The sequence below is a fragment of the Eriocheir sinensis genome, unplaced genomic scaffold, assembly GCF_024679095.1.
Source record: "Eriocheir sinensis breed Jianghai 21 unplaced genomic scaffold, ASM2467909v1 Scaffold95, whole genome shotgun sequence".
Classification (NCBI taxonomy): domain Eukaryota; kingdom Metazoa; phylum Arthropoda; class Malacostraca; order Decapoda; family Varunidae; genus Eriocheir; species Eriocheir sinensis.
In genome coordinates this window covers 419,271-482,500 of record NW_026112330.1, presented here as the reverse complement: position 1 = coordinate 482,500, position 63,230 = coordinate 419,271, and the positions used below count along the sequence as shown (strand labels likewise).

Here is a 63,230-nt window from a genome sequence, read left to right as displayed (position 1 = left end):
CTTTGTTCATATGACAAATTTCTCAACCTAGGAATCATCTTTGTTACTCTTCGTTGGACCCGTTCCAACTTTTCTATGTCTTTTCTGTAGTAGGGAGACCAAAACTGTACACAGTACTCTAGACGGGGTCGAACCAACGAATTATACAGTTTTAATATTACTTTTCCGATTTATTATTAAAGACTCGTCCGATGAAGCCAACCAATTTGTTTGCAGTTTTAACTACCTCTGAACAATGCTGACCGGGCTTTAAATCGCTTGATATAGTGATTCCAAGATCCTTTTCTTTGCTTACTGCAGAAAGTTGTTGGCCATTCATTACGTACCGAACGCGATTGTTATTTTTCCGATGTGTAACACTTTACATTTCTCAACGTTAAATTTCATTTGCCATTGATTGGCCCAACGTGCAAGTCGATCTATATCTGATTGTAAAGCTTCTTCGTCGAGTATCGCAGTTATTTTACTAGCAATTTTTGTGTCATCAGCAAATTTTGATACTTTGCAAGTAAGCCCATCATTGATATCATTAACATAAATTAAGAAGAGCATGGGGCCAAGCACTGATCCTTGAGGTACGCCGCTTTTGACATCGAGCCAGTTAGATGTAACACCGTTTAGAACTACTCTCTGTTTCCGCTCAGAGAGCCAGTCCGCAAGCCAATTGTGAATGTTACCCGAGATACCGTGCGCCAGTAGTTTGCTGAGCAATCGTTGGTGGGGGACCTTATCAAATGCCTTTTGAAAATCCAGATATACGATATCTACTGATCTGCTTTCATCGAACACCTCAAAAATATAGTGAAAAAAATCAAGTAAGGTGGGAAGATGATAATACTAATGATTGGGGGGTTGGGGAGGTTAAAGGCGGGCAGAGAGTGGCAGAAGGGATGACAGGGGGTAAGACAAGCTAGTTAAAGGGCATGGGATATCGCTAATCATATAAATACCTTGTTAAAACTTAAGGCAGTCCTTCCATTTATTCTTTTCTAATCCCCATACTCTAGACTGGGTTAGCGTTAATGGTTTGTCATGGGTGTGTGTATTCTTCTAGAGTTCCGTTCCCGATCGTCATGTCCTCAGTAATCGGTCAAGCTGCGAGTGTAGCAACCTCTAATAGTCCCTTGTGTGATGGCGTGATTCAGAGTACCTACAATAACTGGTGACTGGTTAGCCTTAGTCATATTTTGGTGAAATCCTGAAATACCCCCAGGAATAAGACGGGAATTCAGGTGTCAGAAAATAAAAGAAAGACCACTAAAAATAAAGCAGAGAGAGAGAGAGAGAGAGAGATGTACTGTACATGTTGAATAAAACACCGAAACAAATAAAAGCTGTATCTCAAAGGTTGCGTTAGGTGAAGTATACGAGTTTCAGAGCTTTGGTTAGGCTTAATGTGTCGTGATGAAACTACGCGCCGGGCAGCTTCATTTGGACCCGCACGGAACGACACCCGGCTCGAAACACCAATACGGGACCTTGACGAGCTCAGGATACTTCGCTCGTTCCATCATTACCGGAAGCCTTATGGACGAGTTAAGCATGAAGAACACCAGGTATAAGCTACATACACAACCTTAGTGTAATAAAAGATGCATTACGTAAAATTAACACACTATCGAGACTTGCTGCGGCTTGTCTTGCTGACCCTAAGGCCCTCCTCTCCTCCCTTCCCCCTCCCTCCTTCCCTCCCAGCAGCCTGAGGTGCGACGATTCTCTTCTCATCACTCCCTCACACTCACGCTCCCCGGTTCCTTCACACTCATTCCTCAGCACTGTGTCAGACTGCTCATGACTGTTCATGCTACACAGACGCCCGCCGCCCCGTCCCTCTCGTCGGGGCGTGGCAGAGCGCGACTCACACTCCGATCACCGCCGCGGCGTCAACATCACCGGCCAGGCACTGATGACGTCACGACCGGCAGCCAATCGCAGCACGAAACGACCTCCTTCAACTATTACTAATTATGTCTTTAGATACTTTCGGTTCACTCCCCAGGCGATTCTCAACACGGGCACCCCTCATAATCACTGTAATAATCAACGAACTGGCAGGACAAGGCTTCAGGCGGCATGGCACTTACTCCATCCTCCCCACCGGCCTCCCCTGCCTCAACCATTGTCTGTACGCCGCGTCCCTTCCTGCAAGAACCACCACACTGTTCCTCACCTGATCCACGAGTAGTGGCCGCCTCAAGCAGCCGCCGCCCGCCACACGACACACGAAACGCGCGACACACCCGCCGGGGACCCCAACACGCACGGCACACGGACACACCCTCACTCCGGCATTTTCCGCAGCACTCTGGCTCGGCGTGACGTCACCGATGCGCCTTTGTTTTACCCACAATGCCCGATGGTTTTATCGACATTGTTACATTGACACCTGAGGCATTTTGCTCACTTTCCATCGAATTATAAGCATTTCTATTGAAGTTTGCGACTAAATGTATAGTTTATTTCATTGCATAGTTAAATAATAACACTAAAATATCATGGCATTCCTTACGTTACCTCTCTGAGAGTTGGCAACACAAGGCGCCTCACCTCTACGTCAGTGCCTCGCCACTCGCTTGTTACTGCCTAAATATTTCACTATAAACGAGGGATTCCTCTCCAGACTACACGTTGTAAACCATTCCTCTGCGTGAGGCGCCGCGGGGATCACTGTACACCCCTCTTTCCCAACCTTGGGGTCGCGGTCCCAAGTGGGGTTCCCAGGCGTTTTCTTGGGTCACCAAGACCTAAAAATAAATAATAATAATAATAAATTATAACACATATATAACTAAACTAGTGGGGTCGCAGTCATATCTAGAGGTGCATGATTGGGGTCGCCTGAAAAAAAAGTTGGGAACCTCTGCCAGTGTACACCATCATGATGACTTGTACGCCCCACGCCTGCATGATCACTGCCACCAAGGAGACACATCATTCACAGGCTTGCCAACACTGCCGACACACATAATAATGCGGCCCTTATAACCTTACAAACACTTCAAACAAAATTACTCCCCTCGTACACACAACCAAATATTCTTCCTTCCCAGGTGTTACGAATCAGACAGAAGCACCTGATATTCCTCTAATAATTTCATCCCTTAATTAAAACCCGGCACCTCATCAACCATTACAAGAACAAAATAAAACACACATTTCTCCCACTACAACAGGTGTTCTCCCCAGGTGTCGTGGATCAGGCGCCAGGACCTGCACGTGCTGACCACAGGTAACTTCACGTACACGACGGACACGAGGTTCCGCGCTGCACCTGCCCGGTTCGCCCTTCTGGAGCCTGGAGGTGGACCGGCCCGCCATCACTGACTCCGGCCTCTACAGTGCCAGGTGTCCACGCAGCCAAGATATTCCGCCGCTTCAGGCTCAGCGTTGTGGGTGAGTGGAGGGGGAGGGGTATAGGGTGTGTGGGTGTGTTTCAGTGGAAGAAGGGTGGGTATAAGGTGATGAAGGTGGGTTTAGGTGTGTGGGTGTGTTTCCGGTGGAGGAAGGGTGGGTATAAGGTGATGAAGGTGGGTTTAGGGTGTGTGGGTGTGCTTCCAGTGGAGGAAGGTGGGTATAAGGTGATGAAGGTGGGTTTAGGGTGTGTGGGTGTGTTTCCGGTGGAGGAAGGGTGGGTATAAGGTGATAAAGGTGGGTATAGGGTGTGTGGGTGTGCTTCGGGTGGAGGAAGGGTGGGTATAAGGTGGTGAAGGTGGGTATAGGGTGTGTGGGTGTGCTTCGGGTGGAGGATGGGTGGGTATAAGGTGATGAAGGTGGGTATAGGGTGTGTGTCTGTGTTTCGGGAGGGAGGGATGGGCACAGCGTGTGTTGGAATGGACAAAGGATGGGTACAGGGTGTGAGGGTGTGTTGGAGGTGGAGGAAGGGTGAGTGAGGTGTGTGTGTGTGGGGGGGGGGGGGTATTACGCGGATGAATGATCATGAATTATTACTCGTCTGCAGTAGGCTATGTATTGTGCATTTTTGTTGTCAGTCTGTAAAATTGCTTTCCTTTTCCTTTATTACAATTTTTTTTCTATTTCATTTATAAGAAAGCAAGCCTAACTAACGGCACACAACTAATCCACTGGCCAAGACAACATTCACGCCTTCATCCTTAAATCCTTTGCCCCCATCCTTGCCCCCATCCTTCAGGCCATATTCACCCAATCACTATCATCCACCTCATTACCCTCTGACTGGCTTTTGGCAAACATTAATCCTTTATTCAAGACAGGTGACCGAACTGACCCAGCCAATTATCGCCCCATCTCACTAATATCGATTCCATGTAAAATTTTCGAACACATAATACACAAACACATAATGAGTCACCTTGACGCAAACAACATCCTTACTGACTCACAACACGGCTTTCGACCTAAACGCTCATGTGAATCGCAACTCATTACTACATATCACGACATTACAAGGCTACTTGACCGACGTGATATTAAACAAGTTGACACTATTGTTTTAGATTTTGCCAAAGCCTTCGACATAGTCCTGCACAAAAGACTGACATTAAAATTGAAATACTACGGTATTTCAGGACCTATTCTTCACTGGATCACTGCATTTCTTACTAACCGGACTCAACGTGTTCTTCTTGACGGATCTTCATCCGACACTGTCCCTGTTTCTTCAGGTGTCCCACAAGGCACCGTTCTAGGCCCCCTTCTTTTCCTCCTGTACATTAACGATCTTCCACTCTCATCGCCTAACTCTTCTACTAGACTGTTTGCCGACGATAGTTTACTGTTTAGAGCAGTAAAGACTACTGACGACTGCAGACTGCCACAAAACGACTTGGACGCCCTCGAGCGGTGGGAGCGCACCTGGCAGATGCACTTCCGACCAGACAAATGCAAAATATTAAGATTCCCCAGAGCGCACAACCCCATCCATCACACTTACACTCTCCACAATTCAAATTTAGAATCAGTTCATACACACAAGTACCTTGGTATCCACCTCTCAACTAACTTGAAATTCATCACCCACATAGACTATATCAGTGCCACAGAACACTGGAATTTACATAACTGCACACCTGCCATTAAACACATAGCTTATGACACACTTGTGAGACCAACACTGGAATACTGCTCCACGGTGTGGGATCCTCACACACACAGAAACATTGATAGGTTAGAACAAATCAACACCAAGGCGGCAAGGTTCATTACAAACAATTACACTCGAACGCCTGGCATCACAACACAGATCAAACAACAGATAAACATGGAACCTCTTCACATATGCAAACAAGCACACAGACTTACACTGATATACAAGATCACAGACACTCACATTGACATTGACCCACACACATACTTACACAACGCAAACAGTCAACGTACTCGTAACACACACACCCATAAATACCAAACATATCACATAACACTGACGCATACAAGCACTCATACTTTCCACGCACCATATGTGACTGGAACAGCCTCCCTCAACAGATTTTAGACTGCGGTACAATAGACTCATTCAGAAAACAAATACACACTCACTTGTCACCACAACACACCAACACTAACAATTACACTTGATTCACTTCCCTCCCCCACACACCCAGCTCCCCCGTCCCCCAACAGCCAACACAAATATGCATGTTATGCACCTGAATGGGTGCCCTGCGCATTATAAATCAAGATCAAGATCAAGGTAATTTTGCTGTGCAGGTGTAACTACTAATTTTGCACTTGTGCACCGGCATGAGTGCAATATTACACAAGACTGAGCACTGCACTGCTGATATTTACTGAAGAACAACACTGTGCAAGTCATTGCACAGCGCCCTACCACTAAACTTAACAGATCTATTCAAATTTAACATTACCTGCTGGGTGGGGCTTTGTCCCCGTCAACCCTTCCTTGGTTTAAAATATCCAAATCTGACACAGCACCTCCTTAGGGGGGCATTACCTTTGTTCCCCCTTGACCCCTGGCGTGTGTCATGCTCCACCCACTCAACAGGAACAGCAGGCACCCATTTAACTGTTTCTGCAGGGAATGGTTATGTAAAAAGCTGAGCAGCAGTACAAGGCACCTCAGTAAGGTGCCCAGCAGCCCCGCGGGGCGGCGGGTGTGATACTGGAGGAACACCAAGGGCCGGGGGCGTCTTGGCCATGCCGGTCACACACTCCATCATTACCTTCCCCTCGTGGGATCAGCTTCACCTAGGCTTAGGCATGCCCCGCTAGGCCTTGTTCAGGCTGTCATGGTGGTCAGGGAACTTGGCTGTCATACTATAGAAGTCTGGCAGGAGGCTGTGGGTGTGTGGTGGTGAGTCTGCCGCCCGTCCTTGCACGGAGATGACACACACACACACACACACTGCCTGTCGTTTGTCCCCGCCTGGCCACACGCGGCACACAGTGGACAGTAGTGTTCCCCGGGTACTCGCGCGACGGTCCCCAACACCCGTCGTTCCAAGGAGACTATAGAACAGGAGAGGGGGCCTCTATGGGAGACCGTGGGCGGGTGTTGGTGTATGTCGGTTGCAACAGATGGCGCAGGAGCAGCTTTGTTTACATTCAGGCGCCTCCCCCCCTTAAGACCCACCCCAAACCCCCAGAACCAATCAGCAGTGTTGCTACATGGGATCAAGCAGCAAATGTTGCTACTTTTTTTCTTCAGTCTGGTTATTTCCCATTTTAAATAAAAAAATAAAGGTAGATAAATATTAAAATGAACAGTAGGAACTATATATACTGTATATATTTACTAGGTAGATATAGCCTGACTGCATGTCATGAGTAATGCTATTATTATTATATTATTATACCACAATTATATTACTTTCTCTGCATGTGTGGTTAGATGTGTTTTATGTGTTTAACCTTTCTGTATATATACTGGAATGAACCAAGGAATTGTAGCCCTACTGCCGTTCTTTTAAACTATGTGATCATGTTTTTTCTTCCAAACTCATTGTTTTAGCACGCACGCTGACTTCCATCAGTAATGATGATATATATACATTGAGTCATTGGTTTGTAGGGGGAAAGAGTGGGTGAATATAATTATCTTGGTCTAACTTATACTGTTTATTATAACGCTATTCGCAGCAATATCTTTCTCTGCTCTGATTGCAACGCTGCCTCGTTCAAAAATCATAACACCGCCGCGGCCGCCACGTTTACCAGCCGGAGCCTCAAATCATGTCCCTTTGTGGTGATAAAGAGGACACAGCCTGGTGTGAAGCTACATTTATTACGGAAGGATGCCAGCCGGGGTAAGTGACATATATAAATAATGATAATGTGGAAATTCTAATCATTTTCACGCTGACAGCTGTTCTGAACTTGCTAACTGCATGCCTCCCCTCCTCCCGCGGCAAGAGGCCGAATGGCCTACACACGGCAGCTCCAGATTCCTCCCCATTACCACCTGTCAGCCTCGTCCATGTAGCTATCCAGTCTACTCTTAAAACAAGCTATCGTCCCTGCACTCACTATGTGATTGCTGAGTCTATTCCATTCCCCCACCACCCTATTATTAAACCAATGCCTGCCCATTTCCCTCCTAAATCTATACTTTTTTAATTTAAGTCAATTACTGCATGTTATATCTTGCCAAACATCTTATGCAGAGCGTCCGGCACCCAGACCAGGCTATAGTAAGTTTGGAACTGGAGTCACAGGCCTGAAGGGGCCTCTTCCAGAAGTCATCTGTGAGTATCTGTGAGTTAATCAGCATATCTCCATTCTTTCATCCCTTACACTGATAAACTGGAACAGCCTTCCATTGTCCGCATTACCTCCTGCCTATAATTTGACATTCAAGAAGAGTGTATCAAGACTCTACTTTTGTCTGTTTGGGAGTGGTGAGTAGTGGGGCTTTTTTTTCTAGTACGCTTTGTTGCTCTTGAGCTGTCTACTTTGTTTAAAGAAAATAATAGTTAAATAAATGGAAGTTGGCCGCCAATGCTTCCAACACATTTTGGTGCCATATCTACAAGTGGCTGGTGACTGTAAGCATCTCAGCAACCTGCATGCATCTATGCCATTCCTATCATGGTGCATGGAGCAAGCTTCACATAACACTCAGACAGAGACAGTTTAATTATGGTTACATATCAGACTCAGTTTATTGCTCAGTCTATTAGGTGCAGTGCTGTTAATATTGTTAGTGGTAGTATTAGTACAATTAATGTATTTATTTTAATTAATTTATCAATATTTATTATATTCTTAGTGTTTGAAAATTCCAATACTAGCATTAAAATAAACAAAAATATCAGAAATATATTTATACTCATTAATTATTATTGCTTTTCTTATTATTGCTTCCTTCAATGTCCTGGCACTTTGACATCTAGTGTTTTTCTGTCTAGCAGCCAAAATTGTGGTCTTTCTGAATGTGTATGTCCTAAGTCTTCATTGGTGTATCTAGCTATATAACAAAAATCTGCATCTCTCTCCCTTCTCACCCAGTTGTCCCCGTACATCCTTTCAGTATCCAAAGAATTTCAATTTACATCTTGTAATCACTCAACTAATGCAGTGCAATCCTCATCTCTGTATTTTACCGTGTGGACATACTCTTTCCTTCCATGTTCCACTGTCGTATGTTATTCCACATCTAACACAACCACATCCCAACAGATCCGAACACGTCCGATATCATCCAAGAGAATGTGGCAGCTGAAGGGGGAGAGGCCAAGAAAGAGGCCAAGGGTGAAGACATTTAGCCACCCCCCCTGAAGTACATGGCAGCATTCAACCCTCTTGGTGAGCTACAGGAATGTGCTTCCCATTGCAGTGCACCAGCTCCATGTACTGATTTTGGTATGAATACTTCATCTGGTGTTTGTTGATTGTTGTGTTATTAATCTAATTATGACTTCACAAAATAGACTGTGCAAGTCACTTAACACATGCCCTGCTCAACATCACTTTTAAGTTGTAGAATTCCTTCATATGGATGCTGATTTATGTATCCTGAAATGATTGGATATTGATTGTCTTAACATTTTTTTTTGTCCATGATCACTGAACCATGTTACGGTATGTCTTTGGGTGAAGATCCAGGAAATGAGTTTTTGGGAGGACGTCAGACTTTTTGCGGGTGGAAGGAGCATTAGCATTACCGATTAGCCATTCTCGGCAGTCCTGGTCTTGAAAAACTGGTGAAGTGACCTAAATCAATGGGTATTGGCCTGGACTTTGTGCCAAAGCATTGTTTTAGCCGCAGCGCGCTTTTGAGCTAGTTTTCCTGTATCACTCAGGAACATTGGGGGGGCCTGGGACCCCTTTGGATCCACCAATGTAGCTATGTCTTATAATATATCTATCCTTTACAGTCTGATGGTGCATCCTTCTAGGTTGTCAAGTTTTAGTAGCTACTCATGAGAAGTATTCCTTATAATGATCATTGATTTCCAAATGGTTTGCACTAAAAAAAGTGTTGTGTAACCTGCCGCAAATAATAATCAGCTGTAGTCAACCCTTGCTTTAAAGAACCAATATGGAGGAAGGGGGTGATGTTATATCCAAAAATCTTTTACATCTGAAGTATCCAACCTTTTTGTGTATAATAAACTTTGTTTGTTACATGAACTTAAAAGCTCACAATTTCCATACATGATTCTTTTTTCCTTGTATTTGATGATTAATCCTGACATGTATTTCCATTATCAGTAGGTAATATATAGTAACAAGACAATAATACACATTATAACAATGTATATATTATAGCCCAATGAGTGCACGAGATCATTTACCTCATCAGTGACGCCAAGTCCAGGAGTCCTTCCCTAAATTCTTTGCCCAAATTTGTGACACCAAGTATAATAACTAGTTTTAGTGACCATTTGCATCCATTTTTCACTTTGATTAAAAAATTGCCTCTCAACAGGTGTGAACTTGATGGGGTTGGAGGAAACTTGACTCGGCCATCAAGCTCACCACAATATAGTAAGGAACCTCTTGTTCTCAGTGATAATTTATCCTCTTTAGTTACTATTCCGTGTTGCTTTAATCACAACTAATGTGTTGGAAACATTACAGCTTAATAACATACTTCACATCTCTGCATACAAATTGAGTTCAATATTCAACTGTTACACCAGTAGGCTTCATATCTAAAAAAAAAAAGTATGTAAAAAGGTTGAAATTTTGAATGATATATTTAAACTCTTTATTATGTTTCTATGGGTGTAGTACCGTTATGATTAGTCGAGTGATCAGCATATGGGTCTTATGTTTTTGATAGCATAGGTTCAAATTTTGCCATAGGCTGGCAATTGATAGTAACAGTAGTGTCCACAGATATCTACCTGTTTCTTGTTTATCCTGTTCCACTTTAAACCATGACTGGCCAATCTTTGAAGAGGTAGCATAACCTTGAAGTGCCACTAACAAACCTTTGTCCATTCTTCTGATGTGATCCTTTTTTTTTTTTTTTTTCCCCACCTGCCTATAGTGCCAGTAGGTTTTCTTCAGGCGCCTGGCGGTCGGCCCAGGCCCGTCATGATGCAGGCAGTTTTTTTTATAGTGGTGCCATTTAGTATTGGCTCATGCTGCCGCCCAGAACTCATTCTTGATTCACTTGGATGGTTTAGCAGGGCTTAGGTATGACTAACATTGCAGAAACAGGGAATTTTTATATTTTTAGTGTGGCAACACATTGACAAATGTTTTAGTATGGACTGAACATCAAAGATATATATGGTAAATGGGTGCTTGTAGATCTTGACATTATATCTGTCAAGAGTCTCCAGTTGTATCCTCTCCCCCATCTCTCCTGAAAATATTACTCTTGTCAGGCAATCTAAGTGAAGCCTTACATCGATGCTGGCGTGCAGACATAATGACAAAGCTTAATTTCACTGTCCTTATAGCACTGAAAATAATGCAATTACATGCACATATTTTATTATTTAGAATTGTGATTAATTGTGATTAAATATTTTTTCATGTATTTTCAGACATGAAAAGTGAAAATTGCTGCACACAACAGTCTGTCGTCTGCACCGGGAGGCAAGGCAGCTCAAAGCCCAGGCTGTTACAAATCCTGGGCAGTTTTTGCCCAGAGCCAGCAATTTTTTAGATCCAATAGGGATGGATTTTTTATGAGGTCAGGTTCAACATGCTGCAAGATGCCAAGATCTAAGCCTAGTAGGAGATATGGGTTACAAGAGAGGAGGTTTGCTCTGGCCTTATACTATCAAAGTCCAAATGCTAATAGATTTCTGAGCACAGTATTTCACTTGTCTTCAGTTTCAACACTTCAATCATGACTCAGGGGTATTTCAGTACATGTTGGCTGGAGCAAACAGACTCTGACAGCCCTGCAGCAAAGAGCACAGGCTTTGTCAAAAGAAGAGAAACTTCGTGGGATTTGCCATTATTTAGTATTACTCTTGTTACGCCAAGAATTTTTTTCCATATACTTTGCCAAATATTGCAAGTAATGCACCATTGTTGGGCTTGCTTGTTATAAATCATATCTTGTTCAATTAACAAGCTTTGGGTGTCTGCCACTTTCCAGTTGTAATGCAAGGAATCATTTATCTTCCCTGCTAGATATCACACGTAATGCACCATTGTTGGTTTTGCCTGTTATAAATCAGATCTTGTTCAGTTAACAAGCTTTAGGTGTCTGCCACTTTCCAATTGTAATGCAAGGAATCCCCTGCCAGATATCGCATGTAATGCACCATTGTTGGTTTTGCCTATTATAAATCAGATCTTGTTCAGTTCACAAGCTTTGAATATCTGCCATTGTTTATTTCAGGTGTAATGCTTAGAAGCATTTGTTCTCTTCCCTACCCAACAGTACGCAATACTTTATTGTGGATTTTGCCTGTTATATTTAATCTTGTTCAGGTAGCAAGCTTTTGGTGTCTGCCTTACCTAATATGTCCTGCAGTGACACTTGGCTTGGTTTCATAATGTGAAATACAGCATGTAATTTCATCACACTAAGTGTCTATCATCACGTGTCTGGCATCAATGTGGCTTCCAGGACTAATCTTGTTTGTATTACAGCTTGCAAATTTTTTTCTGCTTTATATGATATACATAATCACATAGGTATGATTTACAAAATGTAATGGCAGTTGATATTCTTGACTAATGCCTCATAAACCTTGTGAAAAATAATGCTTTTTGGAAAGGGGGGGGGGGGCAGAGAGTGGTTTGTTTGGTTGGCCAGTTCAAGGAGTTTCATATCAAATGATTTTATTACATCCAACTTTAATGTGCTAAACACATATATTTTATTACATCCAACTTTAATGTGTGCATAAAACATATATTTTATTACATCCAACTTTAATGTGTGCTTCCTGCAATAAATGCTACATGTTTACTGATGTAGCCTATGAAATACATATCACTCTCTGCCCTGTAATTTGGTGTGTCACATACTGCAGCATAACTTTCCTGCTATTTTCTTACACTATGAGTTGCCTTATTTTGTCTCATTTGCTTTTATCATATGTGCCTCCGCTGCATAGTTGTGTCTACTGAGCTTAATATCTTCATGACCCTGACACCAAGGTCAGAGCTTGTGAGATCATACCGTGTCCTACATTCCATTTTCACCTCCAGGCTCGCCTGTCTCCCAGGACCACCAAGTTATTGCATTCCATTTAAGACAACTCATGTGTTACCTTCTTGATGTCCTCCATCATGTATTTCAGCATGTTTTATGATGCTTTGCTCTTATATTGATGTGCCTTGCAACATTTTATACAGTTTTCATTGTATATAACGCACCATTGTTGGTTTTGCCTGTTATAAATTGGGTCATGTTCAGTTAACAAGCTTTGAGTGTCTCCCATTGTTTATTTCAGTTGTAATGCTTAGAAGCTTTTGTTCTCTGCCCTGTCAAGCAGTATGCAATGCTTGCCATTATCTGGCACTTGTACAGTTAGTATGATATTTTTACTCAGCTAAGAGCATTTTGCAAAAGGTCAAGGTAAGGCTGGCGGCATACGCTGTAGCAGCACGTGGCCTCGGTGCTCATCTCTGTAACATTAGCCCATGAGCCTGTGGTGTTAGGGAACCCATTACCCTGGGACACAGGACCAGTGTGACATCCGGGTTACCACAGTTGCAAAGGCCTTATAGTAATTTAGCATGCATAGAATGTTGTATGCTTTGCTTGTATTTAAAGCACTGGATATGTTTGCTACACACACACACACACACACACATATATATATATATATATATATATATATATATATATATATATATATATATATATATATATATATATATATATATATATATATATATATATATATATATATATATATATATATATATATATATATATATATATATATATATATATTAGCAAATGCTTTCAATATCATATTTTTCCTAAAAAAACAAATTGATATAGTGTAGATAATACCTAATAAAACAAGAACAAATATATTTTTCTTTACCCCATTAGTAAATCATTTTACAATAAAAAAAATAAGTGAAGGCTGGATAGGGTGCTGTGGCAGGTACTTCAAAAATAGTTAAGCTACCCCTGAAAAGTGACGTTTTTGGTGGGCTGCAATAGATGGCGCTACTTCCGCACGCCCGAGGAATTACTACATACCACTATCTCTTCGTATATAGTCTCTTTGCGTCGTTCCTGCAGAGTCGCTGCTGCCAATGTTTGTGTTTTTTCAACGGGACGCTTATCGTGCCACACCTGCTCATATTCCTTTTCCTCGTTTCTGAGTAGTGTGAGGATGAAACTGTTTTGCTCCTATTATTTATTTGTTGTTGATTTGTGTCGTCACTTTTTGTGGGTACTGGATTATCACCAACACCGGCGTTGGTATGTTATGCAGGCCACCAAATGGAAGAACTGGCGAGTAATTATTATCACTTGAGAATATTCTAGAAGTAGTTTTGGAAGCGAATGTTGTTGTTGTTGTTGTTTAGGGCCGCGGCGATCTAGTCGCTCACATGAGCCCTGGTGTCGTCCTGTGAGGGCTTCACAGGCGCGTCAGCTGCCTCGTCTTCCTAAGGAAGGCGCAGGTGAGGCGGAGGACAGCTTCTTGTCGTGATGGGTGGACGCCTGCCGCCGCCAGCAGCGTGGGCAGGTCAAAGGTGGGCACGTCCAGGGCGCGGAGTTGGTGCCGGAGCAGCACTCGCTGGGAGTGGTGGCGGGGGCAGTGCAGCAGCAGGTGCTCAATGGTGTCCTCAGCGGTCCTGCACCAGGGGCAGTGAGGGTCGGGGACGAGGCGCAGGCGGTGGAGGTGAGCGCCGAGTCGTGTGTGGCCCAGGCGAAGGCGCGTCAAGGCCACGTCTAGGACGCGGGACGTTTTCCGTACCCACGGCTGTGGGGAGGAGTTGGTGCGGTATTGACCCATGGAGGTGATGCGGAGGGTGTTGGCGAGCGTGTCGTCCCAGGAGGCGCGGCAGGTGCGGGAAATTAGGCGTTTGGCCGTGGAGAGTGGCAGGGGGAGCGGCGTGATGTTTACGTCCGCCAGGGCCATCTTGGCGGCGGCGTCTGCTATGTTGTTGCCCTTTATGCCTGAGTGTGAGGGCACCCACTGCAGGGTGACCTCCCACCCCTCAGATGTTAGGAGGAGAAGGGCTCGCTGGGTGGTGTGGGCCAGGGCCGTCGAGGATGTTGGGTGGCGGGAGAGGAGGAGGTGAAGTGACGAGAGGGAGTCTGTATAGATGACTGCCTTGCCCCTGGCATGGGTGGTGTGGAGGTGTGCGAGGGCCTGGTGCAGGGCGTACAGCTCGGCCGTCAGGACGTCTGTCTCAGGGGGGAGTCTCCACGTCCTGCAGGTGCTGGTTCTGGGGTCATAAATGGCTGATGCCGTGGAGGGTGGCGATGGGGAGTGTGACCCATCCGTGTAGATCTTCAGGTGGTGGTGGTAGAGTGTCCTGTCGAGTTGGAGGAAGTGTGTGGCCGCCACAATGCTGGAGGATGGTTTAGGAGGGAGGCCAGGGATATGCAGGGACACCATGTGGGATATGTCCAGCCAGGGTGGGATGGGGGAGTGTGGCCTGATAGGTTGTGGTGGTGGTGGAGTGAGGTGGAGGGTGAGGTGCACCAATAGTGCCCTTACTAGAAGGGGTTGGCGGGCTCCAGGGAGCCAGACTGGAGCATCCTGGTCCACCCCTGAGGTGCTGTGCTGCTTGGAGAGAGGGTGGGTGGGTGGCAAGCTCCTGATGCGGTGGTAATGATGGCATAGCACCTCCTTTCTGTGGGTAGCTAGCGTGGGGATGCCACTCTCTGCATGGAGGGAGACAACAGGAGAGGACTGCATTGCCCCCATTGCTATCCTCAGGGCAGCATTCTGGATTGTATCCAGTTTGGAAAGGGTAGAGGGAGCCGCTGCCCCATATATGCTGCTGCCATACATTATTCTTGCTCTGATGGTGGTCTTGTAGTAATTCAGGAGCAGGTCCCGGTCAGCCCCCCATCTAGTGCCGGTAATCCTTTTCATTATGTCAAGTTGTTTATTGCAGGAGGTGCTCAGGTGTGCCACCTGACTGGCCCAGGTTAGGCGAGGTCCTTCCATTCTGAGCCCCAGGAGGGTGTGTGTCCGGGTGTAGGGACAGGTGTGCCTTTCAGGGACACTGTAGGTGGTGCTGGCAGTCGCTTCAAGGTGAAGCACATGAGGGCGCTTTTTTGGGGGCTGATGGTAAGGCCCCAGGTGGTCATCCAGCCCTCAAGTGCTGCTGCAGCCTCCTGAAGATGTTGTTGAGACTCTGCCAGTGTCGCTGCCCTGCTGATGATAGTGATATCATCAGCGGATAGGAAGAAAGGTGTGAATGGTGAGGGATCTGGAGGTCTGTCATGAGGATGTTAAAAAGGAGGGGGCTGAGGATGGAGCCCTGTGGCACTCCTCTTTGTATGGGGTGCGGTGTTGACATGGAGGCTCCCACCGCCACCTGAAATGAGCGACTGGAGAGGAAATCTTTGACCCAGGTGAGGGTGGTGCCAGTGACCCCCATGCCAGCCAGCTTGTAAGTGATTCCCTCATGTGATGCAGTGTCAAAGGCCCCCTCTAGATCTACAAAGAGGGCTGACATGACCTGGTGCTGGCGGTAGGTGTCACAGATGTGGTGTTCCATCTGTGCCAGGATGTCAAGGGTGCTTCGGTGGGGGCGGAAGCCGCACTGCTCCTCCCTCATCAAACGCTTCTCCTCCACCCACCAGGATAGTCGGGTAGCTACCATTCGCTCCATCATCTTGCCAACGCAAGAGAGAAGTGCGATTGGCCTGTAAGATGATGGGAGTGTTGGGTCCTTGCCGGGCTTTGGGACGGGTATCAGGATGGACCGTTTCCAACCAGGTGGGAACTCCCCTGTTTGCCAGCTGGTGTTGAAGATGTTAAGGAGGTCCACTTGGATGTTTGGGGGGAGATGCTGGAGGAACTCGTATGGAATACGGTCATGGCCTGGGGCTTTCCCGGAACGTAGAGAGTCCCTCGCTCGGGTTGTCTCCGCCATGGTGAAGGGCTGTGTGAGCTCTGGGACGCCTGGGGTTTGCATGGCTGTGTTGATGGAGGTATGGAGATCCTGGGGTGGTTGGAGTGTAGGAGCCACTCCTATTTTCGCCTTGTAATGGGTAGCCAGTACCTCAGCCTTTTGCCGGTCGTCCAGCTGGGGTTGAGAGTGATCAGTGATGGGGAGTGGTTGTCGCCCTTTTCTGCCTTCCATGGCATGTAGGAAGTCCCATGTTCTCTTGGTGGAAGAAGAGAAAGAGAGGGAGGAGCAGTGGGCTCCCCATGCCTGCCTCTTTGCCTGAAGGATGGTCTTGGCACAGATGGCGTCAAGGCGGCGGTACTCCTGGCCTGCTTGTGGCGTTGGTGTTCTGCGCCACTGGTTCCAGGCTCTGCGCCGGGTTTGTACCGCCTGGTGGCAGTCGTCGTTCCACCAAGCCTTCCCAGGGCGGCGGGGGGTGCGGCGGGTGATGAGGTGGAAGGCTGCCTGCCCTGCCGCCTCCAGTGTCTCTTGGAGGGCTTGTGTTGCTTCCCCAATCGGTCGGGTGGAGAGATTTGGGGGGCTTTTCAGGGCTGCCTGGAATTTTGGCCAAGCTGCTGCTGTTAAGTTCCACCTGGGTAAGCAGCCCGGATGGGGTCTGGGAGTGGTCAGTGGGAAAGAGGCCATGATGGGGAGGTGGTCACTTCCCATGTACGGTCCAGTTGTGAAGACAGGGGTATCGAGAGCTGCATCTCCTAGGTACAGATCTAGGACCGAGGCTGCCCCAGTGTGGGGGTCGTATCTTGTGGCCAGGCCCGGTGGGCTGAGGAGGCACAGGTGTGGTGAGGTTTGGAGGGCTTGAAATAGGGCAGTACCTGGGGTGTGCCTGTGGAGTGGAGGCAGGTTGGGGTCCCAGCAGTGGTGGTGGGCGTTGAAGTCCCCAATGAAAAAACCCGGGGGGGGTTGGTAGGAGAAGTAGTGATCCAGCTCTTGGTAGGTGGCCGCTCCCCCTGGGTTATAGCACACTGCCACGGTAAGCCAGCCCCTCTGTAGCCCAACCCTGGCAGCGGCTACCTCCAGGCAACCACCCGGCCATCTGGGAGGCCTGAGCTGTGTGTGAACCAGCTCTTCCTTGAGGGCAAGAAGGACTCCACCTGGCGATCCTCCCTGATGATAGCATACCCTGGTAAGGTGAGGGTGAGGTGGGGGGGAAGCCAGGTCTCACACACCCCGACCACCGAGGGTAGTGTGTCCTTCAGGAAGGTTTGGAATTCTTGAGTCTTCCTGAGGAGAGACCTGGCATTCCATAGGAGTGAGGTGAGGGCCATTACTGCAACAGTAGTGACATGAGCGCGGAGACGGAGGGCCACAGGCTACGTATGATATCCTTTAGCGGAGAACCCATCTGGTATAGGTGGTAGCCCCTTGTGAGGAGGGAAAATAATGTGGGGATGAATTCCTCCTGACCTGGCGGTGTGGAGGATGATGACGTTGTGGTGGCTGACGTGGGTGGTCCGGCTGAGTGTGGTAGTGGTTGGGCTACATGATGGAGGCCGCTGTCTCTGTCTCGCGGGCTTGATGTGCGAGGGGTCTGAGGGACTGCCGCCTCTATCACGGGGTGCAGAGGCTCTGTGTGGTGTTGGGGGGGGTGATGGGGCTGGTGGACCTCCACCGCTGTTGTGTCGTGGTAGAATCCCCTGTGTTGGTGAGGGGTGGAGACGCTTGGCCAACGGCGGGGCTGCCCCTGGGGTCTGCGGTGTGCGGGGCGAGCCGGGTCTATTGGCGCTGGGTTGTCAATATAGGCAGGTTCCTCCAGGTGTTCCTCTTCCAAGGCGGCATACCTGTTACTGGTGGTAATGCCGGCGAAAGTGAGGCCCTCATGGACGAGTCTTGCAGGAAGACGTGTAGGTTGTGGTGGCGGTGACGCTGGTCGAGGGGTAGGGTGGGGCTTGGGCACCTGGTGCTCTCGCAGCTGTTTGTTGACCTCATGGAGTGCCCGCCCCTCCCCCATCAGCCTGGTGTGGAGCTGCTGGGCCTCAAGGTTGTAGGGGCACCTGTTGGATCTGGGGCCATGTGGTCCGCCACACTGGAAGCAGTGATATGGGCGGGTGCAGGCGATGTCTCCCTGCTTGGAAGGGTGGGGGCCACTGCACCGGGCACACCGTGTTGCTGACCTGCATGTAAAGATGCTGTGGCCTACCTTCATACACCCTGGGCATCGTAGTAGGGGGAGGAGAAAGGGCCTCGGCCAGTATACTAGCCCAGAGATAGAGATCTTCTTCGGGAGCTCCCCTCGCACTTTCATGCGGATCCACTTGCCTGTGGTGGTCCTTGACAGGAAGTGTGGCGGGATCCAGGCGAGTTCTACGCACTCACCTCCAGCACCGTCTAGGATCCTGAAGGCCGACTGGATGTCCTCCATGGTGGTTTCATCCCCCAGTGGGCCCACCCTGGCATATTGGTAGGAGTCATCATCCTTTTCGGCCCTGCGGCTGGTGACCTCCCATTCACCCAGTTGGAAGGAAGGCTTGGTGAGGTCTGGCACCTTTAGGAGGTTGTGCTCATATACCTTAACGACTAGTGCTGAGCCGTTTCCCAGGGAGCGCAGCTCCCCCTCCAAGACATACTTGCCTATAGGAGAGGAGCTGAGGGCGTGGGCAACCTTCTTGGGGTTATTGAAAACCTGGGCCCCAGACTTGGCCCGGAGCAGGAAGGAGGCGCTGGTGTACGGTGGGGGGCTGGGGAGAGAGGCCGCCTTGGGGCCCAGGTTCTCCTGGGTCTCTATCGGTGTTGACGACGATGACGTCGTCCGCTGCCTCTTGTTTTGGGGGAGGCCCTCGGGGTCTGACGAGACCTCCTCCATCTCTGCGTCCTTCCCCTGCTCGTCTCCGGTGCAGGCGTTGGGTGCAGGCGGCCCCCCTGATAGGGAAGCCATGGCGGGTAGCAGTGGGTACACTGCTCCCACCAGTCGGGGCTTGTGCTCAGCTCAGAAGTAGCCGGCTCAGGGAGAAGAAGTTCAGCACGTCCACTCGCTCTGGCTGCGCGGCCAGAACCCCCGGAAGCGAATGTGCTGTGCTGTATATCCCGGGGGATTTTAATCTCAGTCTGTTGAACCACAAGCAAGTCAATGTTCAGAATCTTGTGAACCTTCTTTATGCGCGCTCGGTCTTCCGGCGATACCTGAGCCAGCCAGAGTAACCAACACTTCAGCAACTTTAATTGATCACATACGGACAAATGATTTACAACACTACACGACAAGGGGCATATTACATTCTTCTTTCAGTGATCATTTTCCAGTTTTCAGTTCAGTCAGTACTCGAAGTAGTGCATCTTACAATCACACAATAGTTAAAAATAATTTGATGAGGATTCGATTAAGAAATTCAAAGCTGACTTAATAAACCACCAATGGAACACTGGTGTTAATGATTTAAATGTCAACGATGACTTTGATACACATGGAAAACTTTATATTTACAATAATATATTTCCTGTTAAATAATATGTAATCAAGAACAAGCATATGGGTAAACCTTATATAGAGTAGCAATTAAAAATCCAATAAGACAACGAAATACAATGCAAAAATTGTATGCCAAGTGTCCTCTTGTGTATGAATGTACTTGTAAGAAATACAGAAACACGTTAACATCAGTTAGTCGAGCAGCAAAGAAAACTTATTATAATTCAGCGATGATGAAAACTATTATTAAAAGTGTTAGCAGTGAACAAGTGGGTTTTTGGGAAGAGAGGGAATGCAGGGATCAAATTTTTAGAGTGAGAGTTATAGTGGGGGAGTACCCTACAGCAGGAGAGGCAGCTGTCTGCTGCCTTCACGGGCCTGGAGAAAGCCTATGATGCATTTGACAGGAAGGGTTTATAGGATATGATGTAGATATATGAAGTGGGAGTGTATTTGGTGAAGGGATAACATATTTTTACAAGGATGTGAGTGCCTCTGGATGCTGGAAATAGGAGCTGAGTGAAGAGATTTTGTGTTGGTGAGGGTGTGAGACAATTAAGGGTGTGATGTGAGACACAGTGGCAGGCCTGTTTACATATGATATGGTGTTGTCGGCAGAAAGTGAGAGGATGATGCAGGAGATTACTGATGTATCTAACAGGGCGTGAAAAAAAAAAGCTCAAGAAACTGCCGAGATTCATCCATAAAGCCCCTATCTGTTGCCCAATGACCAGGCCTATAAACCACTGGTAAAGTGTATTTCCATTTCTAGCAGCTAATAACTAAGAGGGACTATGCTAATGCCTATCTGTGGGATATCATCAGTGAAGCAGAGTACATAACTGCTTAACACAACTCAGGTGATCACGATGGGGACTGGCTACGCAAATTATTGAGGAAGTCTTAGACATTGCAACATGAGTTATGCTCAGCTCTGACTCAAATAAATAAGTTTCTGTTTTGCATAATACACCAATGTTGAGCTTATCTAAGAGCTCTCTGATATAATCTATTATTTTATACAGGAAATGTACGTGGAGCAGACCTAGTTTCATCTGGTTCCCTGGGTGAAGTTGGTAGTATCCTTGTTGACTCTATTTTGCTGAGCTGTCATAGAAGAACAGTCTTTGCAGATGACTCAGAAACTGATGTGGAGTTAACACATTTTTTTTCATTTAGGAGGCTTAATTATGATAGTCCTGTTATTCATGAGCACCTATGCAGAAACCTCATCTAGGGCCCAAATTTTTAAGCACACTTGTCAGCGACATGGTCAAGGCCTTGACAATGGTAGCACTGTTACCTCAAACCAATTAGAACTGCCCTTCTTTATAATAAAGGAGTGATCGATTTTCAGACAATAATTTTATTCCTACTGTCTTGGTAGGTGCATTCCCTTTTTGTGTGATGAAAAGCAACTTAAAGATGAAGCCATCATAAGTCAAGGCTTTGTCCAAGGATTCTTGTTGAGAATGCTGGGGATCATCTCGCTGTCATCTGCAGGTGATATGCCTACATGAATATATGACAGCATTTTCTTGTTTTAGAAACACTGAAAATGCTAATTAAGCACCAAGACACATATTGATGGCATTACCAGCCTAAATTCTGGCCTCCTTAGTGAGGAGTTGTACCACCGGTCAGTCATGGCGCCACGCTTGGCAGGGACTGATACCAGATCAGTCTAAATAGTCACGATGTCAAGAGGGCACACTTGCCCGGAGGTGCTGCCCATAACATAATAACCTGATGAACCCGAACATTGCTCCTCCTCCCACCATCAACAATCTCTGTGGTAAATTTGACTGATTCCTTTTTGCTTCTTCTGGTTTAGGTCTGGTCTAGAATAAGCTTATTAGAGGAACAGTGATGGTGGGAGGAATATCACAGCTAGTCCATAAGAAGAACATAAGAACATAGTGAAACTGCAAGAGGCCGGGCGGCCTACACAGGGCAGCTCCAGAATCCCTCCCACTACTCACGATGGATGAGGTGTAGTTTCAGGGGTTACAGGTAGAGGCTTGATCCTCGTTTACCTTTGGTACGGGCGTACGCTCCAGTACCATGTCTCCTTACTGCACCCACACCTCACTGCCACCTGTCATCCTCGTCCATGTAGCTATCCAGTCTACTCCTTAAACAAGCTATCGTCCCTGCACTAACTATGTGATTTCTGAGTCAATTCCATTCCCCCACCACCCTATTACTAAACCAATGCTTGCCTATATCTCTCTTAAATCTATACGTTTATAATTTAAATCCATTACTGCGAGTTCTCTCCTGCTGGCTAATTCTCAGTATTTTACTTATATCGCCTTTGTTGTAACCCTTGACCCATTTAAATATTTCTATCAGATCTCCCCGCACTCTTCGTCTCTCTAGTGAATGTAAGTTTAGATGTTTCAGCCTATTTCGATATGGGAGGTTCCTCAGCCCCTGAATCATCTTGGTCATCCTCCTCTAAACCGATTCTAGCAAGTTGATGTCCATTCTGTAGTGTGGGCACCAAAACTGGACAGCATAATCTAAGTGTGGCCTAACTAACACTAAATAGAGTCTGAGGATGACCTCTGCACTCCTGTTGGTTACCGTCCTGTTAATAAATCCTAATACCCTGTTAGCCCTATTCCTCGCACTAATACATTGCTTCCTTAGTTTTAGGTCAGAGTTCACTAACACCCCCAAATCCCTTTCACACTCAGACCTGCCTATTGCTGTGGAGTCTAAGCTATACCCGTGTAATGGGTTGCGTGTTCCTACACTAAGTATGCTACACTTGATGTTAAAATTCATCTGGCATATCAATGACTTAGATACAGGAATTAGTAGTGATGTTAGTAAATTTGCAGATGATACCAAGATTGGTAGAGCAATTGAGTCGGATCAGGACGCTAGTATTCTCCAGGGTGAACTCAACAGATTGTATGACTGGGCGCATATATGGCAGATGGAGTTTAATGTAGGGAAGTGCAGTATTCTTAGTGTAGGTAGGAACAACCCCTCACACAACTATTGCTTAAATGACACTCTCATAAGCAGGTCTGGGTGCGAGAGGGATTTAGGGGTCTTAGTGAGCTCTGATCTCCGTCCAAGGGCACAATGCATTCAAGCTAGAAATCGAGCAAATAGGGTACTGGGATTTATTTCAAGGAGCGTAAGCAACAGAAGCCCCGAAGTCTTCCTCAAACTATATTTAGCATTAGTTAGACCTCATCTTGACTATGCGGTTCAGTTCTGGTCACCTTACTACAGAATGGATATCAAAATTTTAGAATCGGTGCAGAGGAGGATGACTAAGATGATTCAGGGGTTGAGAAACTTGCCATACGAGGAAAGACTCAAACAGTTAAACTTGCATTCTCTAGAAAGGCGAAGGGTGCGTGGAGACATGATCGAGGTTTATAAATGGATGAAGGGCTTTAATAAGGGAGACATTCATAAGGTTTTGTTGGTAAGAGAACCGGGTAGGACACGAAGTAATGGGTTTAAACTGGATAAATTCAGATTCAACAGGGACACAGGCAAAAATTGGTTTACAAATAGGGCGGTGGATGAGTGGAATAGGCTTAGCAGTCATGTGGTGAGTGCCAATACAATTGTCACATTAAAAAATAGACTAGATAAATTCATGGACAGCGATATTAGGTGGGGTTAGATACACGGGAGCTTAGGGTCAAAGGAGCTGCCTCGTACAGGCCTACCGGCCTATTGCAGACTCCTGCGTTCTTATGTTCTTATTTTCTTATTTCTCTGACCAAGCTGACAGTTTGTTGAGATCCTCCTGCAGTGCTCTAGCATCCTCCCCTTTTCCTAATAGTGCGTCCTATTTTGGTGTCATCTGGAAATTTGCCTATGTCACTAGTTATCCCATTCTCTATGTAATTGATGTATATAATGAATAAAAGCGGGCTAAAACTGAACCTTGAGGAACCCCACTGGTAACATTACCCCATTTGGATTTTTTACCGTTAATGGTAACCCTCTGTTTCCTGTCGCTAATCCACGCCTTAATCCAATCAAATACCTTCCCTCTTATCCCATGAGCCCTGACTTTATTTAAGTCTCTGGTTAGGTACCTTATCGAAGGCCTTATTAAAATCAAGATAAACCACATCATAGCTCTCATCATTGTCAGCTGCCTCGTATACTCTATTGTAAAAGGATATAAGATTAGTGAGGCACGACTTTCCTTTAATAAACCCATGCTGTGAGTCGTGAATTAAATTGTCTGTCAATATGGTCCCTAATACTATCACCTATTATTGACTCAATCATTTTACCTATAACTGACGTCAAACTAATCGGCCTATAGTTCTCCATAGAAGATTTGTCACCCTTCTTAAATATTGGAATAACGTGTGCCTGCCTCCATGAAACAGGCACCACCCTGTGTCTAGTGACTTCCTAAATACTTCTGTTAACTGCCCACTTATTTCAGTTTCACATTCCTTTATTACCCTGGGGAAAAGTTCATCTGGCCCTGGCGCCTTAGTGACTTTAAGTCTATCTATCTGTCTAATCACGAGCTCCCTACTTATGTTGATGTCGGTTAATTCTTCTACCTCTTCTCCCCCGTAGATCTGTTCTCCCTGAGGTATATCATCTACTCCTTCTTTGGTAAATACGGTTAAGAAATATCTATTTAACGCCTCGCTCATTTCCTCATCACTATCAATCAGTGATTATCCTGACTAAAGCGGCCCTATCTTATCCCTAACCTTGGTCTTATAAAGCTGAAAGAAGCCCTTCGGATTGGTCTTTGCTTCCCTGGCAATTCTAATCTCATAATTACGTTTTGCCATACGTGTGTTCTTCTTTACTGCTCTAGCTAAATCGTTGTAACTATCCCTTAGGTGAGTTTCCCCCCTTTTAATTCTAACATATAGTCCTCTTTTCCTTCCTATTTCAGTTTTTAGCCTTTCTGTCATCCATCGCGGGTAATTACCTGTTGACCTGACTTCCCTGTGAGGTATAAACTGTTTCTGTCCTAGTTTAATCTCCCTGACCAGACTATTGTACTCGCCCTCCAAGTTACTGCCCTAAGCCTTTGCAGCTGCTTTCTTAAGCCCTCATAGTCTGCCTTCCTGAAGTCGGGTATTAATGTGTTGTTACTGCTGACTCTATTCTCTCATTTAACATTAAATCTAATTTCCTTATGATCACTGTTACCTAATGAATCCCCAACCTCAATGTTGCTTATTTTGTCCTCTCTATTAGTTAACAACAAATCCAAAATATTTTCTTCCCTCGTTGGTGTTCTAATTAACTGCTTAAGGAAACTATCCTGTATCACGTCTAACAAATCCTGTGCCTCTTGATCTCCGGATAAAGTATCCCACTTTATGTTCCTATAACTGAAATCCCCAATTACACACACATTCCTATATCTTGACGCCCTACTAATTTCTTGTAAAAGGGGTTGGCTACTGTCCCTGGTAAGGTTGGGCGGTCTGTAAAGTACTCCGATGACAAGCTTCTCCTTTCTACCTATTGTTTCTACCCAGAGGGATTCTGTATTCCTTGACTGAGTTGTTAATGACACACTTAAGATTGTCCCTGATGAAGAGTGCGACCCCACCCCCCTTCCTGCCTATTCGATCTTGGTGGAGTAACTTATACCCTTCAATCTCTAATTCTGGGAGAAAGTGTCTGTCTGCAGTGTTTATCCATGACTCTGTGATCGCTATCATATCAAATTTCTCTACGCACGCCTTTCCCCTCAATAAATCTATCTTATTCCTAATACTTCTACTGTTTGTATAGTACACATTTAGACCTACCCCTTGCCTTACCCTATTATTATTACTACATTTAGTGCTCCCACTTGGTATTGCCATCTTAGGCCCCTTCTTACTTACCCTAAAAAACCCTGCAGGGCCCCCAATCCACGTTCAAGGGCATCATACAAGATCTGTACCCCCTCCCATGAAATGTGAACCCCGTCCCTCTGGTATAGGTGGTTCTTGCCAAAGAAACTGTCCCAGGCGTCGACAAATGTCCATCCATTGGCTTTGCAATAATCTGCCAATCTGCAGTTTAATGCAATAGCCCTGGACAGTCAAATGGCACCAACCCGTCGCCTTGGCAGAACCCCACACACCACAGGAACCCCGCCTTTGGACGTAACTTTTCGAAGTGCCTCCATGTAGCAACGCAGAAGCTGCTCACTACCTAACCTGACTATGTCGTTCCCTCCCACACTCAGGCAGACGATGGGTTTGACTCCCTCGCCTGACATGCACGACTCTACCCTGTCGCTGACATCCCTAATCCCCGCCCCAGGAAAACACACCCTGGTCCTACGTGTCCTATCTTTAGCACAGAAGGCCCTATCTGACAACCTGACCTGGCTATCCCCAACAACCAAAATGTTACCTCTGGGCAGGGATTTGTCATCTGCCCTCCTCTCCTTCACCTCCTGCTCCTTCACTCTCTCCATCAGCTCAGAGAGAGCCTAGAAGGAGTTGAGGCACTCCACACCCGCAGGATTGGTCCTCTTCAACCTTAAGCAGCTGCCATGGCTCTTGACTACCTGCCAGCCCCCATCATGTGACGGTGTACTATGTACATCGCCTGTCTGAGGACCTGATGAACGAAGGACTCCATTTTCCTTCCTCATGGCCTCCACAGTCCTCTCCAACTCTTCAATTCTCTCCAAGAGAGAATTTACTAGCCCAACTGTACCCCCACCGGCCCCGCCTCCTCCCTTCACTGCACCACTGTAACTCATCCCACCAGACATGGTCAACCCAAGAGCTAGCCAGAGCACGTCATATCACCTTGAGGACCTGAGCACGTCCTATCACCTTGAGGACCTGAAGTACAGGAAAGGAAGCTGCACTGGTAAGGTCCTGTTATGGGGTGGATCAAAGATTGTGTGGGGTAGAAGGAACTGAAAATGGAAGTGGATTTAGAAGTTTTGGAATACAGGGTTTTCAGGTGATGCTAAGCTATTAGAGTCAGTGCATTGGTGATGGGCAAAACAAGTTGGTGGTCTCTCCCAACAGTCACAGGGATATGAGGAGTGACTGATTCCCCATTATATAATTTTTCACATCCTCTCACCTATCAAACCATCTGACCTTTCTGTATGTCCTCATCATTGTACTTGCAGACATACATGCGAATTCATCCTCCTCACTCTCAGACAGCCTCAGCCTCGTACACGTTCCTTCTCTTGTCACGTTTTTCAAACTTGGAGATTAATTCTGAATTATCTCACACCCTCCATGATGATCTGTTCTCCCCATGGACCACAGAGCTCTCCACCACTGATACTCTTACAAAATATATTCTACCCCATGACTCTCCCTATCTACACCTGGTTTGTCACATCTAACCAGTCATCTTGCACTTCTTCATGTTATATGCCTTATATGACTGTCATCTGTACTAGGCTGCTCATTTGTCCAGTGCTCAATATCCTTATGGACACAGTGGCCCTAACGGAGGAGTAAACCCATGCAGGCTTGTCTTTAGCAGCATCTATTATGAGGATGTGCATGGCACCCAGAAAATAGGCTTGAAACACACAGTGATGCCCACTCTACAGGACTGCACTAGAATTCTATCAATACACACTTTGAGGAATCCATTGTGAGTTCCCAGGAGCTGGCCACACCATGCAAAGTGTTGCTGGCACGAAGTAATTTCTCTCATCAGTGGACAAGGGGGAGCAGAAATGCCAAGATGTTGTAAGTAATAAACATATAGGAAGAGAAGAGGTCCCAAGACAGAGCCCTCAAAAACCTCACTCCGCACCTTTCTCGGCAGGCTGTATTGATTATTGACCATTACTCATATATCTCTATTAATCAAAATTGCCTCATCCAAAGAAGTAGTCTTTCCCTGATCCCATATTTGTACATCTTCTTGAGTAGTGGACACTGTGTCATAGGCCTTGGAATAATACAAAAGTGTGAGATCAACATAAAGGTAGATGACGACCTGACTGAAATTAAGGATCAACTAATCCTCCACAGATGTATCGGGTCTGAAGCCACACTGATCCTCGTTCATAAGTTGTCAGACTGAGCAGAACCATAGATGAACTTTGTTTGAACCTGATCCATTGCTCTGGCACAAATAAATGTCAGGGAAACAAATTTGTACAACAATGAGTTGTGGTTAGAGCCTTTCTTAAATACTAGTGTTACTGAGGACTTTTTTTCATTTAAGAGGAGGCTTGCAAGTCTGGAAATGAAGAATATTACCTGATAGTATATGTTAGGTTGCTTTACCCACTGAACTAGTCCCAGTGAAGCAAAACACTGATAGAATAATTCATCATTCATCAATAGGCCACAATTGTGTGTGCCACTGGCCAATCTGATGGAAGGTAGGTTAGGTAAGTTAAAATCTTTCATCATAAAGATTTCTTAGCTAAGGCAGAAATCAAGTAAGATATCCAGAAAGTGGACATTTCTACAATCCATGTAAAAAGGTGGAAAATAATTTTATTGTATATTTTTATTTTTATGTCCCTTAAATTCTCTTGAACTAAAGACCTAGAAGCAGCCTCAGATTAGCATCATGGAGAGAAAGTTTTCTAGATAAGCCTTCAGTCGGGAGCTGTTTTACTGAGTCACAGAGACTTGACAATCTATCAGAGAGAGACCTAACAGCAGAGCAGAGAGCCAGGACCATTTCCTGATAGCTGTCTGGAGGCTTCCTGCTGGCCAGAACCATAGGAGCCACCGGCAGACAGTCGAGAATGTCCAGGGGATCACAGACTATGGCATCATCTTCAAGTGGTGGCAAGCATGCACAACACAGCTCTGTTCCTGCACCATCTTGCACAGTGTATCAAAACATGCAATATTTGCCTTGGGGACAAGTGGTTTGCCAGTAGACGACAGGGCTGGGGGTTGGGCACAGGGAAACTGAGGACAAACAGGAAGGGATACAAGTCCTTGCAACCCAATTTCTTTATTTGTCTCTCTTTGTCAACCTCAGGTAGGCACCAGCCACCAGTTACAGAACCAAGGCTCACAGTAAGGGTATGGCACAACCCACAAACACGTACGGCAGACACTCTGTACCTCGCCAGTGGCAAGAAAGTCTTGTCTCAGTACATGTTTGGGGCCACAGTATTTGACAACAGGTGGTGTTTTCTTTGATCATACTTCATAGGATCACTTCTATAGTATGACAGCCAAGTTCCCTGACCGAAACTTGGAGTGACTATACAATAATACAACACAGTAATAGTACCAACCCTCACATATGCAAGTGAAACGTGGGCCTGGAATGAAAGTCAGAGGTCTAGAGTGCAGGCAGTGGAAATGAGTTATTTGAGGAGTGCTTGTGGTGTGAGAAGAATGGATGGAATGAGTAATGAAAGTGTGTACGAGCATTTTGGAATGTGTCATAGGGGTGAAGGGAAGAAGTGTGGAGTGGTGGAAGAAGTGAAGCTACAGACCTTGAAGTGGTTTGGCCACATGAAGCGAATGGAGGAGAGTAAGATGACCAGAAGGGTGTATGTGAGTGAGATAGAGGGAGGGAATGCTGGAGGACGACCTTCAGTGAAATGGAGGGATAGGGTGCAAGAGTATGTTTGGGAGAGGGGGGAAAGATCTTTGAGAAACTTTCAGCAGGCAAGGAGGGAGTATCTGGATAGAGAAAGATAGAAGCTCTTCTGCCGTGGCCATCCCTTGGTGGGAGCTCCTAGGAGCAGGCGTTGATGAAATGATGATGATGATGATGATGTTTTCTTTCATTTGTAGTTTTTCAATTTTATTTACGATGTTGGCTCCATATAAGATTGATGGCAAGCAGACAGTTTTTGAAAAAGTTTTCCCTATGGTTATTTTGTGGCCGCTTTTAGTCGTTATGGAGTATCTCTTATCGTTTCATTTTTAGCTTTCTCACAATAACTCTGGTCATCCACACCCTAAGGTATTTGTACTTACACTTCTGCTCCAAATAACTCTTGCCAGTTCTCTGCGATTTATCTCTAACATCCTCTGACCTATTTACTGTCATACTAACTTTGCTTCCCTTGTTGCTAAATCCCACTCCAAAGTCTCTTCAACATACTCAGTTATCACATTTAATAGTCTTTGGAGATCTTATGTCGACTCACTCATAACTCTCACATCATCTGCATATAACAAAGTACATATATTTTCATCACCAGTACTCACTCCAGCATTCATTAGTCTCATCCTGACTGCCCCTTCCCCTGTGTATAAACTAACTAAGGCTGGTGACAGCATGCATCCTTGCCCTGCACCTCTCCTGCTCATCAACCATTGTCTGTGTTTGTTTCCTGGTCTATTTTGCTCTTGTTTTCATACATTCTTTTCAGAATATTTGCTATCTTCTTGGCCAACCCAATCTATCTAAGATTTCACATTTCTTGTTCACAAATCCTATCCTATGATTTCTCTTTATTTTATGGTACACACTTACAACTGCTTTAATTGACCTATTCCATACCTATTTCTTTAACACACAATTATAGTTGGTACTCCTACTGTCTTGTGCACGGTTCCCTTATTCATTTTACACTAAAATCATTTTGAAAGTGCACATGCTCATTTCACGTCATTCACGCACCTGTGCTATTTCTTCTCAACCCTGTAATAGTTAAGAACACTTTCTTTAAAGCAGGGTTGTCAAAAACCAGTGGTTTAAAAAAAAACGGTTTTTTTTGGTTTAAACCAGTTTTTTTGGTTTAAACCATGTTTTTTTTTGGGGGGGTTAAACCACATAGATTTTTTTCCAGTTTTTTTTTTTTTTTTATTATTTTTTTTTTTTTACGTTGTGGCCTATTGCGCCGGTAGGCTTCTTCCCGGTGGATCCTGATGGTCGGTCCAAGGCTTCTTTCCGGTGGGTCCTGATGGTCGGCCCAGCCCAGTGTTTATAGGGGCGCCATCTTGCATTGGCTCATGCTGCCCTCCCGGAGCTCATCTTTGATCATAGAATCTAGAGTCCGGGTTGATAGGTGGTCTTCTGGACAGCATGTGGGTAGTTTTAAGCCACTCGGCGACGGCTGAAAAATCCCAGCTTGGTGGCACCGGTCAGGGATTGAACTCGCGTCCTCCTGAACGCGTAATTCTATCCGTATATACATATATGATTTTGAAAAGGAATTATAGATAAATTTAGAGACGGATTTAGCAATATTTTCATTTGATCTTCATACAATCTGTAAAAGAGGCAAAATGCAGCTTCTCTAAATGCTTTTTATTTGCAATGTTAAAGAGTAGTAAAACATGAAAGACCTCTTCTAATTTTCCAATAGCATGCTACAAAAACAGTTGTAGAAAAAAGAGAGAGAGAGAGAGAGAAAATTACATAAAATAACATAGAAAATCAGACCACACAGACCCCATGGTCCATGCGATGGTGTGGAATGTGGAGAGACTGGACAGTGCTTAATTGGAAACAAGATATGAAAGACCAAAATTGTGTTTTAACTAAGCCAGAGTGAGGGAGGCCGCTGTGAGGGACGCGCAAGTTTCGCGCGAAAACGGGTCCTTTGTAAGGGTCTTGGCTTGTAACTCCCAAGAAAAGGCTAAGATAATACGCATTTGAAAGATGTGCAAGTCTTAAAAGTGTTGAAATAATGCAACGTGTGCGTGTGTATATATATATATATATATATATATATATATATATATATATATATATATATATATATATATATATATATATATATATATATATATATATATATATATATATGTGTGTGTGTGTGTGTGTGTGTGTATATGTGTATATATATATATATATATATATATATATATATATATATATATATATATATATATATATATATATGTGTGTGTGTGTGTGTGTGTGTGTGTCTGTGTGTATATATATATATATCTATATATATATATATATATATATATATATATATATATATATATATATATATATATATATATATATATATATATATATATATATATATATATATATATATATATATATATATATATATATATGTACCAAAATTACGTTTTCAGTTACTTTAAAGTTACAGCATTTGAATAGAGATTTGAGTTTACCAACTGACGTTTTCATCCTGGGCCCGGATTCATCAATCTTACCAACCACGCCTCTGGTATCTCTCGCATTTACCGGAGCGCTACCAGAGCTGCGGCATCTTTCAACCACGGCATTCATCAACGGCATGGTAACGCTCCGGTAACTCGCACCCTAGCAACGATTGGTTGGGCTGGATAGCCAATCACGTGCGACCTTTCATAATGTATTTGGGCTTTCACGTGTCGTTTGCTTACTAAGGCACAGACTTCAAAATCAAGACATGTGTATTGTACAGAGGTAAATACTGCCTTAAAACAAATAATTAGCGTTGTAATCCCTCAATAAGATGTGTTTTTCACGAATGAAGGCACATTACTTGTATATTTATCTTTGAAATAAAAATATAATCGCTTATACAATATTCTGCACGTTTCTGTATGTTACCTCCATAGTTTCCGTCATTTGGTGAGCATTCTGTTGCATATGGATAATAATGATGAAGGTTCGGCGACGCAAACGCCAGAAGCGCGCCTCACTTTCAAAACATGGCGTCAGCTGTGAAAAGAAGGCGGCCCAATTTCTCAAACGAGGAAATTTTAGCCCTCATCACAGGGGTGAGGCAAAGGTGGGAGACCATCACAGGGCCTCTGTCCTCTTGCGTCACCGCTGCAGCCAAGCAACGAGCTTGGGAAGCTGTGGTGGAGGAGGTCAACGCCGTGAGTGGAGTTGGGCGCAGCGTGGAGGAGGTGCGCATGAAGTTCTCCGACTTCAAGCGCCACACTAAGAAGTTGGGAGAATTAAGACGTGAGGCGACTAGCACAGGTGAGAATATATCTTCTGTAGTGTTCTAAAAAGCAGTGAACAGTCATGGAGGAACAGTTCTCCAGCCTGTAATAGATTTCACATTTTTGAAATTTGGTTCCTTATTACCTTATTAACTTTTATTATCTGATGTTCCTGATTCATTTGTATATTATGCTATACAACAAAGCTCGTTCTGATGTTCCTGGCAACATTGGGAGGCATATTGGAGTGTCTCGGTGTTAACAAACTTATTAACTTTGTTGAAGTTAACTGCAATAATGTTTGTGTTATACATTTCATTGAATTTAATCTGTATATAATAATAGTATATTTTCCTCTTTGTAGCTTTTCTGATAACTCAAATTTAATGTAGTTTTTTATGTTCTTTGTCCTTCAATAGAAGTAGCCATCATGGGTGACTTTACCTCTAATTCCTTGGTACCAGAGAGAACACCGGTCAGTAAGAAAATACTCCACTTCATGAACAATTTGTGGACTGCTTCACTTCTTAGGGTCTTCACTGGTGGATCTCTGCCCCGACCATGTTTCATCTTGTAACATACTGGATTTGGATGGGGCTAGAGTAGGAGATGTACCTAGATATATTGGGCAATTTTCCCAAATTTGGTCACTGTCTGCTAATCTTCCAGTAATATTTCCAGACCAGTCAGTAGGGAAGTTAGCTCTAATTGGCTAAATATGAATGGTATAGTGGTAAATTCAACATAATTAGCTTCTTATGGCATGATAGTGATTGATTATGAAATCTGCAACAGCTGTGTTATGCCACATTATCTAGACTGAAGCTCTCAACAAGTCGTCCTTGCCTTGGAACATTTCAAGTACCTTAAGGACAGGTACTGAAACTACTTTTTGTATTTTCAGTTGGCCCTTGATAGATCCCTCATCAATAAGATGAAAAGTTCCCCAAAATCCTTTAATCATTATATTAGAATAAAAAACTTAGCACTCATTCTGTGGGTCCTCTTAGACTAGCTAAAGGTTATGCAACCGCTGAATGTGAGTAATGGCAGACATTCACTAGAAAGTTTTCTTGTTTATATTACTCATGAATTAAATACCCCTTTCTCCTATCAACTGTCTGACTCTTCCGTCACTAACATAACTATTTCCTTTGAAGTGGTAAGGCAAAGACTATCTTCTCTAGACATTAATTCTATCATGGGTCATGATGGTTTTCATCGCTGTCTTTGCAGTCCCTCATCCCTCTATTAAAAACATCTAACTTATAGGGTTTATATGTTAACAAACACAGATAACTGTTTATATCACTAATTATTGTTTTTCAAATATTAGAATAATGCATAAAGAGGTAATAAGTTAATATTTTAGCAGTGATAAGTTAGTGCCGTCACTATGCCAGGGGCCACTTTTGCGGCACTTTGGTGGAAATAGCTGTCTATTTTGGCAAAGACAGGTATAACAGTGTTGGGGCAGTTATTCAGGTAATGATTCAGAATAAGTTTAAGCATAACTGCATTGCCATGTACTATTTTTTTACAAAATTGTACAGGTGGTGGCTCTGTTCAAACAGACACCCTCACCGATGCTGAGGAGGCCATGGCGCAGGTGCTGGACCCTGCAGTTGTAGCGGGTGTGGGATCTGGTTTAGAATCAGATCCTCGTCCAACACCTTCTGTGTCTGCAGGTAAATTATGTTATGAAATGTACTTCATGGTAATCTTTGTATTTGGTAACCTACGTAACATTAGTCTTTATGACAAGTGCCACTAACTTGATATATTTCACCATAAAAAAATTCAATAATGTAGTGAAAAATCTTGAAATGTTTGTCATTAAGTGCTGGGAATTGAACTCAGGCCTTCATAATAGTAGTCAGCAGGGCAGCAACCCAACTGAGCCAGTGATGAGCTAAAAAGTCACTATGCCAGGGGCCACTTCTGCGGCACTTGCCGTAACACCCCAGCCCCACACTGTGGACTCCGTATTAAGGAAAAGTGACCCCACTCATCAGTTGCTCTAAGGGCATGGGTTCAATTTCCCATAACTTTTGTTGTTTATCTTGATTTTTTTACACATTCATTTGTTTTATTTGGTATATGTTATGTTATTTTATTGCTTTGCCCACTAACTCTTGATTTCCAGAGAAACTTAATTATGAAATAAACTTCCACCTTCAGTGGTTCAGTGCAACACAACTGATTTAAAAATCAACTTGACCTTTTCACCTTCATGTTTGCTAAGGCAGAAATTGCAAAGCTTTTACATAGTTTCAATTGGGTTTAAGGAGAGACCACCATTCTGCATAGTCTGTGTGGTCTGAACATATATATCTTAAGTTGGGCAGACATATTTGTTTAGGTTTTCCTAAAATTCCTCGCTACTCATAATCAAAGCACAAAATAAATCATACCATGTTGAATTACTCTTATCATAATGATTTTTTACGTACAGCTGCTGCAGACACAGAAGTGTGTAGAATCTTCCTTTCGGAGGATTCTATGACACCCGCACTTCTGCAAGGCCCATCACAGCCCCCTCCTCACCATCCCCGCCCTACTCCTACTCACCAGCTGGCCCCTGAATTGGCACCTGTCCACCGTGCCCCAGAAACTCAATCTCCCCCTGATGTAGGAGCGGCACCTCACGCTTCCACCAGAAGACACAAGAGGGTTGATCCACCAGTTGGGCCAAAAATGATGGAAATTCAAGAAGATATCCTTCTTGAAGTGAGGAGGCTGAGTGGTACTATGGACAAGGTAGCTGCAGCCTTGGAAAAAATTGCAGTTACCTTGTCAAAATAAGGTGACAGGTCCAATTAGGTAGGTTTTTATTAAATGGGTTTCTTTAGTTAGAAACAAAACATAGTCAACCTTTTTTTTATTTTGCCTTTGTAGCATAACATGAATTATACCATAATCCACTCTGTTAAGGTGGATCCCTAGATCTTACCTTAGTATATTAAGACACTGCTGACTGGCTGTTGGCAGGGAGGGTATCTGACAATTTTGACTCCAAAACACTATTCTATAATCAAGAAATATTAGTATTCCTTTACTTAGCTCATCTGATATAGATAAGTTTATTTTCTTGATAACATTGGAATAAGCAGTGATTCCACAACTATTAACACAATTTTCCGTCCTCAATTGTTAATAATTACGGTGAGTAGAAGTCAGAGAACAACATTTAATGATAATATATACTTTAATTTTTTATCAATATTTCCAGCCATTGTGGATTCACAGCTGAAGTGAATGGACTATAGGTATAAAAACATTCTAAATCAATCAGTCAAAGTGTCTGCCCTTCCATTTCTCAAGTATTAATATTCCTTTTGAATAAAAAAGTCTTTCCTTTTGTTAATGCAGCAATTATTTTGCACACATACGTATGCAAAAAGACACCAATACAGTAAAAGTCCAATCATCCGAAAATCGCAGTGGTATGAATTTGTAGTTTGTATAATTTAAAGTGACTTAGAAGAAATGTTAAAATGAAAAACATTACAAAAAAATACATAGAAACGCCAAAGGTGCCAAGCCGTGGGTACAAGAGACAGAAGACTCAGGCGAGGTGTAAATTAAGTCTAGGTGTTGCCCTAATGTACAGGTATCATCTATAATCTATCTATCTATCTATCTATCTATCTATCTATATCTATATCTATCTATCTATATCTATATCTATATCTATATATATATATATATATATATATATATATATATATATATATATATATGTATATATGTATATATGTGTGTGTGTGTGTGTGTGTGTGTGTGTGTGTGTGTGTGTGTGTGTGTGTGTGCAGAATGTATGGTGCAATTGCTGTTCTATATAGTGTCAGAATGTTTAGTTGAGGTCAGGTTGTTTTGGGTGAGGAGACAGCATGAGGAACATTGCTGACAGCAACGCCACCACCCTCAGAGCAAAACAAGCCAGGAGGTTGTTCAGGGTGGAGACAGCATGAGAAATGTTGCTGATGACGACACCACCGCCCTGAGAGCCGCCAGCGAGAGAGAAGAACAAACCGGGTGTCTTGAGATGGCAGGGCTTCTGTTTTAAGTGCTTGGGCTTTGTGGCGACTCACACTTTTCACTGAGATGTATATACATGCAAGTTTGTATAATATATTTTTAACTGTCTTTTAGGTACATGTAGGTTAGAATTATAATATACAAACTTACATGTATATACAGTTTCAGTGACATGAGTGAGGAGTCACCACAAATCCTGAGCACCCAAAACAGAAACCCTGCCACCTCAGTCTCCCGGTTTGTTCTTCTCTCTCACTGGTGGCTGTCAGGGCGGTGGTGTTGTCATCAGCAACATACATCACGCTGTCACTGGTGGCTGTCAGGGCGGTGGTGTTGTCATCAGCAACATACATCACGCTGTCTCCACCCTAAACAACCTGACCTTGTCCAAGCATTGTGACACTAAACAGAGCAGCAATTGCACCATATATTACATACACCTCAGTATACATGATACCTGCATATTAGTACCTTACATACCATCACCAAACAAGTTATGCAAAGACAAAGTATGCATGTATGCTATTGCATAACATTTGTGTCAGTAGAAGAATTCAATTAAATGAGCCTTTAGTAAAAGAGATTGAAAACATGGAAAATGATGCCAACAAGGGAAATGAAGACACAGGAACCAACCAACAACACTGTCTATGAAAAGAGATTATCAATCAAACCCCTTCGTCGAGCCTGCCCTGTGTCTTCATTTCCCCTGTAGGCATCATTTTCCATATTTTCAATCTCTAGTAAAGGTTCATTTAATTGAATTCTTCTACTGACACAAATATTATGCAATAGCATACATACACATTCCAACCAACAACCCTGTCTATGAAAAGACATTGTCAATCAGACCCCTTCGTCGAGCCTGCCCTGTGACTTCATTTCCTCTGTAGGCATAATTTTCCATGTTTTCAATCTCTTGTACTAAAGGCTCATTTAATTGAATTCTTCTACTGATACAAATATTATGCAATAGCGTACATGCAATTGCAATTTTGGCACACTTGACTGGGTCATACTGAAGGCTGCCACCTGACCCATGCAAGCAACGGAACCGAGATTTTAATACCCCAAAAGTCTGTTCCACCACAACACGTGTCCTAGAGTGGCTGCGGTTATAGGCACGATGAGCATCAGTTGTTGGTTGGCTCACTGGTGTCATTAGGAAGGGCTCTAGAGGATAACCAGAATCACCTGCAAGGATCAGAATATAAACTAATTTTTCATCTAACATCATCTTTGCAGTGGTTGTTTTTGTTAAGGGAAAGTTAACCAGCTCCTTAATGCTTTCATCCCTTAAGCTGGTGAATTCTGGAACAGCCTTTTTCTGTTTGTATATCTTCCTGTCTACTACTTAAGCTCTTTCAAAAGGGTAGTATTAAGACACTATTATCTACAATGGGACCACACGCTGTAGCTGCGTGTGGCCTCAAAGTTCATTTACAGCACATTGAGCCTGCGGTGAAAAAGATCCCATTACTTCCAAGGCATTGTGCTAGGGTGACATCCAGTTTACATCAGTTTACCTTCCCCAATCTTCCTCAGGTACCCATTTATCGTCCAGCCCAAAAGCGAGGATGAACAGCCACTGCACCTTAAAGGATCCCTCCACAGATGCCTCCTCAGCCCCTCCCTTAGGACCATCCAGCAGACCTCCACACCCAGCACCACCAACATGGCCAACCACTCCGTCCAGCACCACTGTCTTTTAACATCTAAGTTTTACTTTCTACTGGAAGTATGCCAACATGCAGCCTGTGCCTAAGACGGGTGACCATTCCAATCCTTCAGACTACAAAAGACCTTCCCAACAGAAACTACACGATTCCAGGATGGAGGCTGCAGAATGCTCAACTTCATACCTTACTATCACTTCCAATTAAGCCAAGCCCTTCAACGCCTCTAAAACTTCCAAACACTTATCCCCCATTCTTCAATAACACTCAGCTGTCACCTACAATAAACATCCTCGGTCTATCCTTAACTCAAAATCTCAACTGGAAACTTCACATCTCCTCTCTTACTTAATCAGCTTCCTTGAGGTTGGGCTTTCTGTATCATCTCTGCCAGTTCTTTTATCCTCCCAAATGATATCTATATACAGGGGCCTTGTCTGCCCTATTATGCAGTATACATTTCATAATGTTCCTTACTCTTTGTCTCTTTCCATTCCTTAACTACATTTCCATTGCTCTAAAAAATATGAGTGGCCATTTTATAAAAATAGAACATATACTACCCTGTCTTTTATTCTTATGACACCCAGTCCATTCCTTGTTGTTTGTTCTTTACTTTTCCCTAATGAAACAGGTTGTCCTATTTACTGCATAAAAATTATATTTGCTAGTAAATACACTTCAGAGGCACTTATGTATATAAATGAATTTTGTAAGCATTACAAAAAACAAAGTTTAAAAGGGCTTAACATTGAGGAAAGTTATTAGATTCTGGACAAGCATGAGTGTGGAAGTTGGAAAGCAGTTGGTAAAAAGCAAAATTGTTCTAAAAGGGTCAGAATACATGCTGTGACTGTGAATGGACAGCATTTCCATAACCTTTTTGTAAATACTCATCCATATTAATCCCTCGAAAGGATAACCAGGATAATGCATCTGACAAGTCAAGAAGATAACAAAGCCAAACATTAACATACAGGTTAAGTTGGGAGCATATGCTATTAGCTTTGAATGGTCACGATACTCATCTCCATACCATTGGCCCTTCAGCCTGTGGTGGGTAACAATCCATTAACTTGGGACACAGGCCCAGTGCAGCATCCAGGTTACCGGTTCACCTTCCCCAGGTAACAATTTACCAATCATCCAGAAAAGAAGGATTTGAACTCAGGCACACAGTTGTGAAAATGTATACAAACCACAGCACCATGGAGGCACATTAACTTATGCTGTTTTTCTTACAGCTGCTAAATTTTACAAAATACAGCAAAGGTTACCAAGAAGTAGTGAGTCTCCGTACTGGCCCTCCACAAACTGCTGGCGCAGAACACTTTGACGCCATATGTAGGAGTCACGAACACTCCCGGGAAAGCTTGCACAGAAGCTGATGATCCTCATCTTTGAGTCTGCCACAACTTGTACATTAAGGCTGTACTTCCTCTTTCTGTTCAGATAAACAACTGCATTTGCAGGTGCTTTGATGGGTATGTGAGTGCAGTCTATTGCCCCTATGACAGAAGGGAATCCACTGAGGCCATAAAAATCTTGCTTGATAAGCATGAGCTCCTGCAGATTTTGGGGCATATTTATTTATCGTTTTGCTTTGTTCAACAAAGCCTCAGTAACATCATTCAATATTCTTGATATTGATGACTGACTGATACCAGCTACATCACCCACCACATTCTGAAATGTCCCACTGGCAAAAAAACGCAGGGCAACCAAGATGTGTGTGAATTGGAATTGCTCTTGTCCTACTTGTGGGCCTGTGGATATGTGGTCCAATCTCCTCACACAGCTGAAGGATTTCATGGCGGGGCAGCCGATAATAGTGTATGAGGAGATCATCGCTGACCTCTAAAGGATTGAGACGGTCTCTGAAAACTCTTTCCCGTCGTAGCCTGTCATGTTCCAGTGCCCAGAGCAGCGCCATTTCACCTTCAAAAAAATAATTTATATAGGGTAATAATCTCATATGCTAGAATTGGATTCTTTTTGTTCCAGTTACTTAAAAAAGTCCCGTGATCAGCTAATATAATTATATAGAACCTAAGTAAATAACTATTTATTATCAAACGTTCCATCCAGATCTAAAACAGTGTCTCCATTTCTTCGGATGAAATGTCACGGTAGCTTGTCAAGCAACAGGTCTCTTGCTCCCTAATTCCTACTGACATTCTGGTAAAATGTTTTACAAAATTGTTTCCAGCTTGGCAAAATCAACATAGTCCATAGGTGATAAACACCACAGTGCATTATATTTTGCTTGGGTTAGGAGTCCGGAAAACCCAAACTAACCTAATGTTATCCGATAAAACTAACAGCTGAAAATATAATTATCACCAGCATTACTTTACCCCTTGGCCCCGGCATTCCAAATTCTCCCTCCATTATTACTTTGTTAAATATCATTTTACCAGCATATCAATAACATTTGTTAGAGGGACACAGAACACTCCCCCCCCCCAATTTTTTTTTCAATAAATAATACATCACTCATGTGCTTTGACCATTATTTTATTAATCTATTGGAAATATTGGATGTGTAAATGAAGTGAATGATTTCCACACATTTGTTAATATTTGTTTACACGCAAGGAAGAACTCAGTATGTAGAGCTATGTCGACTAACATCTGAGCAACCAAAGTCCAAGGGTGGCCGAGAATAATGTGAGGCTTGAGGGGCTGATTATAATTATAGCTGGAAAAACTGCCTTCATGATCATGGTATCTCCTCTGACACTAATTATGTCCAGCTAGACATCTAAATATTTCAAAACACAATTACAATAATCAATGAATATGACTGTGAGACATACTGCTAAACAACAACAGGTAATAATAATAGTCCCATGATTTGACTGATTACTCTTCATCAACAGAGTTCCAAGTGCACTCTTCCCACAAGTCTTATGAACTGCATTTCTTTTCATATGCTAACTATTTGCTTTGAGTCTTTAACGTTGCAGATCAAAATCATGGAAATTTAAGTTAAAAAAAACACCACTTTTGATTCGTGCAGAGCTGCCAGCTGACCCGCTAATGTGCAGTTCATTTTGATTTACTCAGCGGTATTTACACGGCTGTACTCACTCATGTTTGTCACTTCCATTCACTACTAAGCATGTCAGTCGAATATTTGCGTATAAAACCATGGAACACGATAAGTAGAGAGTGAAAACTGAGGATAACTCATCGCCGATGCGGCTACGTGTCACTCACTTCGTCTTTTCCACGTCTCTCTCCACTTATTTCCGTCACTATTATACGTTTTCATACTCCTGCAACTACCGAGATTATCGCAATTGCATTGTCATGTTCAGGAACCGCCGATACAAGCAGTCACACGGGAAAATAAACCTGAGGCGGCAGTATTTACCCACTTACCACGCCTCCGGTAACTCAGTTACGGGTGCTCGGAGCCGTGGTAACTTTTGGCCTTACCAGAGGTGCGGTAAGTGGTTGATGAATACCGATTTACCGGGTGGGCGGAGATACCGCGAAACTTACCAAACAGAGGTCTGGTAAATGGTTTGATGAATCCGGCCCCTGGTGTTAGTAAAATGACTGTGCATAATAAAAAAAATTAAAACCACATATAATTAAAGCCACAATACCTGATGAAACTAAAAAAAGATTAAAAAAACACTGGTTTTATTGATGGGTTTTTGGTTTAAACCAGGGGTGTCAAACTCATGGCCCGCGGGATAGTCATAAATGGCCCGCGGTATCACGGTAACTTCAATCTTGTCAATGTATTTTCTACCCTTGTTGGCCCCCATGACGGCACTTCAGAGTATGAATTGGCCCTCCAAGGGTTTTGAGTTTGACACCCCTGGTTTAAACCGCCAACCCTGCTGTACATAATTAAAATCTTACATATAGTTAAAACCACAATACTGATGAAACTAACAAAGATACACACAAAAGAAAAAAAATGGTTTTATTAGTTGGTTTAAACCACCGTTTTTTTTTTATTGGTTTAAACCATGGTTTAAGCCATTTGGTTTAAAACGTTTGGTTTAAACCGCCAACCCTGTTTTAAAGTTAACAATTTTTGTCTGTTTCTTCACAGCCTCTATATAGCCCTTGCACTGAACAAATTGCCCCATCTTCCTCACAACTTCTTGTGTTAAAAACAATAATATTTTAGTTTAACAATTTTATCCTTTTATTCCCTGCTCCCATATTGGCCTTACACTGTACAAATTCCTACTAACTCCTTGCTCCACTCCTCTTTGCCTATGGCTGTCACTGGAGGCTATTACCCTTCCCCCTGACTCAGATTTGTTACATTACACAATTATAGATGTGCCACATTCTCTTTCTCTCCTACTCTACAGCTACAATTCTGTTTTTTCTCCTCCCTGTCCCTCCCATGTACTTCTGCAGGGCTTGGTCTTGTTTAAGAGAGTATGTCAGTTGCTTCCCCAGTTTCTTACATTCCATGTCATCTCTGTTGGTATATTTCCTTCTTTATGTCTCATCTGTCGAGTTTTATTCTTTTTCATATTTCTAGCTCCTTCCTCCGTGTGAATTTTGTTATAATTTTCTATAGTACTTTTTTGCTCATATTTCATCATTAAACTTTTCAATTTCCAACTGGAACCCAAATATTCCTTTTTTTATTCCTTCCCTAAAAGTATTTCACCAATGTCCTTATTTTAGCATCTACAGCTGTGCTTCAAGGAGTCCCCCGGTCTCCAAATGCGAACTAGATTATTCAGTTCCTCTCCCAAGTGTGAGATGTCTCCTTCCCGGTAGCATGCCACCTCTGACCCATACAGACAACTTGTTTCAGCGGCCCCTCCCCAGAGGCCCTGTCCACTTCGTATTTGTTGATCACTCTGTTGCCATCACTTGTTAGCATTCCTAACATCTGCCTTGTTGTCCCTTCAGTGACTCATCTGTTTCTCACTGCCCATCCCTTTATTTTCAGTTTTAGGCCTATAGTTTTATCTATCACTACCAAACTATTGTTTCCTAGCACCAATTGGCTCCCACCTTCAGTGCTGTTCTTCATAACATAACTTTATACTTTAGGCACCACTCTCTTAAGTCGCATTTGTTATAACTACGTGAAATCTCCTCTATTTCTCTCTTGAGTTTGGCCGTCAGAATTACATTATCTGGCGAGTGGTCAGCGTGCAGGCGTGGTGTTCTGGAGACCCACATTCAGGTGTCACCTGCTACGTACGTACTGACAATTTTTAGCCGTCACCAAGTGGCTGAAGACAACCCGGCCGTGCACTGCCCTGATGACCACCTATAAATCCAGACTTCACCAAACTCTCTCTAGACTCTAGAGAGAGTTTGGTGAAGTCTGGAGTCTAGAGGATCAAATGGAGCTCCAAAGGGACAGCATGAGCCGAGCAAGAAAGATGCCACTCTAAAATACTTGCTTGTGTCACTAATGGATGGGGTCATCCAACACTCTCCATCTTGAGAGTCTGCTAAAACCATGAACCAAGCTTTAAAAATATATTAATGATGATAATAATAAAAATGATAATAATAATAATAATAATAATAATAATAATAATAATAATAATAATAATGATAATGATAATAATGATAATGATAATAATGATAATGATAATAATGATAATGATAATAATGATAATGATAATGATGTTAATAATGATAATGATGTTAATAATGATAATGATAATAATGATAATGTTAATAATGATAATGATAATAATGATAATGATACTAATGATAATGATAATGATAATGATAATAATAATAATGATAATGTTAATAATGATAATGATAATAATGATAATGATAATAATGATAATGATAATGATAATAATGATAATGATAATCATGATAATGTTAATAATGATAATGATAATAATGATAATAATGATAATGATAATAATGATAATGATAATAATGATAAGGTTAATAATGATAATGTTAATAATGATAATGATAATAATGATAATGATAATAATGATAATGATAATGATAATGTTAATAATGATAATGATAATAATGATAATGATAATAATGTTAATAATGATAATGTTAATAATGATAATGATAATGATAATGATAATAATGTTAATAATGCTAATGTTAATAATGATAATGATAATAATGATAATGATAATAATGATAATGATAATGATAATGTTAATAATGATAATGATAATAATGATAATGTCAATAATGATAACGTTAATAATGATAATGATAATAATGATAATGTTAATAATGATAATGATAATAATGATAATGATAATAATGATAATGATAATAATGATAATGTTAATAATGATAATGATAATAATGATAATGTCAATAATGATAACGTTAATAATGATAATGATAATAATGATAATGATAATAATGATAATGTTAATAATGATAATGTTAATAATGATAATGATAATAATGATAATGATAATAATGATAATGATAATAATGATAATGTTAATAATGATAATGATAATAATGATAATGTCAATAATGATAACGTTAATAATGATAATGTTAATAATGATAATGATAATAATGATAATGTTAATAATGATAATGTTAATAATGATAATGTTCATAATATAATGATAATAATGATAATGATAATAATGATAATGTAAATAATGATAATGTTAATAATGATAATGATAATAATGATAATGTTAATAATGATAATGATAATAATGATAATGTTCATAATATAATGATAATAATGATAATGATAATAATGATAATGTTAATAATGATAATGTTCATAATATAATGATAATAATGATAATGTTAATAATAATAATATTGATGGTAATAATAATACAAGGCCAGGTATCCTAACCTTCCTTCTCCTACGTGTTCACATCTTTTCCTTAGCTCCACCATTACTTCTCACAGGTGCCCACACATATATGAAGGGTACTGGGAACATTACGCTTCTGTGTCCAACCTTCTTTTGTTGTCCCTACACCCAGCTGCATACAGTGCTGACTCGCCCGGCGGGTTAGCCTCCCATAACTCACTCTGCGGTGCGGTACCTCTATGGCCGACTGGTTAAGGAATGGCTTTCCCATCACGTCGGTCGCGGGTTCGATCCCCGGAGCCGATAAAAACCTTTCCTGGTCTGGATTAGTTTCTTGTAAAGTAACGCGCTGTGGCTGTGTGGAGACATGGTGAAGGAAAATTCGGGCAATACAACATGATCTCCACTACGACCCCAAAGGAGAGAGGGAGAGACAAAGCTAATTTCTGCCCAACATTATATCTTTGTGCAACAATCATGGTTGTTATATACCAATTGAATCAATAATGGAAACGTACCAAGACACATACACTAATGATGTGGCTGTTGGTGTAATTATGTCATGGAAATAGAGTAAACTGAACCAGGACCACCAGCAGCGGCACTCCATCACAATTATCGTGTTACAAAAGTTTCTTGCTACAAAGTGAATGATTGCCTGAGCTGTGTGAAGGTCAGTGAGGAGTTCTTGAAACTCTCGGTGGGAAAATAAGTACACCAGCGACTCTATTGTTAACACCAGAGTATGAACCCCTCGTTCTGAGAAAGTGCTAACAGTGAGGCATAAGAAGTGGTGAATATCGAGTGAGTGAACGAGTGAACGAATGAGTGTATAAATAAATGAGTGCGAGGGAGCACAAGGCACAAGCACAGCCCACGGCAACTGAACATGTATTAAAACTTGGGATAGTCGGACCGTAGACTTGGGCGAGCACACACACACACACACACACACACACACACACACACACACACACACACACACACACACACACACACACACGTACGGATCTCCGTTGTGCAGTGGTTTGCGCGTCATCTCTCGGGTTAGGTTTGATTCACGGGCTAGTGGAGACGAATGCCATGGGCAGTCTCCGTCAATTAAGAATATGGAGCGGAGTCTCTTGTAAGGATGTGATAGTTTTACACGGCCTCTACACCTTCAACGGGAAATTCACCCAGGAAAACCCGGCTAGTCTTCTCTACGGCCTTGGGAAACAGTCGTAGTGGGAGCCCGATACGTTTAAGGACATGGACCGGAGCCTCTCGTAAGGAGGGTGAAGGGGAGGACGACACACCAAGGATCAAAGAGAGAGAGGATATTTCGCTGAGCATTTGTTTTCCCATCATGCACCGCGTCTGTGACGTCACGCCCGCCAGCTGCTTAACTGGTGCCCACTGGAGCCCAAACCCCTTATTCAAGAAGCTACATTGGGTTTTTGAGGTGTTAGGGTGTTCCATCAGCACAAGGAACTTAGGAAAGAGTGGCCTAAGGTTTTACAGGTTCCCCAGAGACAAGAAAACCTGTCGGAAGAGGAAAACAGCGTGTCGACGGGCAGATAAATATGACGCCAGAAATGCCCGCGTGTGGTCTCGTCACTTAAAAACTGATTATTCTCCAAGGAGTGATGGTGCCACTTGGGGACTAAAGGCAACAAGGGCACTGAGGCCAGGGGCTGTACCATCTGTACATATTCCATCAAAATCACATACAGGCAGGTTATGTATAGTGAAAGCAGTGAAGATGAAGGTGACTGGTGGTGGCGGGGTGCGTGTTGTGTCGAGTGCAGGGACAGGCGAGTGGCTGCACGTCCCAGATGATGATTCAGGCCCTCCTCCAGTGCCATTTACAGGTAGGTGCCAGGGTTTTCCGAGCTACTGATTGATGTAAGGCTAGGCTAGTTTTTGCATCACTATAAGAGAATGGTACGGCATTCCTTACTGATTTAGTCATCGATATTTTGGTAGGGATACAAGAAGGAAATATGAAACACACATATAGTATAGTATGGACGAAATACAGCATCTGTGACAGCTCAACTTCAGCATTTTTTGCTGTTCTCTTGGTTAATTTTCTCGATTTGGTGCATGAATAATCCAGCCTATTACAAAAGTTTAATTCTGCACTAGTTTCATATTCTGCAGCATTGAAATAACGTAAAAGAAGGGGCTTTCCCATGCTTTCGCCATGGCTTTGGGCACCAGTGCGCACGAGATACAGGCGTGACGTCATCGTTCCCTGTGACGTCATAACAATAACGTCGGAGCGAAATGTCCTCTCTCTCTTTGATCCTTGCAACACACTGCCTTCCCTGCCCCTGCCCCCCTCCCACCGGCTGAGCTAGGCACCTCTGAAACACCGTCCTAAAGGTTGAAGATGAAGGTCATTGTCCCTGCTTAAGGCGGAGCGCCGGGGTGATTGACGCTGCTTAATAAGAAGGGCACAGTCGGTTGAGGAAGGATGGTAAAAGGAGGTAGAGGGATGATAAGGAGGAGGAGGAAGTAGATAGAGATTACAAGGAAGAAAGCAAGGAAGAAAAAGAAGGAAGCAAGCGAATAATATGGGAGGAAGATTTATACAGATTTATATAAAATCAGACCATTAATAGCCCCCATGCTCCAGATAGTGTTCATCTCTAAACCTAAGTGAATCTATACTAACAGATGGCTCCAAAACGTTGCATTTACTCTAGTTAATATTGGGTTGATAAAGGACGGTCGAGTTTATTTTTAAAGAGTCAATCGTTACATTGACCAATGACGGTGAGAGAGCTATTCCATTCTTCGCACTACAACGTTGGTGAAGAAAAAAATTTCAGCAGTCTAACTTATTTGTCTACATTTGAGTTTTCTGCCATTGTTCCGTTCGCAAAAGTGTCACTGATCATAAACAATTTTGTTCTGTCTACATTCGTGAAACCATTAAGTACGTGTTATCGCATCGCCTTTGAGGCGGATGCTTTCAAGAGAGAAACATGTTATGGTGGGAAAGCCTCTTCTGTGATTTGTTGCGTGAAGGACTGGCTTTTTGTTTCCTCGACGCGAACACCTTCTAATTTAGCAAATGTCTCTGGCATGGTGAGGAGACCAAAAATCATACCGACTATTCCAAGTAGACTGACTAAACTATTGAATGGCGGAAGTATTACATCTTTATTCTTGAATAAAAGTTTTTAATGAAGCTCAACATTCGTTCGTTTATTTAAGGTATCGATACATTGATGTGAGAATTTGAGGTTTGACGCGATTTCTTGACCCCAGGTCCTTAACGCATTGAACGCTTGTGAGAGGATGGTAAGGGCTTAAGAGGAAATGAGAGATAAGAGGAAGAAGAAGGAAAAGAAGAGGATAAAATGGAGGAAGGGGATGATGGTAAGCGGCGAGAGAGAGTTGATGAAGTACAAGGATGAATAGCGATGAAGAGAATGTGGGAGGAGGCCAATGAAGAGGAGGAGGAACTGGAGGAGTAGAGACAGGAAAGGGAGTGAAGGAAGGGGATGATAAAGGAGAAATGACAGAATGATGATGAGAGAGGATGAAGACGAATGAAAGGAAGGAGAGGCGTGAGAATGTGGGAGAAGGGAGAACAAACTGGGAGGAGAGAGATTGCAAGAAGGCAGGAAGGAAGGAAGGGACGATGAATGAGGAAGGAATGTAGGGACGGTATGATGGTGAGAGAAGAGGGAAGGGAGGGTGAGGGTGTGTGAGGTGACTGAGGAGGGGGAACAAAGGGACGATAGGGATTGCAAGAAGGAAGAAGAAGGAAGGAAGGGGATGAAGGATTTGGTAAGGATGGTGAGAGAAGGAGGGGAGCGTGGAGGAAGGTGGGGAGGTGACTGAAGAGGAGGAAACAAAAGGACGATAGATTAAAAAGGAAGGAAGGAAGGAAGAAGGAAGGAAGGAAGGAAGGAATGAAGGGATGGGAAGGATGGAGGAGAGAAGGAGGGAGCGGGAGGGTGAGGGGGTGGGAGGTGACTGGTTGAGGGGGAACAAAAAGGACGATAGATTGCGTAAGGAATAAGAAGGAAGGAAGGAAATGAAGGACGGGCAAGGACAGGAGAGAAGGAGGAGCGGGGAGGTGGGAGGGTGTGACTGAGGAGGGGGAACAAAAGGACGATAGATTGCAAGGAAGGAAGGAAGGAAGGAAGGGAATGAAGGGACGGGTATGATGGTGAGAGAAGGAGGGAGTGGAGGGTGAGGGGTGTGGAAAATTGTGGAGGGGAATGTATGACGATAGATTGCAAGGAAGGAAGGAAGGAAGGAAGGAAGGAAACATGGAAACTTGTGGAAGCATGGAAACGCAGGCAACATGAAAGCCTATTGGCTCATTACGAGGTTACCTGCTTTGGTGATTTAATCTGCTCGACAGCCTGGGGCCTGGGGGAGCAGATGAAAAGCACCTCGACATTGAGGAGTAGATGAAAAGCACCTCGATAGCTGAGGCGGAGCAGATGAGCAACTCGTTAATATTCAGTTTACTCCTGACGCATGACGAAGTGACGGTCGATTCTATATTTGAAGGAGTTGATAGTATTCGCATTACTACTTCTGAAGCGAAGATTGTTCCAGTGACGGATGACTCGGTTTGAAAAGAAACTCCTTCCGATGTCATGTTACATCATTAGACTGAATGGGTAAACCGTTATTCTAGTTCTTGGTTGGTTTTACAATTCAAAATTGGGTAATCGACGTTTATTGAATTTCTCAGATGCTTGAAGACTTGAATCATCATTTATCGTAGGCGTCTTTCTCCAATGAAGATTGAGACGGCAGGTCATTCCTCGTACGGCTGAGCCCTTAGGTTAATTATCATTTCGTGGCTCGTCGTTGAATCCTTTCCAGTAAATCAATGTCCCTTTCTGCCAATTGGGAGACCAGACATACTGCAAACTCGGTGCGATTTACCATGGAATTATACAAGGATAACATCAAGTCTGGCGTTTTACACTCGGTTCCTCGCTATGAACCCGAGCATAGTGTTGAAACTGTTGTATGCTTTTTACAGTGATTCGCGTGTTTCAGGTCACTGCTGATAGTGACTCCAAGATCCTTTCTCCTGCCATCGCTTGCAGAGGTCTCCCATTCATGATGTATGTGGTTACTATTTCTGGACCCAATGTGCATGACTTTGCATTGTCAACATTAAAAGACATTTGCCATTTTTCCGACCATTCGATAATGTGATTGAGGTCTTTCTGAATGATTTCGCAGTCCGGTCTTTGTGAGGGCCTTTCCCCCACCTTAGTGTCATCAGCAAATTTCGATATTGTGGATTTCAGTCCTGCTTCGAGGTCGTTGATTGATATATTATGTGAAGAGAAGAATGGGTCCCAGCACTGACCCTTGGAGGCACTCCACTAGTGACTGGAAGCCAATCGGAAGGCTGTCCGTTGAGTAGTACTCGTTGTTTTCTGTCGGTGAGCCAATCTCTTATCCACGCGATCAGATTGGCTCCAATGCTCCGCCGAGTGCAGTTTCTTAAGGAGTCGCTCGTGCGGTAGTACTTTGTCGAAGGCTTTCTGAAGTCCAGGTATATAACATCACTGGGGATGTGGGCATCCCAGTTCTTATATATACCTTGGAAGAAGTCTAATAAATTCGTTAGGCAGGAGCGCTTGTTTCAAGCCATGCTGGGTGTCGGAGATTACATTATTGTCTTCTAGAAACTTAACAAGTTTGTCTCTAATAATCTTTTCGAGTATTTGTCCTGCGACTGATGTCAAACTTATGGGCCTGTAGTTTAATGCAACGCTTTTGTCTCCCTTTTGAAAATTGGTGTTACGTTCGCCATCTTCGCCAGTCTTCCAGGGACCTTTCAATTGAACAGACTGGTTGAATATGTTAGTGAGTGGCTGAAGTATTTGTTGAAAGCTCTTTTAATAACTTGAAGGGACAACTCAGGTCCTGTTGACTTGTTCGTGTCGAGTTTATCCAAATACTCTTTCACTTCTTGGTCGCATATTGAGTCAATTTTCAGGGGGGCGTGATTCCCCTGGCGGTCAGGACCATCAGGCATGGTTTCGATGTTTTCGACTGTGAATACGGATGCGAAGTTATTGTTGAGGATTCTGGCATCTGTTTACTGTCCTGAGCCGCAGCTTTCCAGTCTCGTCTGTCAGGGACCAATATTGGATTTTACTTTCTTTTTCGATCTGCGGGGTTTATACTAATCAGATGGCTCCAAAACGTTGCATTTCTACTCTAGTTAATATTAAGTTGAAGGAAGTGACGGTCGAGCTTGTTTTTAAAGGAGTCAATCGTGTTACATGGGACCAATGACGGTGAGAGCTTATTCCATTCTCGCACTACAACGTTGGTGAAGAAAAATTTGGTGCAGTCTGAATTTACTTGTCTACATTTGAGTTTTCTGCCATTGTTCCTCGTTCGCAAAGTGTCATCGATCATAAACAATTTTGTTCTGTCTGCATTCGTGAAACCATTAAGTATTTTAAAACATTCGATCAGTTTTCCTCGGAGGCGACGTTTCTCAAGAGAGAACATGTTAAGGGTGGAAAGCCTTTCTTCGTAGGATTTGTTGCGCAAGGAAGGGATCATTTTTGTTGCCCGACGCTGAACACCTTCTAATTTAGCAATGTCCTTGGCATGGTGAGGACCAAACTATACCGACTATTCCAAGTGTGGACTGACTAAACTATACGGAAGTATTACATCTTTATTCTTGAATAAAAAGTTTCTTTTAATGAAGCCCAACATTCTGTTCGCTTTATTTGCTGCATCGATACATTGATGTGAGAATTTGAGGTTTGACGCGAAGGTCCTTAACGCATTGAACGCTTGTGAGAGAGGATGGTAAGGGCCGCAGAGGAAAAAAGGAGATAAGAGGAAGGAAGGAAGGAAAGAAGAGGATAAATGAGGAAGGGGATGATGGTAAGAGAGAGAGAGTTGATGAAGTGATGAAGGATGAATAGCGATGAAGAGAATGTGAGATAGCCACGAAGAGGAGGAGTAACTGGAGGAGAGAGATTGCAGGAAAGGGAGGAAGGAAGGGGATGATAAAGGGAGAAATGACAGAATGATGATGAGAGGATGAAGGATGAATAGCGATGAGGAGCGCGTGAGAATGTGAGAAGGGGAGGAACAAACTGGAGGAGAGAGATTGCAAGGAAGGCAGGAAGGAAGGAAGGAAGGGGACGATGAATGAGGAAGGGAATGTAGGGACGGCATGATGGTGAGAGAAGGAGGGAGCGTGAGGGTGAGGGTGTGAGGTGACTGAGGAGGGGGAACAAAAGGACGATAGATTGCAAGGAAGGAAGGAAGGAAGGAAGGAAGGGGATGAAGGGACGGCATGATGGTGAGAGAAGGAGGGAGCGTGAGGGTGAAGGTGTGAGGTGACTGAAGAGGAGGAACAAAAGGACGATAGATTGCAAGGAAGGAAGGAAGGAAGGAAGGAAGGAAGGAAGGGAATGAAGGGACGGCATGATGGTGAGAGAAGGAGGGAGCGTGAGGGTGAGGGTGTGAGGTGACTGAAGAGGGGGAACAAAAGGACGATAGATTGCAAGGAAGGAAGGAAGGAAGGAAGGAAGGGAATGAAGGGACGGCATGATGGTGAGAGAAGGAGGGAGCGTGAGGGTGAGGGTGTGAGGTGACTGAAGAGGAGGAACAAAGGACGATAGATTGCAAGGAAGGAAGGAAGGAAGGAAGGGAATGAAGGGACGGCATGATGGTGAGAGAAGGAGGGAGCGTGAGGGTGAGGGTGTGAGGTGACTGAAGAGGAGGAACAAAAGGAGTGTGTCGGAGAGGCATGATAACGGATAGGGAAGGGGAGAAGCATAAGGGGAGGGAGGTCGGAGAGGCGTGATAAGGGAGAGGGAGGTGGAGAGAATGTGATAAGGGGAGGGAGTGTGTCGGAGAGGCGTGATTAGGGAGGGAGGTGGTCGGGAGAGGCAGGATAAGGGGAGGGAGGTGTCGGAGAGGCGTGGATAAGGAGAGGGAGGTGTCGTGGAGGCGTGATAAGGGGGAGGGAGGTGTGGAGAAGGGTGATAATAAGGAGAGAGGTCGAGAGGCGGATAAGGGGGAGGGAGGGGGAGAGGAGTGATAAGGGGAGAGGAGTGTGTGGAGAGGAGGATAAGGGGAGGGAGTGTCGGAGAGGCGTGATAAGGGGAGGAGTGTGTCGGAGAGGCGTGATAAGGGGAGGGAGGTCAGAGGCGTGGATAAGGGGAGGGAGTGTGTCGGAGAGGCGTGATAAGGGGAGGAGTGTCGGAGAGGCGGATAAGGGGGAGGGAGTGTGTTTGAGAGGCGTGATAAGGGGAGGGAAGAGAGGCGTGATAAGGGGAGGGAGTGAGAGGCGTGATAAGGGGAGGGAGTGTGTCGGAGAGCGTGATAAGGGGGAGGGAGTGCCGGAGAGGCGTGATAAGTGGGAGGGAGTGTGTCGGGGTGGATAAGGGAAGGGAGGCGTTTGAGAGGCGTGACAAGGGGGAGGGAATGTCTCGAGAGGCGTAAGCAAGGGGAGGGAGTGTGTTGAGGAGGCGTGGATAAGGGGAGGGAGGTAAGCGAGAGGCGTGATAAGGGAGGGAGGTTTGAGGCGTGGAGGGGAGGGAGGAATGGAGAGGCGTGATAAGGGGAGGGAGGTGTCGGAGAGGGCAAGGGGGAGGAGGTAAGAGAGGTGGATAAGGGGGAGGGAGGTAATGAGAGGCGTGATAAGGGGGAGGGAGTGTGTTGAAAGAGGCGGACAAGGGGGAGGAGTGTGTCGGAGAGGTGATAAGGGGAGGGAGTGTCGGAGAGGCGTCATAAGGGGAGGAGTAATGGAGAGGCAAGAGGGGAGGGAGGTAAGCGAGAGGCGGACAAGAGGGAGGGAGTGGAGAGGCGGAGAAAGAGGGAGGAGGTTGAGAGGCGGATAACAGGGGAGGGGAGGGCCGGAGAGGCGGAGAAGAGGGAGGGGAGGCCGGAGAGGCGGATAAGGGGAGGGAGTACGGAGAGGCGGATAAGAGGGAGGGAGGGTCGGAGAGGCGTGATAAGGGAGGGGAGGTGTCGGAGAGGCGTGATAAGGGAAGGAGGCACGAGAGGTGGATAAGGAGGGAGGTGTCGAGAGGCGTGATAAGGGGGAGGAGGTAATGGAGGAGTGATAAGGGGGAAGGAGTGTGGCGGAGAGGCGTGATACGGGGGAGGGAGTGTGCCGGAGAGGCGTGATAAGGATGAGGGAGAGTCTCGGAGAGGCGTGATAAATGGGAGAAAGTGTGTGTCGGAGAGGCGTGATAAGGGAGAGGGAGTGTGTCGGAGAGGCGTGATAAGGGGGAGGGAGTGTGTCGGAGAGGCGTGATAAGGGGAGCAGTGTAAGGGAGAGGCTTGATAAGGGGAGAGGGCAAGTCGAGAGGAGGATAAGGGAGTTAGTGTGGTGGAGAGGTTGATAAGGAGAGGAAGGCATTGGAGAGGAGCATAAGTGAGCAGTGTGGCGGGAGAGGCTTGATATGAGAGGAAGGGGCATTTGAGAGGCGTGATAAGGGGAGGGAGGTTGGCACGGAGGTGTGATAAGGGGAGGGAGTGTGTCGGAGAGGCTGGATAAGGGGAGAAGGAATGGCTGAGAGTGGATAAGGGAGAGTTAGAGTGGCTGAGAGGCGTGATGATAAGGGGAGGAAGTGTATGGGAGAGGCGAGATAAGGGAGTTAGGGGAGGTCGGAGGAGGCTTGATAAGGGACAATGGAAGTGTATCGGAGAGGCGTGATAAGGGTTAGTGGAGGAGGCGTTTGATAAGGGAGAGGGATGTGTCACGAGAGTAAGTGGATAAGGGAGAGGGAGGGTCGGAGAGGCGTGATATGGGAGAGGTAGTGTGTCGGAGAGGCGGATAAGGGGGAGGGAGGGTCAGCAAGATAAGGAGAGGGAGGTGGGCCGAGAGGCATTATGGGGAGAGGGAGGGGAGAGGGCGTGATAAGGAGAGGGAGATTGTCGGAGAGGCGTGGATAAGGAGAGGGAGCTCGGGAAGTGTGATAAGGGGAGGGAGTGGCCGGAGAGGCGGACAAGGGAGAGGGAGTGTGTCGGAGAGTCGCTGGGCAGTGGAGGGAGTGTGCTGGAGGCGTGGATAAGGGTTAGAGGGAGGGAAGCCTGGAGACGCGTGACAAGTGAGACGGGAGGTGTTGGAAAGGCGTGGTTAAGAGGGAGGAGTGTGTTTGAGAGGCGTGATAAGGGAGTGGGAGGTTGAGAGTCTCTGAGAGGCGGTACTGATAAGGGGAGGGAATGTGTGGAAGTCGAGAGGCATGAAAAGGGGGAGAGGGAGTGTGTCGGGAGAGGAGTGATAAGGGTGAGGAGTAAATAAAGAGGCATGATAAGGGAGAGGAAGTTTGAGAGAGTGATATTAGGGAGGGGAGTCCTGGAGATGGGAGGAGGCGGATAAGGACAGGAGGAAGGGTCGGAGAGGCGGATAAGGGAAAGGAGGCCAAGGAGAGCAGGGGATAAGAGAGAGGGGAGGTGTTGATGGAAGTGGATAAGGAGAGGTGGAGGGTTGAGAGGCGTGATAAGGGAGAGGAGGTAAGCCGTGGTGAGGAGTGCACAAGGGAGAGGGAGGTATCGAGAGAGGCTTGATAAGGGAGGGAGGTCTCCTGCAGAGGCGTGGATAAGGGGAGGAGGAGGCCGGAGAGGCGTGACAAGGGGAGGGAGTGTACGGAGAGAGGAGGATAAGGGGAGGAGTGCCTCGAGAGGCGGGATAAGAGGGGAGATGGGTCGAGGTTTGAGGAGGAGCCGGGAGAGGCGTGGATAAGGGGAGGGAGTGTAAGCTGAGGAGAGGGAAGGTGGCGTAAGGGAGAGGGAGGTACGTGTCGAGGCGGATAAGGGAGAGGGAGGCATGTGTCGGAGAGGCGAGGATAAGGGTAGGGAGGTTTGAGAGGCGTGAGAGACGTCATAAGATGGAGGAGTAAGCCTGAGGAGAGGAGAAGGGAGAGGGAGTGTAATGGAGAGGCGTGATAAGAGGGAGGGAGCAAGCTTGAGTGTATAAGGGGAGGAGCAAAGCCGGAGAGGCGTGATAAGGGTGAAGGGAGGTGTGTTAAGGGGAGGAGTAATGGAGAGGTGTGATAAGGGGGAGGAGGTGAATGGAGAGGCGGATAAGGGGAGGGAGTGTGCCGGAGAGGCGTGATAAGGATGAGGAGGTGGTTGTCGAGGCGAGATAAGGGGAGGGAGTGTAAATGGAGTAAGCGTGATAAGGGGGAGGGAGGTAAGTCGGAGAGGCGTGATAAGGGGACAGAGTGTGTAAGGAGAGGCGTGATAAGGGGAGGAGGTGTCGGAGAGGCGTGATGGAAGGGGGAGGGAGGAGCTTGGAGAGGCGTGATAAGGGTGAGGGAGTGTGTCGGAGAGGCGTGATATGGGAGAGGGAGTGTGGCTCTGAGAGGAGTGATAAGTGGGAGGGAGTGTAATGGAGAGGTGTGATAAGGGGGAGGAGGCCGAGAGGCGTGATAAGGGGAGGAGGCCGGAGAGGCGTGATAAGGGACAAGGAGTGTGTCGGAGAGGCGAGATAAGGAGGAGGGAGTGTGTCGGAGGGGCGTGGATATGGGAGGGAGGTGTCGGAGAGGCGAAGATAAGGGGGAGGGAGGCCGTTCGAGAGGCGTGATAAGAGGGAGGGAGTGTGTCGGAGAGGGGTGATAAGGAGGAGTGTGTTTGAGAGGCGTGATAAGGAGGAGGGAGGTATCGGAGAGGCGTGATAAGGGAGAGGGAGGTGGGTTGAGAGGCGTGGATAAGGGGTAGGGAGTGTGTCGGAGGCGAGATAAGGGGGAGGTAGTGTGTCGGAGAGGCGTGATAAGGGGGAGGGAGTGTGTCGGAGAGGCGTGATAAGGGGAGGGAGGTAAGCTGAAAGGCGTGAGTAAGGAGGAGGAGAGGTGTCGGAGAGGAGATAAGGGGATGGAGGCCGGAGAGGCGTGATAAGGGGAGGGAGGTTGGGAGGATGTGGATAAGGGGATGTGGAAGTGTCGGAGAGGTGGATAAGGAGGAGGCAATGAAGGGGGTGTCTGGAGAGGCGTGATAAGGGGAGAGGAGTGTGGTCGGAGAGGCAAGTGATAAGGGGAGGGAGGTGTCGGAGAGGCGGATAAGGGGAGGGAGGTGTGCTTGAGAGGCGTGATAAGAGGGAGGGAGAAGCATGGAGAGGCGGTGATAAGGGGAGGGAGGTGGCGGAGAGGCGTGATAAGGATGAGGGAGGTGTCGAGAGGCGTGGATAAAGGGGGGAGAGGGAGTATGTCGGAGAGGCGGATAAGGGGAGTGGGTGTAAGCTGGAGAGGTGTGGATAAGGGGAGGGAGTGTGTTTGGAGAGGCGTGATAAGGGGGAGGGAGGTACTGGAGAGGCGTCATAAGGGGAGGAGAGTGTCGGAGAGGTTTGATAAGGGAGAGAGTGAGAAGTATCGGAGAGGCGGATAAAGGGGGAGGGTGGGTTAAGAGGCGAGATAAGGGATGGGAGCAAATGTAAGGGAGAGAGCGTGATAAGGGGAGGAGTAAGCTAGGAGAGGCGTGGATAAGGGGAGAGGAGTGTGGCGGAGAGAAGTCATAAGGGAGGGAGGGAGTGGAGAGGCGTGATAAGGGAGGGAGTGTCGGAGAGGCGTGATAAGGGGAGGAGGTGTCGGATAGAGGGATAAGCGGGAGGGAGTGTGTCGTGAGAGGGGCATAAGTGTGTCGACGGGAGGAAACCTATGAGGAGGCGTGGATAAGGGGAGGGAAGAAAAGGAGGTGTGTCAGGATAAGTGATGGGAGGTAAGCCGGAGAGGCTTGAATAAGGGGAGGAGGTGGCGAGAGATGCGTGATAAGGGGAGGGAGCAAGCGAGAGAGGGTGATAAGGGAGACAGAGTGTTACGGAGAGGCGTGATAAGGGGAGGAGGAGTGCTGGAGAGGCGTGATAAGGGGAGGGGAGGAGAATGGAGAAACAACAGAGGCGTGATAAGGGGAGGAGGCGGAGAGGCGTGATGGGGAGGGGTGTCTGAGAGGCGTGATAAGGAGAGGGAGTGTGTCGTGGAGAGGCGTGATAAGGGGAGGGAGCATGTCAGGAGAGGCGATAAGGAGAGGAGGTGTCGGAGAGGCGTGATAAGGAGAGGGAGGTGTCGGAGAGGCGTGATAAAAGGGGACAAAGCAGAAGGAGTGTGTCGGAGAGGCGGATAAGGGGGGAAGGAGGTATCGGGAGAGGCGTGATAAGGGAGAGGAGTGTGTCGGAGAGGCGTGATAAGGGGAATAAGGAGGAGGAGTGTGTCGGAGAGGCGTGATAAGGGGAGGGAGTACAAGCCGGAGAGAGGCGTGATAAGGGATAGGGAGTGTATCGGAGAGGCGTGATAAGGGGAGGGAGTGTGTCGGAGAGGCGTGATAAGGGGGAGGGAGTGTATCGGAGAGGCGTGATAAGGGGGAGGGAGTGTGGCGGAGAGGCGTGATAATGGGAGGGAGGGAAGTCGGAGAGAGGCGTGATAAGGGGTAGGGAGTGTGTCGGAGAGGCGTGATAAGGGGGAGGGAGTGTGTCAGAGAGGCGTGATAAGGGGGAGGAGGTCGGGAGAGGCGTGATAAGGGAGGAGGCCGGAGAGGCGTGATAAGGAGAGGGAGTGTATCCTGGAGAGGAGGAGGGGAGGGAGGTTCTCAGGCGTGATAAGGGGAAGGAGTGTGTCGGAGAGGCGTGATAAGGGGGAGGAGTGTGTGGAGAGGCGGATAAGGGGAGGGAGCAAAAAGGAGAGGCGTGGATAAGGGGAGGGTTGAGAGGCGTGACAAGGAGGAGGGAGTGTGTCGGAGAGGCGTGATAAGGGGGAGGGAGTGTGTCTGAGAGGCGTGATAAGGGAGAGGAAATGTGTGTCGGAGAGGCGTGATGGGGAAGAGGTCGGAGAGGTGATAAGGGAGGAGTGTGTCGGAGAGGCGTGGATAAGGGGAGGGAGGTGTTTGAGAGGCGTGGATAAGGGTAGGGAGTGTGTCGGAGAGGCGTGATAAGGGGAGGGGAGGTCGGAGAGGCGTGATAAGGGAGAGGGAGTGTGGTGAAGAGGGGAGGGAGTGTGTCAGAGAGGCGTGATAAGGCTGAGGGAGTGTGTCGGGAGGAGAGGCGGATAAGGGGGGAGAGGGAGGCTGAGGAGGAGTGTGTCGGAAGGCGTGATAAGGGAGAGGGAGTGTGGAGAGGCGTGATAAGGGGAGGCCGAGAGGCGATGGGAGGAGGGAGGCGGAGAGGCGTGATAAGGGAGAGGAGTGTGTCGGAGGATAAGGGAGAGAGTGTAGGAGAGGCGGATAAGGGGAGAGGAGTGTGTCGGAGTGGCGTGATAAGGGAGAGAGAGGGGTTTGGGAGAGGCGTGATAAGGGGGAAGGAGTGTGTCGGAGAGGCGTGATAAGGGGAGGTGGCTGAGAGGTGATAAGGGGGAGGGAGTGTGTCGGAGATGAGTGATAAGGGGGAGGCGTGATAAGGGAAGGAGTCGGAGAGGCGTGATAAGGGAGAGGAGTGTGTCGGAGAGGCGTGATAAGGAGGAGGAGGGAGGGAGGCGGAGGGGAGGAGGTGATAAGGGGAGAGGAGGCGGAGAGGCGGATAAAGGGGAGAGGAGGTGTCGGAGAGGCGGATAAGGGGGAGGAGTGGTTGGAGAGGCGTGATAAGGGGAGGAGTGTTCGAGAGGCGTGATAAGGGAGGAGGAGTGTGTCGGAGAGGCGATGATAAGGGGAGGAGATGTCGGAGAGGCGTGATAAGGAGAGCCTGGAGGAAGGAGAGGTGTTTCGGAGAGGCGTGATAAGGGGGAGGAGTGTGGGAGAAGAGAGATGGATAAGGGGAGTGTGTCGGGAGAGGCGTGATAAGGGGAGGGAGTGTCGGAGGAGGCGGATAAGGGAGAGGAGGTGTCGGAGAGGCGGATAAGGGGAGGGAGTGTGTCGGAGAGGCGTGATAAGGGAGGGGAGGGGAGGTGTCGGAGAGGCGTGATAAGGGGAGGGAGTGTGGGAGAGGCGTGATAAGGGGAGGAGGTGTCGGAGAGGCGTGATAAGGGGAGGGAGTGTGTCGGAGGCGTGGATAAGGAGGAGGTGTCGGAGAGGCGTGATAAGGGGAGGGAGTGTCGGAGAGGCGTGATAAGGGGAGAGGAGGTGTCGGAGAGGCGTGATAAGGGAGGGAGGTGTCGGAGAGGCGTGATAAGGGGGAGGAGGTGTGTCGAGAGGCGGATAAGGAGAGGAGTAATGGAGAGGCGTGATAAGGGGAGGAGTGTGTCTGAGGCGTGATAAGGGGGAGGGAGTGTGTCGGAGAGGCGTGATATAGGAGAGGGAGTGTTGTGGGGAGGCGTGATAAGGGGGAGAGAGTGTGTCGGAGAGGCGTGATAAGGGGGAGGGAGTGTGTCGGAGAGGCGTGATAATGGGGAGGGAGTGTGTCGGAGAGACATGATAAGGGAGGAGGAGAGTCGAGAGGCGTGATAAGGGAGAGGAGGTCGTCGGAGAGGCGTGATAAGGGGAGGGAGGTGTCGGAGAGGCGCAAGGCGGAGGGAGAGGAGAGGCGTAATAAGGGGGAGGGAGTGTCGGGAGAGGTGATAAGGGGAGGGAGTGTGTCGGAGAGGCGTGATAAGGAGAGGAAGAGTGTGTCGGAGAGGCGTGGATAAGGGGAGGGAGTGTGAGAGGCGTGATGGGGATAAGGGAGAGGGAGGCAAAGAGAGGCGTGATAAGGGGGAGGGAGTGTGGCGGAGAGGCGTGATAAGGGGGAGGGAGTGTGTCGGAGAGGCGTGATAAGGAGAGGGAGTGTGTTGGGAGAGGCGCATAAGGGGAGGAGGCATCGGAGAGGTGATAAGGGGAGGGAGGTCGGAGAGGCGCGAGAGGGAGAGGGGTCGGAGGCGGATAAGGAGAGTTAGTGTGGAGGTGTCGGAGGGCGTGATAAGGGGGAGGGAGCAGGCCTGGGAGAGGAGGCGTGATAAGGGAGAGGGAGGCCTGGAGAGGCGTGATAAAGGGAGGGAGTGTGTCGGAGAGGCGTGATAAGGGGGAGGGAGTGTGTCGGAGAGGCGTGATAACGGGAGGGAGTGTGTCGAGAGGCATGAGAGGAGTGATAAGGGGAGGAGGTGTCGGAGAGGCGATAAGGGAGGGAGGTGTCGGAGAGGCGTGATAAGGAGGGAGGGTTGGAGAGGCGGATAAGGGGAGAGGGAGGTGTCGGAGAGGCGTGATAAGGGGGAGGGTCGGAGTGTCGGAGAGGCGTGATAAGGGGAGGGAGGTGGGCGGAGAGGCGTGATAAGGGAGAGGGAGGCCGGAGAGGCGTGGATAAGGGGGAGGGAGTGTGTCGGAGAGTCGTGATAAGGGGGAGGGAGTGTGCCGGAGAGGCGTGATAAGGGGAGAGGAGTGTGTCGGAGAGGCGTGATAAGGGGGAGGAGTGTGTGGAGAGCGTGATAAGGGGAGAGGAGGTGTCGGAGAGGCGTGATAAGGAGGAGGGAGTGTCGGAGAGGTGATAAGGGGAGGGAGTGTATCGGAGAGGCGTGATAAGGGAGAGGAGTGTGTTCGAGGGCGTGATAAGGGGAGGGAGTGTCGGAGAGGCGTGATAAGGGGAGGGAGTGGGAGAGGCGTGATAAGGGAGAGGAGGTGTCGGAGAGGTGTGATAAGGGGAGGAGGTGTCGGAAGAGGCGGATAAGGGAGAGGGAGGCTGGAGAGGCGTGATAAGGAAGAGGGAGTGTGTCAGAGAGGCGTGATAAGGGGAGGGAGGTTGGGAGAGGCGTGATAAGGGAAGGGAGGTCGAGAGGCGTGATAAGGGGAGGGAGTGTCGGAGAGGCGATAAGGGGAGAGGAGGTAGTCGGAGAGGCGTGATAAGGGGAAGGGAGTGTGTCGGAGAGGCGTGATAAGGGGAAGGGAGTGTGTTGGAGAGGCGTGATAAGGGGAAGGGAGTGTGTCGCAGAGGCGTGATAAGGGAGACGGAGTGTGTTGGAGAGGCGTGATAAGGTAGTGGGAAAGTCTCGGAGAGGCGTGATAAGGGGGAGGGAGTGTGGCGGAGAGGCGAGATAAAGGGGAGGGAGTGTGGTGGAGAGGCGAGATAAAGGGGAAGGAATGCGTCGGAGAGGCGTGATAAAAGTCGGAGAGGAGGATATGGGAGGGGAGAAGTGATAAGGGAGAGGGAGGTGGGAGAGGCGTGATAAGGAGAGGAGGAGGTAGTGTGTAGGAGAGGCGTGATAAGGGGGAGGCAGTGTAACGCAGAGGCGTGATAAGGAGGAGGGAGGCTTGAGTTGTTAGGATAAGGGGAGGAAGAAGTGTGGAGAGGCGTGATAAGGGGGAGGGAGGTGTGTCGGAGGAGGCGTGATAAGGGGAGGAGGTCGGAGAGGCGTGATAAGGGAGGAGGGAGTGTATCGAGAGGCGTGGATAAGGTGGAGGGAGTGTGTTGGAGAGGCGTGATAAGGGAGAGGTAGTGTGTCGGAGATGCGTAATAAGGCGGAGGGAGTGTGTCAGAGGCGTGATGGGGGAGGAGTGTATCGGAGGGGCGTGATAGGAGAGGAGTGTGTCGAGAGGCGTGATAAGGAGAGGAGGGGTGTGAGAGGCGGCGTGATGAGAGGGAGTGTATCGGAGAGGAGTGATAAGGGGAGGAGGTGTCGGAGAGGCGTGATAAGGGGAGGAAGGGTGTCGGAGAGGCGTGATAAGGGAGGGAGGTGTCGGAGAGGGCGTGATAAGGGGAGGAGTGTGTCGGGAGAGGAGGATAAGGGGAGGAGTGTCGGAGAGAGGCGTGGATAAGGGGAGGAGTGTCGGAGGCGTGATAAGGGAGGCAAGGGAGACAGAGGCAAGGAGGAGGTGTACAGGAGAGGCGTGATAAGGGGGATGGAGTGTTTCGGAGATGCGTGATAAGGGGGAGGGAGTGAGTCGGAGAGGCTGATGATAAGGGGGAGGAGTGTCATGGAGAAGGCGTAAGAGAGAGTGTGTCGGAGAGGCGTGATAAGGGGGAGGAGGTTTGAGAGGCGGATAAGGGGGAGGGAGGGGAGAGGCGTGATAAGGGGAGGAGGAGGCCGAGGAGGCGTGATAAGGGGAGGGAGTGTGTCGGAGAGGCGTGATAAGGGAGAGAGGAGTGTTCTGGAGGCGTGATATGGGGAGGAGGTCGGAGAGGCGTGATAAGGGAGGAGGAGTGAGAGGCGTGATAAGGAGAGGAGGTGTCGGAGAGGCGTGATAAGGGGAGAGGGGAGTGTGTCGAGAGGCGTGATAAG

The 63,230-nt window shown here is 46.0% G+C and overlaps 2 long non-coding RNA genes across 2 annotated transcripts; both read left to right on the top strand.

Moving 5' to 3' along the window:
• Positions 1-6,617: 6,617 nt before the first annotated feature.
• On the top strand, positions 6,618-12,300 carry LOC126994994 (uncharacterized). The gene is made up of 4 exons (XR_007749771.1): positions 6,618-7,244; positions 8,617-8,799; positions 9,869-9,927; positions 10,941-12,300. It is a non-coding gene; the product is annotated as an uncharacterized LOC126994994 (long non-coding RNA).
• A 21,931-nt stretch (positions 12,301-34,231) lies between these two features.
• On the top strand, positions 34,232-38,583 carry LOC126994996 (uncharacterized). The gene is made up of 3 exons (XR_007749773.1): positions 34,232-34,352; positions 35,120-35,487; positions 38,251-38,583. It is a non-coding gene; the product is annotated as an uncharacterized LOC126994996 (long non-coding RNA).
• Positions 38,584-63,230: the final 24,647 nt, after the last annotated feature.